Source organism: Dunckerocampus dactyliophorus, chromosome 3, assembly GCF_027744805.1.
Source record: "Dunckerocampus dactyliophorus isolate RoL2022-P2 chromosome 3, RoL_Ddac_1.1, whole genome shotgun sequence".
Lineage (NCBI taxonomy): Eukaryota > Metazoa > Chordata > Actinopteri > Syngnathiformes > Syngnathidae > Dunckerocampus > Dunckerocampus dactyliophorus.
This window is the reverse complement of record NC_072821.1, coordinates 27,282,505-27,354,593: the sequence shown is the minus strand read 5'-3', so window position 1 is coordinate 27,354,593 and position 72,089 is coordinate 27,282,505.

Genomic DNA, 72,089 nt, shown 5'->3' with positions numbered 1-72,089 from the left:
TACTGCCCAACAATGAACCACATATGCACCAAACCACCTAAAAAGTGCTTGAAACACCTGCTGAGGCCAAATGAATTACTTTTTTCATTTTGCCTGTAACTGCCCAACAATACATCTCAGCAGCACCAAACCACATTCTCCATGCAGGGGGTAAGAAACTACACCACATATGTGAGATTTGAGGTTATAGCACCTTCTGTTGGCTTGCAGTGACTAAATCTAACAGTTGTTGCTTAAAAACGCGTTTCAGACCGAATAGAGTGTACCAAACCACCTAAAAAGTGCTTGAAACACCTGCTGAGGCCAAATGAATTACTTTTTTCATTTTGCCTGTAACTGCCCAACAATACATCTTAGCAGCACCAAACCACATTCCCCATGCAGGGGGTAAGAAACTACACCACATATGTGAGATTTGAGGTTATAGCACCTTCTGTTGGCTTGCAGTGACTAAATCTAACAGTTGTTGCTTAAAAACGCGTTTCAGACCGAATAGAGTGCATTTATGAACATAGGCCAATACTGCCCAACAATGAACCACATATGCACCAAACCACCTAAAAAGTGCTTGAAACACCTGCTGAGGCCAAATGAATTACTTTTTTCATTTTGCCTGTAACTGCCCAACAATACATCTCAGCAGTACCAAACCACATTCCCCATGCAGGGGGTAAGAATCTACACCACATATGTGAGATTTGAGGTTATAGCACCTTCTGTTGGCTTGCAGTGACTAAATCTAACAGTTGTTGCTTAAAAACGTGTTTCAGACCGAATAGAGTGCATTTATGAACATAGGCCAATACTGCCCAACAATGAACCACATATGCACCAAACCACCTAAAAAGTGCTTGAAAGACCTGCTGAGGCCAAATGAATTACTTTTTTCATTTTGCCTGTAACTGCCCAACAATACATCTCAGCAGCACCAAACCACATTCCCCATGCAGGGGGTAAGAAACTACACCACATATGTGAGATTTGAGGTTATAGCACCTTCTGTTGGCTTGCAGTGACTAAATCTAACAGTTGTTGCTTAAAAACGTGTTTCAGACCGAATAGAGTGCATTTATGAACATAGGCCAATACTGCCCAACAATGAACCACATATGCACCAAACCACCTAAAAAGTGCTTGAAAGACCTGCTGATGCCAAATGAATTACTTTTTTCATTTTGCCTGTAACTGCCCAACAATACATCTCAGCAGCACCAAACCACATTCCCCATGCAGGGGGTAAGAAACTACACCACATATGTGAGATTTGAGGTTATAGCACCTTCTGTTGGCTTGCAGTGACTAAATCTAACAGTTGTTGCTTAAAAACGCGTTTCAGACCGAATAGAGTGCATTTATGAACATAGGCCAATACTGCCCAACAATGAACCACATATGCACCAAACCACCTAAAAAGTGCTTGAAACACCTGCTGAGGCCAAATGAATTACTTTTTTCATTTTGCCTGTAACTGCCCAACAATACTTCTTAGCAGCACCAAACCGCATTCCCCATGCAGGGGGTAAGAAACTACACCACATATGTGAGATTTGAGGTTATAGCACCTTCTGTTGGCTTGCAGTGACTAAATCTAACAGTTGTTGCTTAAAAACGCGTTTCAGACCGAATAGAGTGCATTTATGAACATAGGCCAATACTGCCCAACAATGAACCACATATGCACCAAACCACCTAAAAAGTGCTTGAAACACCTGCTGAGGCCAAATGAATTACTTTTTTCATTTTGCCTGTAACTGCCCAACAATACATCTCAGCAGCACCAAACCACATTCTCCATGCAGGGGGTAAGAAACTACACCACATATGTGAGATTTGAGGTTATAGCACCTTCTGTTGGCTTGCAGTGACTAAATCTAACAGTTGTTGCTTAAAAACGCGTTTCAGACCGAATAGAGTGTATTTATGAACATAGGCCAATACTGCCCAACAATGAACCACATATGCACCAAACCACCTAAAAAGTGCTTGAAAGACCTGCTGAGGCCAAATGAATTACTTTTTTCATTTTGCCTGTAACTGCCCAACAATACATCTCAGCAGCACCAAACCACATTCTCCATGCAGGGGGTAAGAAACTACACCACATATGTGAGATTTGAGGTTATAGCACCTTCTGTTGGCTTGCAGTGACTAAAGCTAACAGTTGTTGCTTAAAAACGCGTTTCAGACCGAATAGAGTGCATTTATGAACATAGGCCAATACTGCCCAACAATGAACCACATATGCACCAAACCACCTAAAAAGTGCTTGAAACACCTGCTGAGGCCAAATGAATTACTTTTTTCATTTTGCCTGTAACTGCCCAACAATACATCTCAGCAGCACCAAACCACATTCCCCATGCAGGGGGTAAGAAACTACACCACATATGTGAGATTTGAGGTTATAGCACCTTCTGTTGGCTTGCAGTGACTAAATCTAACAGTTGTTGCTTAAAAACGCGTTTCAGACCGAATAGAGTGCATTTATGAACATAGGCCAATACTGCCCAACAATGAACCACATATGCACCAAACCACCTAAAAAGTGCTTGAAACACCTGCTGAGGCCAAATGAATTACTTTTTTCATTTTGCCTGTAACTGCCCAACAATACATCTTAGCAGCACCAAACCGCATTCCCCATGCAGGGGGTAAGAAACTACACCACATATGTGAGATTTGAGGTTATAGCACCTTCTGTTGGCTTGCAGTGACTAAATCTAACAGTTGTTGCTTAAAAACGCGTTTCAGACCGAATAGAGTGCATTTATGAACATAGGCCAATACTGCCCAACAATGAACCACATATGCACCAAACCACCTAAAAAGTGCTTGAAACACCTGCTGAGGCCAAATGAATTACTTTTTTCATTTTGCCTGTAACTGCCCAACAATACATCTCAGCAGCACCAAACCACATTCTCCATGCAGGGGGTAAGAAACTACACCACATATGTGAGATTTGAGGTTATAGCACCTTCTGTTGGCTTGCAGTGACTAAATCTAACAGTTGTTGCTTAAAAACGCGTTTCAGACCGAATAGAGTGTACCAAACCACCTAAAAAGTGCTTGAAACACCTGCTGAGGCCAAATGAATTACTTTTTTCATTTTGCCTGTAACTGCCCAACAATACATCTTAGCAGCACCAAACCACATTCCCCATGCAGGGGGTAAGAAACTACACCACATATGTGAGATTTGAGGTTATAGCACCTTCTGTTGGCTTGCAGTGACTAAATCTAACAGTTGTTGCTTAAAAACGCGTTTCAGACCGAATAGAGTGCATTTATGAACATAGGCCAATACTGCCCAACAATGAACCACATATGCACCAAACCACCTAAAAAGTGCTTGAAACACCTGCTGAGGCCAAATGAATTACTTTTTTCATTTTGCCTGTAACTGCCCAACAATACATCTCAGCAGTACCAAACCACATTCCCCATGCAGGGGGTAAGAATCTACACCACATATGTGAGATTTGAGGTTATAGCACCTTCTGTTGGCTTGCAGTGACTAAATCTAACAGTTGTTGCTTAAAAACGTGTTTCAGACCGAATAGAGTGCATTTATGAACATAGGCCAATACTGCCCAACAATGAACCACATATGCACCAAACCACCTAAAAAGTGCTTGAAAGACCTGCTGAGGCCAAATGAATTACTTTTTTCATTTTGCCTGTAACTGCCCAACAATACATCTCAGCAGCACCAAACCACATTCCCCATGCAGGGGGTAAGAAACTACACAACATATGTGAGATTTGAGGTTATAGCACCTTCTGTTGGCTTGCAGTGACTAAATCTAACAGTTGTTGCTTAAAAACGTGTTTCAGACCGAATAGAGTGCATTTATGAACATAGGCCAATACTGCCCAACAATGAACCACATATGCACCAAACCACCTAAAAAGTGCTTGAAAGACCTGCTGATGCCAAATGAATTACTTTTTTCATTTTGCCTGTAACTGCCCAACAATACATCTCAGCAGCACCAAACCACATTCCCCATGCAGGGGGTAAGAAACTACACCACATATGTGAGATTTGAGGTTATAGCACCTTCTGTTGGCTTGCAGTGACTAAATCTAACAGTTGTTGCTTAAAAACGTGTTTCAGACCGAATAGAGTGCATTTATGAACATAGGCCAATACTGCCCAACAATGAACCACATATGCACCAAACCACCTAAAAAGTGCTTGAAAGACCTGCTGAGGCCAAATGAATTACTTTTTTCATTTTGCCTGTAACTGCCCAACAATACATCTCAGCAGCACCAAACCACATTCTCCATGCAGGGGGTAAGAAACTACACCACATATGTGAGATTTGAGGTTATAGCACCTTCTGTTGGCTTGCAGTGACTAAATCTAACAGTTGTTGCTTAAAAACGCGTTTCAGACCGAATAGAGTGTATTTATGAACATAGGCCAATACTGCCCAACAATGAACCACATATGCACCAAACCACCTAAAAAGTGCTTGAAAGACCTGCTGAGGCCAAATGAATTACTTTTTTCATTTTGCCTATAACTGCCCAACAATACATCTCAGCAGTACCAAACCACATTCCCCATGCAGGGGGTAAGAAACTACACCACATATGTGAGATTTGAGGTTATAGCACCTTCTGTTGGCTTGCAGTGACTAAATCTAACAGTTGTTGCTTAAAAACGTGTTTCAGACCGAATAGAGTGCATTTATGAACATAGGCCAATACTGCCCAACAATGAACCACATATGCACCAAACCACCTAAAAAGTGCTTGAAACACCTGCTGAGGCCAAATGAATTACTTTTTTCATTTTGCCTGTAACTGCCCAACAATACATCTCAGCAGTACCAAACCACATTCCCCATGCAGGGGGTAAGAATCTACACCACATATGTGAGATTTGAGGTTATAGCACCTTCTGTTGGCTTGCAGTGACTAAATCTAACAGTTGTTGCTTAAAAACGTGTTTCAGACCGAATAGAGTGCATTTATGAACATAGGCCAATACTGCCCAACAATGAACCACATATGCACCAAACCACCTAAAAAGTGCTTGAAAGACCTGCTGAGGCCAAATGAATTACTTTTTTCATTTTGCCTGTAACTGCCCAACAATACATCTCAGCAGCACCAAACCACATTCCCCATGCAGGGGGTAAGAAACTACACCACATATGTGAGATTTGAGGTTATAGCACCTTCTGTTGGCTTGCAGTGACTAAATCTAACAGTTGTTGCTTAAAAACGTGTTTCAGACCGAATAGAGTGCATTTATGAACATAGGCCAATACTGCCCAACAATGAACCACATATGCACCAAACCACCTAAAAAGTGCTTGAAAGACCTGCTGATGCCAAATGAATTACTTTTTTCATTTTGCCTGTAACTGCCCAACAATACATCTCAGCAGCACCAAACCACGTTCCCCATGCAGGGGGTAAGAAACTACACCACATATGTGAGATTTGAGGTTATAGCACCTTCTGTTGGCTTGCAGTGACTAAATCTAACAGTTGTTGCTTAAAAACGTGTTTCAGACCGAATAGAGTGCATTTATGAACATAGGCCAATACTGCCCAACAATGAACCACATATGCACCAAACCACCTAAAAAGTGCTTGAAAGACCTGCTGAGGCCAAATGAATTACTTTTTTCATTTTGCCTGTAACTGCCCAACAATACATCTCAGCAGCACCAAACCACATTCTCCATGCAGGGGGTAAGAAACTACACCACATATGTGAGATTTGAGGTTATAGCACCTTCTGTTGGCTTGCAGTGACTAAAGCTAACAGTTGTTGCTTAAAAACGCGTTTCAGACCGAATAGAGTGCATTTATGAACATAGGCCAATACTGCCCAACAATGAACCACATATGCACCAAACCACCTAAAAAGTGCTTGAAACACCTGCTGAGGCCAAATGAATTACTTTTTTCATTTTGCCTGTAACTGCCCAACAATACATCTCAGCAGCACCAAACCACATTCCCCATGCAGGGGGTAAGAAACTACACCACATATGTGAGATTTGAGGTTATAGCACCTTCTGTTGGCTTGCAGTGACTAAATCTAACAGTTGTTGCTTAAAAACGCGTTTCAGACCGAATAGAGTGCATTTATGAACATAGGCCAATACTGCCCAACAATGAACCACATATGCACCAAACCACCTAAAAAGTGCTTGAAACACCTGCTGAGGCCAAATGAATTACTTTTTTCATTTTGCCTGTAACTGCCCAACAATACATCTTAGCAGCACCAAACCGCATTCCCCATGCAGGGGGTAAGAAACTACACCACATATGTGAGATTTGAGGTTATAGCACCTTCTGTTGGCTTGCAGTGACTAAATCTAACAGTTGTTGCTTAAAAACGCTTTTCAGACCGAATAGAGTGCATTTATGAACATAGGCCAATACTGCCCAACAATGAACCACATATGCACCAAACCACCTAAAAAGTGCTTGAAACACCTGCTGAGGCCAAATGAATTACTTTTTTCATTTTGCCTGTAACTGCCCAACAATACATCTCAGCAGCACCAAACCACATTCTCCATGCAGGGGGTAAGAAACTACACCACATATGTGAGATTTGAGGTTATAGCACCTTCTGTTGGCTTGCAGTGACTAAATCTAACAGTTGTTGCTTAAAAACGCGTTTCAGACCGAATAGAGTGTACCAAACCACCTAAAAAGTGCTTGAAACACCTGCTGAGGCCAAATGAATTACTTTTTTCATTTTGCCTGTAACTGCCCAACAATACATCTCAGCAGCACCAAACCACATTCTCCATGCAGGGGGTAAGAAACTACACCACATATGTGAGATTTGAGGTTATAGCACCTTCTGTTGGCTTGCAGTGACTAAAGCTAACAGTTGTTGCTTAAAAACGCGTTTCAGACCGAATAGAGTGCATTTATGAACATAGGCCAATACTGCCCAACAATGAACCACATATGCACCAAACCACCTAAAAAGTGCTTGAAACACCTGCTGAGGCCAAATGAATTACTTTTTTCATTTTGCCTGTAACTGCCCAACAATACATCTCAGCAGCACCAAACCACATTCCCCATGCAGGGGGTAAGAAACTACACCACATATGTGAGATTTGAGGTTATAGCACCTTCTGTTGGCTTGCAGTGACTAAATCTAACAGTTGTTGCTTAAAAACGCGTTTCAGACCGAATAGAGTGCATTTATGAACATAGGCCAATACTGCCCAACAATGAACCACATATGCACCAAACCACCTAAAAAGTGCTTGAAACACCTGCTGAGGCCAAATGAATTACTTTTTTCATTTTGCCTGTAACTGCCCAACAATACATCTTAGCAGCACCAAACCGCATTCCCCATGCAGGGGGTAAGAAACTACACCACATATGTGAGATTTGAGGTTATAGCACCTTCTGTTGGCTTGCAGTGACTAAATCTAACAGTTGTTGCTTAAAAACGCGTTTCAGACCGAATAGAGTGCATTTATGAACATAGGCCAATACTGCCCAACAATGAACCACATATGCACCAAACCACCTAAAAAGTGCTTGAAACACCTGCTGAGGCCAAATGAATTACTTTTTTCATTTTGCCTGTAACTGCCCAACAATACATCTCAGCAGCACCAAACCACATTCTCCATGCAGGGGGTAAGAAACTACACCACATATGTGAGATTTGAGGTTATAGCACCTTCTGTTGGCTTGCAGTGACTAAATCTAACAGTTGTTGCTTAAAAACGCGTTTCAGACCGAATAGAGTGTACCAAACCACCTAAAAAGTGCTTGAAACACCTGCTGAGGCCAAATGAATTACTTTTTTCATTTTGCCTGTAACTGCCCAACAATACATCTTAGCAGCACCAAACCACATTCCCCATGCAGGGGGTAAGAAACTACACCACATATGTGAGATTTGAGGTTATAGCACCTTCTGTTGGCTTGCAGTGACTAAATCTAACAGTTGTTGCTTAAAAACGCGTTTCAGACCGAATAGAGTGCATTTATGAACATAGGCCAATACTGCCCAACAATGAACCACATATGCACCAAACCACCTAAAAAGTGCTTGAAACACCTGCTGAGGCCAAATGAATTACTTTTTTCATTTTGCCTGTAACTGCCCAACAATACATCTCAGCAGTACCAAACCACATTCCCCATGCAGGGGGTAAGAATCTACACCACATATGTGAGATTTGAGGTTATAGCACCTTCTGTTGGCTTGCAGTGACTAAATCTAACAGTTGTTGCTTAAAAACGTGTTTCAGACCGAATAGAGTGCATTTATGAACATAGGCCAATACTGCCCAACAATGAACCACATATGCACCAAACCACCTAAAAAGTGCTTGAAAGACCTGCTGAGGCCAAATGAATTACTTTTTTCATTTTGCCTGTAACTGCCCAACAATACATCTCAGCAGCACCAAACCACATTCCCCATGCAGGGGGTAAGAAACTACACAACATATGTGAGATTTGAGGTTATAGCACCTTCTGTTGGCTTGCAGTGACTAAATCTAACAGTTGTTGCTTAAAAACGTGTTTCAGACCGAATAGAGTGCATTTATGAACATAGGCCAATACTGCCCAACAATGAACCACATATGCACCAAACCACCTAAAAAGTGCTTGAAAGACCTGCTGATGCCAAATGAATTACTTTTTTCATTTTGCCTGTAACTGCCCAACAATACATCTCAGCAGCACCAAACCACATTCCCCATGCAGGGGGTAAGAAACTACACCACATATGTGAGATTTGAGGTTATAGCACCTTCTGTTGGCTTGCAGTGACTAAATCTAACAGTTGTTGCTTAAAAACGTGTTTCAGACCGAATAGAGTGCATTTATGAACATAGGCCAATACTGCCCAACAATGAACCACATATGCACCAAACCACCTAAAAAGTGCTTGAAAGACCTGCTGAGGCCAAATGAATTACTTTTTTCATTTTGCCTGTAACTGCCCAACAATACATCTCAGCAGCACCAAACCACATTCTCCATGCAGGGGGTAAGAAACTACACCACATATGTGAGATTTGAGGTTATAGCACCTTCTGTTGGCTTGCAGTGACTAAATCTAACAGTTGTTGCTTAAAAACGCGTTTCAGACCGAATAGAGTGTATTTATGAACATAGGCCAATACTGCCCAACAATGAACCACATATGCACCAAACCACCTAAAAAGTGCTTGAAAGACCTGCTGAGGCCAAATGAATTACTTTTTTCATTTTGCCTATAACTGCCCAACAATACATCTCAGCAGTACCAAACCACATTCCCCATGCAGGGGGTAAGAAACTACACCACATATGTGAGATTTGAGGTTATAGCACCTTCTGTTGGCTTGCAGTGACTAAATCTAACAGTTGTTGCTTAAAAACGTGTTTCAGACCGAATAGAGTGCATTTATGAACATAGGCCAATACTGCCCAACAATGAACCACATATGCACCAAACCACCTAAAAAGTGCTTGAAACACCTGCTGAGGCCAAATGAATTACTTTTTTCATTTTGCCTGTAACTGCCCAACAATACATCTCAGCAGTACCAAACCACATTCCCCATGCAGGGGGTAAGAATCTACACCACATATGTGAGATTTGAGGTTATAGCACCTTCTGTTGGCTTGCAGTGACTAAATCTAACAGTTGTTGCTTAAAAACGTGTTTCAGACCGAATAGAGTGCATTTATGAACATAGGCCAATACTGCCCAACAATGAACCACATATGCACCAAACCACCTAAAAAGTGCTTGAAAGACCTGCTGAGGCCAAATGAATTACTTTTTTCATTTTGCCTGTAACTGCCCAACAATACATCTCAGCAGCACCAAACCACATTCCCCATGCAGGGGGTAAGAAACTACACCACATATGTGAGATTTGAGGTTATAGCACCTTCTGTTGGCTTGCAGTGACTAAATCTAACAGTTGTTGCTTAAAAACGTGTTTCAGACCGAATAGAGTGCATTTATGAACATAGGCCAATACTGCCCAACAATGAACCACATATGCACCAAACCACCTAAAAAGTGCTTGAAAGACCTGCTGATGCCAAATGAATTACTTTTTTCATTTTGCCTGTAACTGCCCAACAATACATCTCAGCAGCACCAAACCACGTTCCCCATGCAGGGGGTAAGAAACTACACCACATATGTGAGATTTGAGGTTATAGCACCTTCTGTTGGCTTGCAGTGACTAAATCTAACAGTTGTTGCTTAAAAACGTGTTTCAGACCGAATAGAGTGCATTTATGAACATAGGCCAATACTGCCCAACAATGAACCACATATGCACCAAACCACCTAAAAAGTGCTTGAAAGACCTGCTGAGGCCAAATGAATTACTTTTTTCATTTTGCCTGTAACTGCCCAACAATACATCTCAGCAGCACCAAACCACATTCTCCATGCAGGGGGTAAGAAACTACACCACATATGTGAGATTTGAGGTTATAGCACCTTCTGTTGGCTTGCAGTGACTAAAGCTAACAGTTGTTGCTTAAAAACGCGTTTCAGACCGAATAGAGTGCATTTATGAACATAGGCCAATACTGCCCAACAATGAACCACATATGCACCAAACCACCTAAAAAGTGCTTGAAACACCTGCTGAGGCCAAATGAATTACTTTTTTCATTTTGCCTGTAACTGCCCAACAATACATCTCAGCAGCACCAAACCACATTCCCCATGCAGGGGGTAAGAAACTACACCACATATGTGAGATTTGAGGTTATAGCACCTTCTGTTGGCTTGCAGTGACTAAATCTAACAGTTGTTGCTTAAAAACGCGTTTCAGACCGAATAGAGTGCATTTATGAACATAGGCCAATACTGCCCAACAATGAACCACATATGCACCAAACCACCTAAAAAGTGCTTGAAACACCTGCTGAGGCCAAATGAATTACTTTTTTCATTTTGCCTGTAACTGCCCAACAATACATCTTAGCAGCACCAAACCGCATTCCCCATGCAGGGGGTAAGAAACTACACCACATATGTGAGATTTGAGGTTATAGCACCTTCTGTTGGCTTGCAGTGACTAAATCTAACAGTTGTTGCTTAAAAACGCTTTTCAGACCGAATAGAGTGCATTTATGAACATAGGCCAATACTGCCCAACAATGAACCACATATGCACCAAACCACCTAAAAAGTGCTTGAAACACCTGCTGAGGCCAAATGAATTACTTTTTTCATTTTGCCTGTAACTGCCCAACAATACATCTCAGCAGCACCAAACCACATTCTCCATGCAGGGGGTAAGAAACTACACCACATATGTGAGATTTGAGGTTATAGCACCTTCTGTTGGCTTGCAGTGACTAAATCTAACAGTTGTTGCTTAAAAACGCGTTTCAGACCGAATAGAGTGTACCAAACCACCTAAAAAGTGCTTGAAACACCTGCTGAGGCCAAATGAATTACTTTTTTCATTTTGCCTGTAACTGCCCAACAATACATCTTAGCAGCACCAAACCACATTCCCCATGCAGGGGGTAAGAAACTACACCACATATGTGAGATTTGAGGTTATAGCACCTTCTGTTGGCTTGCAGTGACTAAATCTAACAGTTGTTGCTTAAAAACGCGTTTCAGACCGAATAGAGTGCATTTATGAACATAGGCCAATACTGCCCAACAATGAACCACATATGCACCAAACCACCTAAAAAGTGCTTGAAACACCTGCTGAGGCCAAATGAATTACTTTTTTCATTTTGCCTGTAACTGCCCAACAATACATCTTAGCAGCACCAAACCACATTCCCCATGCAGGGGGTAAGAAACTACACCACATATGTGAGATTTGAGGTTATAGCACCTTCTGTTGGCTTGCAGTGACTAAATCTAACAGTTGTTGCTTAAAAACGCGTTTCAGACCGAATAGAGTGCATTTATGAACATAGGCCAATACTGCCCAACAATGAACCACATATGCACCAAACCACCTAAAAAGTGCTTGAAACACCTGCTGAGGCCAAATGAATTACTTTTTTCATTTTGCCTGTAACTGCCCAACAATACATCTCAGCAGTACCAAACCACATTCCCCATGCAGGGGGTAAGAATCTACACCACATATGTGAGATTTGAGGTTATAGCACCTTCTGTTGGCTTGCAGTGACTAAATCTAACAGTTGTTGCTTAAAAACGTGTTTCAGACCGAATAGAGTGCATTTATGAACATAGGCCAATACTGCCCAACAATGAACCACATATGCACCAAACCACCTAAAAAGTGCTTGAAAGACCTGCTGAGGCCAAATGAATTACTTTTTTCATTTTGCCTGTAACTGCCCAACAATACATCTCAGCAGCACCAAACCACATTCCCCATGCAGGGGGTAAGAAACTACACCACATATGTGAGATTTGAGGTTATAGCACCTTCTGTTGGCTTGCAGTGACTAAATCTAACAGTTGTTGCTTAAAAACGTGTTTCAGACCGAATAGAGTGCATTTATGAACATAGGCCAATACTGCCCAACAATGAACCACATATGCACCAAACCACCTAAAAAGTGCTTGAAAGACCTGCTGATGCCAAATGAATTACTTTTTTCATTTTGCCTGTAACTGCCCAACAATACATCTCAGCAGCACCAAACCACATTCCCCATGCAGGGGGTAAGAAACTACACCACATATGTGAGATTTGAGGTTATAGCACCTTCTGTTGGCTTGCAGTGACTAAATCTAACAGTTGTTGCTTAAAAACGTGTTTCAGACCGAATAGAGTGCATTTATGAACATAGGCCAATACTGCCCAACAATGAACCACATATGCACCAAACCACCTAAAAAGTGCTTGAAAGACCTGCTGAGGCCAAATGAATTACTTTTTTCATTTTGCCTGTAACTGCCCAACAATACATCTCAGCAGCACCAAACCACATTCTCCATGCAGGGGGTAAGAAACTACACCACATATGTGAGATTTGAGGTTATAGCACCTTCTGTTGGCTTGCAGTGACTAAAGCTAACAGTTGTTGCTTAAAAACGCGTTTCAGACCGAATAGAGTGCATTTATGAACATAGGCCAATACTGCCCAACAATGAACCACATATGCACCAAACCACCTAAAAAGTGCTTGAAACACCTGCTGAGGCCAAATGAATTACTTTTTTCATTTTGCCTGTAACTGCCCAACAATACATCTCAGCAGCACCAAACCACATTCCCCATGCAGGGGGTAAGAAACTACACCACATATGTGAGATTTGAGGTTATAGCACCTTCTGTTGGCTTGCAGTGACTAAATCTAACAGTTGTTGCTTAAAAACGCGTTTCAGACCGAATAGAGTGCATTTATGAACATAGGCCAATACTGCCCAACAATGAACCACATATGCACCAAACCACCTAAAAAGTGCTTGAAACACCTGCTGAGGCCAAATGAATTACTTTTTTCATTTTGCCTGTAACTGCCCAACAATACATCTTAGCAGCACCAAACCGCATTCCCCATGCAGGGGGTAAGAAACTACACCACATATGTGAGATTTGAGGTTATAGCACCTTCTGTTGGCTTGCAGTGACTAAATCTAACAGTTGTTGCTTAAAAACGCGTTTCAGACCGAATAGAGTGCATTTATGAACATAGGCCAATACTGCCCAACAATGAACCACATATGCACCAAACCACCTAAAAAGTGCTTGAAACACCTGCTGAGGCCAAATGAATTACTTTTTTCATTTTGCCTGTAACTGCCCAACAATACATCTCAGCAGCACCAAACCACATTCTCCATGCAGGGGGTAAGAAACTACACCACATATGTGAGATTTGAGGTTATAGCACCTTCTGTTGGCTTGCAGTGACTAAATCTAACAGTTGTTGCTTAAAAACGCGTTTCAGACCGAATAGAGTGTACCAAACCACCTAAAAAGTGCTTGAAACACCTGCTGAGGCCAAATGAATTACTTTTTTCATTTTGCCTGTAACTGCCCAACAATACATCTTAGCAGCACCAAACCACATTCCCCATGCAGGGGGTAAGAAACTACACCACATATGTGAGATTTGAGGTTATAGCACCTTCTGTTGGCTTGCAGTGACTAAATCTAACAGTTGTTGCTTAAAAACGCGTTTCAGACCGAATAGAGTGCATTTATGAACATAGGCCAATACTGCCCAACAATGAACCACATATGCACCAAACCACCTAAAAAGTGCTTGAAACACCTGCTGAGGCCAAATGAATTACTTTTTTCATTTTGCCTGTAACTGCCCAACAATACATCTCAGCAGTACCAAACCACATTCCCCATGCAGGGGGTAAGAATCTACACCACATATGTGAGATTTGAGGTTATAGCACCTTCTGTTGGCTTGCAGTGACTAAATCTAACAGTTGTTGCTTAAAAACGTGTTTCAGACCGAATAGAGTGCATTTATGAACATAGGCCAATACTGCCCAACAATGAACCACATATGCACCAAACCACCTAAAAAGTGCTTGAAAGACCTGCTGATGCCAAATGAATTACTTTTTTCATTTTGCCTGTAACTGCCCAACAATACATCTCAGCAGCACCAAACCACATTCCCCATGCAGGGGGTAAGAAACTACACCACATATGTGAGATTTGAGGTTATAGCACCTTCTGTTGGCTTGCAGTGACTAAATCTAACAGTTGTTGCTTAAAAACGCGTTTCAGACCGAATAGAGTGTATTTATGAACATAGGCCAATACTGCCCAACAATGAACCACATATGCACCAAACCACCTAAAAAGTGCTTGAAAGACCTGCTGAGGCCAAATGAATTACTTTTTTCATTTTGCCTATAACTGCCCAACAATACATCTCAGCAGTACCAAACCACATTCCCCATGCAGGGGGTAAGAAACTACACCACATATGTGAGATTTGAGGTTATAGCACCTTCTGTTGGCTTGCAGTGACTAAATCTAACAGTTGTTGCTTAAAAACGTGTTTCAGACCGAATAGAGTGCATTTATGAACATAGGCCAATACTGCCCAACAATGAACCACATATGCACCAAACCACCTAAAAAGTGCTTGAAACACCTGCTGAGGCCAAATGAATTACTTTTTTCATTTTGCCTGTAACTGCCCTACAATACATCTCAGCAGTACCAAACCACATTCCCCATGCAGGGGGTAAGAATCTACACCACATATGTGAGATTTGAGGTTATAGCACCTTCTGTTGGCTTGCAGTGACTAAATCTAACAGTTGTTGCTTAAAAACGTGTTTCAGACCGAATAGAGTGCATTTATGAACATAGGCCAATACTGCCCAACAATGAACCACATATGCACCAAACCACCTAAAAAGTGCTTGAAAGACCTGCTGAGGCCAAATGAATTACTTTTTTCATTTTGCCTGTAACTGCCCAACAATACATCTCAGCAGCACCAAACCACATTCCCCATGCAGGGGGTAAGAAACTACACCACATATGTGAGATTTGAGGTTATAGCACCTTCTGTTGGCTTGCAGTGACTAAATCTAACAGTTGTTGCTCAAAAACGTGTTTCAGACCGAATAGAGTGCATTTATGAACATAGGCCAATACTGCCCAACAATGAACCACATATGCACCAAACCACCTAAAAAGTGCTTGAAAGACCTGCTGATGCCAAATGAATTACTTTTTTCATTTTGCCTGTAACTGCCCAACAATACATCTCAGCAGCACCAAACCACGTTCCCCATGCAGGGGGTAAGAAACTACACCACATATGTGAGATTTGAGGTTATAGCACCTTCTGTTGGCTTGCAGTGACTAAATCTAACAGTTGTTGCTTAAAAACGTGTTTCAGACCGAATAGAGTGCATTTATGAACATAGGCCAATACTGCCCAACAATGAACCACATATGCACCAAACCACCTAAAAAGTGCTTGAAAGACCTGCTGAGGCCAAATGAATTACTTTTTTCATTTTGCCTGTAACTGCCCAACAATACATCTCAGCAGCACCAAACCACATTCTCCATGCAGGGGGTAAGAAACTACACCACATATGTGAGATTTGAGGTTATAGCACCTTCTGTTGGCTTGCAGTGACTAAAGCTAACAGTTGTTGCTTAAAAACGCGTTTCAGACCGAATAGAGTGCATTTATGAACATAGGCCAATACTGCCCAACAATGAACCACATATGCACCAAACCACCTAAAAAGTGCTTGAAACACCTGCTGAGGCCAAATGAATTACTTTTTTCATTTTGCCTGTAACTGCCCAACAATACATCTCAGCAGCACCAAACCACATTCCCCATGCAGGGGGTAAGAAACTACACCACATATGTGAGATTTGAGGTTATAGCACCTTCTGTTGGCTTGCAGTGACTAAATCTAACAGTTGTTGCTTAAAAACGCGTTTCAGACCGAATAGAGTGCATTTATGAACATAGGCCAATACTGCCCAACAATGAACCACATATGCACCAAACCACCTAAAAAGTGCTTGAAAGACCTGCTGAGGCCAAATGAATTACTTTTTTCATTTTGCCTGTAACTGCCCAACAATACATCTCAGCAGCACCAAACCACATTCCCCATGCAGGGGGTAAGAAACTACACCACATATGTGAGATTTGAGGTTATAGCACCTTCTGTTGGCTTGCAGTGACTAAATCTAACAGTTGTTGCTTAAAAACGTGTTTCAGACCGAATAGAGTGCATTTATGAACATAGGCCAATACTGCCCAACAATGAACCACATATGCACCAAACCACCTAAAAAGTGCTTGAAAGACCTGCTGAGGCCAAATGAATTACTTTTTTCATTTTGCCTGTAACTGCCCAACAATACATCTCAGCAGCACCAAACCACATTCCCCATGCAGGGGGTAAGAAACTACACCACATATGTGAGATTTGAGGTTATAGCACCTTCTGTTGGCTTGCAGTGACTAAATCTAACAGTTGTTGCTTAAAAACGTGTTTCAGACCGAATAGAGTGCATTTATGAACATAGGCCAATACTGCCCAACAATGAACCACATATGCACCAAACCACCTAAAAAGTGCTTGAAAGACCTGCTGATGCCAAATGAATTACTTTTTTCATTTTGCCTGTAACTGCCCAACAATACATCTCAGCAGCACCAAACCACGTTCCCCATGCAGGGGGTAAGAAACTACACCACATATGTGAGATTTGAGGTTATAGCACCTTCTGTTGGCTTGCAGTGACTAAATCTAACAGTTGTTGCTTAAAAACGTGTTTCAGACCGAATAGAGTGCATTTATGAACATAGGCCAATACTGCCCAACAATGAACCACATATGCACCAAACCACCTAAAAAGTGCTTGAAAGACCTGCTGAGGCCAAATGAATTACTTTTTTCATTTTGCCTGTAACTGCCCAACAATACATCTCAGCAGCACCAAACCACATTCTCCATGCAGGGGGTAAGAAACTACACCACATATGTGAGATTTGAGGTTATAGCACCTTCTGTTGGCTTGCAGTGACTAAAGCTAACAGTTGTTGCTTAAAAACGCGTTTCAGACCGAATAGAGTGCATTTATGAACATAGGCCAATACTGCCCAACAATGAACCACATATGCACCAAACCACCTAAAAAGTGCTTGAAACACCTGCTGAGGCCAAATGAATTACTTTTTTCATTTTGCCTGTAACTGCCCAACAATACATCTCAGCAGCACCAAACCACATTCCCCATGCAGGGGGTAAGAAACTACACCACATATGTGAGATTTGAGGTTATAGCACCTTCTGTTGGCTTGCAGTGACTAAATCTAACAGTTGTTGCTTAAAAACGCGTTTCAGACCGAATAGAGTGTACCAAACCACCTAAAAAGTGCTTGAAACACCTGCTGAGGCCAAATGAATTACTTTTTTCATTTTGCCTGTAACTGCCCAACAATACATCTTAGCAGCACCAAACCACATTCCCCATGCAGGGGGTAAGAAACTACACCACATATGTGAGATTTGAGGTTATAGCACCTTCTGTTGGCTTGCAGTGACTAAATCTAACAGTTGTTGCTTAAAAACGCGTTTCAGACCGAATAGAGTGCATTTATGAACATAGGCCAATACTGCCCAACAATGAACCACATATGCACCAAACCACCTAAAAAGTGCTTGAAAGACCTGCTGAGGCCAAATGAATTACTTTTTTCATTTTGCCTGTAACTGCCCAACAATACATCTCAGCAGCACCAAACCACATTCTCCATGCAGGGGGTAAGAAACTACACCACATATGTGAGATTTGAGGTTATAGCACCTTCTGTTGGCTTGCAGTGACTAAAGCTAACAGTTGTTGCTTAAAAACGCGTTTCAGACCGAATAGAGTGCATTTATGAACATAGGCCAATACTGCCCAACAATGAACCACATATGCACCAAACCACCTAAAAAGTGCTTGAAAGACCTGCTGAGGCCAAATGAATTACTTTTTTCATTTTGCCTGTAACTGCCCAACAATACATCTCAGCAGCACCAAACCACATTCTCCATGCAGGGGGTAAGAAACTACACCACATATGTGAGATTTGAGGTTATAGCACCTTCTGTTGGCTTGCAGTGACTAAATCTAACAGTTGTTGCTTAAAAACGCGTTTCAGACCGAATAGAGTGTACCAAACCACCTAAAAAGTGCTTGAAACACCTGCTGAGGCCAAATGAATTACTTTTTTCATTTTGCCTGTAACTGCCCAACAATACATCTTAGCAGCACCAAACCACATTCCCCATGCAGGGGGTAAGAAACTACACCACATATGTGAGATTTGAGGTTATAGCACCTTCTGTTGGCTTGCAGTGACTAAATCTAACAGTTGTTGCTTAAAAACGCGTTTCAGACCGAATAGAGTGCATTTATGAACATAGGCCAATACTGCCCAACAATGAACCACATATGCACCAAACCACCTAAAAAGTGCTTGAAACACCTGCTGAGGCCAAATGAATTACTTTTTTCATTTTGCCTGTAACTGCCCAACAATACATCTCAGCAGTACCAAACCACATTCCCCATGCAGGGGGTAAGAATCTACACCACATATGTGAGATTTGAGGTTATAGCACCTTCTGTTGGCTTGCAGTGACTAAATCTAACAGTTGTTGCTTAAAAACGTGTTTCAGACCGAATAGAGTGCATTTATGAACATAGGCCAATACTGCCCAACAATGAACCACATATGCACCAAACCACCTAAAAAGTGCTTGAAACACCTGCTGAGGCCAAATGAATTACTTTTTTCATTTTGCCTGTAACTGCCCAACAATACATCTCAGCAGCACCAAACCACATTCCCCATGCAGGGGGTAAGAAACTACACCACATATGTGAGATTTGAGGTTATAGCACCTTCTGTTGGCTTGCAGTGACTAAATCTAACAGTTGTTGCTTAAAAACGCGTTTCAGACCGAATAGAGTGTACCAAACCACCTAAAAAGTGCTTGAAACACCTGCTGAGGCCAAATGAATTACTTTTTTCATTTTGCCTGTAACTGCCCAACAATACATCTTAGCAGCACCAAACCACATTCCCCATGCAGGGGGTAAGAAACTACACCACATATGTGAGATTTGAGGTTATAGCACCTTCTGTTGGCTTGCAGTGACTAAATCTAACAGTTGTTGCTTAAAAACGCGTTTCAGACCGAATAGAGTGCATTTATGAACATAGGCCAATACTGCCCAACAATGAACCACATATGCACCAAACCACCTAAAAAGTGCTTGAAAGACCTGCTGAGGCCAAATGAATTACTTTTTTCATTTTGCCTGTAACTGCCCAACAATACATCTCAGCAGCACCAAACCACATTCTCCATGCAGGGGGTAAGAAACTACACCACATATGTGAGATTTGAGGTTATAGCACCTTCTGTTGGCTTGCAGTGACTAAATCTAACAGTTGTTGCTTAAAAACGCGTTTCAGACCGAATAGAGTGTATTTATGAACATAGGCCAATACTGCCCAACAATGAACCACATATGCACCAAACCACCTAAAAAGTGCTTGAAAGACCTGCTGAGGCCAAATGAATTACTTTTTTCATTTTGCCTATAACTGCCCAACAATACATCTCAGCAGTACCAAACCACATTCCCCATGCAGGGGGTAAGAAACTACACCACATATGTGAGATTTGAGGTTATAGCACCTTCTGTTGGCTTGCAGTGACTAAATCTAACAGTTGTTGCTTAAAAACGTGTTTCAGACCGAATAGAGTGCATTTATGAACATAGGCCAATACTGCCCAACAATGAACCACATATGCACCAAACCACCTAAAAAGTGCTTGAAACACCTGCTGAGGCCAAATGAATTACTTTTTTCATTTTGCCTGTAACTGCCCTACAATACATCTCAGCAGTACCAAACCACATTCCCCATGCAGGGGGTAAGAATCTACACCACATATGTGAGATTTGAGGTTATAGCACCTTCTGTTGGCTTGCAGTGACTAAATCTAACAGTTGTTGCTTAAAAACGTGTTTCAGACCGAATAGAGTGCATTTATGAACATAGGCCAATACTGCCCAACAATGAACCACATATGCACCAAACCACCTAAAAAGTGCTTGAAAGACCTGCTGAGGCCAAATGAATTACTTTTTTCATTTTGCCTGTAACTGCCCAACAATACATCTCAGCAGCACCAAACCACATTCCCCATGCAGGGGGTAAGAAACTACACCACATATGTGAGATTTGAGGTTATAGCACCTTCTGTTGGCTTGCAGTGACTAAATCTAACAGTTGTTGCTCAAAAACGTGTTTCAGACCGAATAGAGTGCATTTATGAACATAGGCCAATACTGCCCAACAATGAACCACATATGCACCAAACCACCTAAAAAGTGCTTGAAAGACCTGCTGATGCCAAATGAATTACTTTTTTCATTTTGCCTGTAACTGCCCAACAATACATCTCAGCAGCACCAAACCACGTTCCCCATGCAGGGGGTAAGAAACTACACCACATATGTGAGATTTGAGGTTATAGCACCTTCTGTTGGCTTGCAGTGACTAAATCTAACAGTTGTTGCTTAAAAACGTGTTTCAGACCGAATAGAGTGCATTTATGAACATAGGCCAATACTGCCCAACAATGAACCACATATGCACCAAACCACCTAAAAAGTGCTTGAAACACCTGCTGAGGCCAAATGAATTACTTTTTTCATTTTGCCTGTAACTGCCCTACAATACATCTCAGCAGTACCAAACCACATTCCCCATGCAGGGGGTAAGAATCTACACCACATATGTGAGATTTGAGGTTATAGCACCTTCTGTTGGCTTGCAGTGACTAAATCTAACAGTTGTTGCTTAAAAACGTGTTTCAGACCGAATAGAGTGCATTTATGAACATAGGCCAATACTGCCCAACAATGAACCACATATGCACCAAACCACCTAAAAAGTGCTTGAAAGACCTGCTGAGGCCAAATGAATTACTTTTTTCATTTTGCCTGTAACTGCCCAACAATACATCTCAGCAGCACCAAACCACATTCCCCATGCAGGGGGTAAGAAACTACACCACATATGTGAGATTTGAGGTTATAGCACCTTCTGTTGGCTTGCAGTGACTAAATCTAACAGTTGTTGCTCAAAAACGTGTTTCAGACCGAATAGAGTGCATTTATGAACATAGGCCAATACTGCCCAACAATGAACCACATATGCACCAAACCACCTAAAAAGTGCTTGAAAGACCTGCTGATGCCAAATGAATTACTTTTTTCATTTTGCCTGTAACTGCCCAACAATACATCTCAGCAGCACCAAACCACGTTCCCCATGCAGGGGGTAAGAAACTACACCACATATGTGAGATTTGAGGTTATAGCACCTTCTGTTGGCTTGCAGTGACTAAATCTAACAGTTGTTGCTTAAAAACGTGTTTCAGACCGAATAGAGTGCATTTATGAACATAGGCCAATACTGCCCAACAATGAACCACATATGCACCAAACCACCTAAAAAGTGCTTGAAAGACCTGCTGAGGCCAAATGAATTACTTTTTTCATTTTGCCTGTAACTGCCCAACAATACATCTCAGCAGCACCAAACCACATTCCCCATGCAGGGGGTAAGAAACTACACCACATATGTGAGATTTGAGGTTATAGCACCTTCTGTTGGCTTGCAGTGACTAAATCTAACAGTTGTTGCTTAAAAACGTGTTTCAGACCGAATAGAGTGCATTTATGAACATAGGCCAATACTGCCCAACAATGAACCACATATGCACCAAACCACCTAAAAAGTGCTTGAAAGACCTGCTGATGCCAAATGAATTACTTTTTTCATTTTGCCTGTAACTGCCCAACAATACATCTCAGCAGCACCAAACCACGTTCCCCATGCAGGGGGTAAGAAACTACACCACATATGTGAGATTTGAGGTTATAGCACCTTCTGTTGGCTTGCAGTGACTAAATCTAACAGTTGTTGCTTAAAAACGTGTTTCAGACCGAATAGAGTGCATTTATGAACATAGGCCAATACTGCCCAACAATGAACCACATATGCACCAAACCACCTAAAAAGTGCTTGAAAGACCTGCTGAGGCCAAATGAATTACTTTTTTCATTTTGCCTGTAACTGCCCAACAATACATCTCAGCAGCACCAAACCACATTCTCCATGCAGGGGGTAAGAAACTACACCACATATGTGAGATTTGAGGTTATAGCACCTTCTGTTGGCTTGCAGTGACTAAAGCTAACAGTTGTTGCTTAAAAACGCGTTTCAGACCGAATAGAGTGCATTTATGAACATAGGCCAATACTGCCCAACAATGAACCACATATGCACCAAACCACCTAAAAAGTGCTTGAAACACCTGCTGAGGCCAAATGAATTACTTTTTTCATTTTGCCTGTAACTGCCCAACAATACATCTCAGCAGCACCAAACCACATTCCCCATGCAGGGGGTAAGAAACTACACCACATATGTGAGATTTGAGGTTATAGCACCTTCTGTTGGCTTGCAGTGACTAAATCTAACAGTTGTTGCTTAAAAACGCGTTTCAGACCGAATAGAGTGTACCAAACCACCTAAAAAGTGCTTGAAACACCTGCTGAGGCCAAATGAATTACTTTTTTCATTTTGCCTGTAACTGCCCAACAATACATCTTAGCAGCACCAAACCACATTCCCCATGCAGGGGGTAAGAAACTACACCACATATGTGAGATTTGAGGTTATAGCACCTTCTGTTGGCTTGCAGTGACTAAATCTAACAGTTGTTGCTTAAAAACGCGTTTCAGACCGAATAGAGTGCATTTATGAACATAGGCCAATACTGCCCAACAATGAACCACATATGCACCAAACCACCTAAAAAGTGCTTGAAAGACCTGCTGAGGCCAAATGAATTACTTTTTTCATTTTGCCTGTAACTGCCCAACAATACATCTCAGCAGCACCAAACCACATTCTCCATGCAGGGGGTAAGAAACTACACCACATATGTGAGATTTGAGGTTATAGCACCTTCTGTTGGCTTGCAGTGACTAAATCTAACAGTTGTTGCTTAAAAACGCGTTTCAGACCGAATAGAGTGTATTTATGAACATAGGCCAATACTGCCCAACAATGAACCACATATGCACCAAACCACCTAAAAAGTGCTTGAAAGACCTGCTGAGGCCAAATGAATTACTTTTTTCATTTTGCCTATAACTGCCCAACAATACATCTCAGCAGTACCAAACCACATTCCCCATGCAGGGGGTAAGAAACTACACCACATATGTGAGATTTGAGGTTATAGCACCTTCTGTTGGCTTGCAGTGACTAAATCTAACAGTTGTTGCTTAAAAACGTGTTTCAGACCGAATAGAGTGCATTTATGAACATAGGCCAATACTGCCCAACAATGAACCACATATGCACCAAACCACCTAAAAAGTGCTTGAAACACCTGCTGAGGCCAAATGAATTACTTTTTTCATTTTGCCTGTAACTGCCCTACAATACATCTCAGCAGTACCAAACCACATTCCCCATGCAGGGGGTAAGAATCTACACCACATATGTGAGATTTGAGGTTATAGCACCTTCTGTTGGCTTGCAGTGACTAAATCTAACAGTTGTTGCTTAAAAACGTGTTTCAGACCGAATAGAGTGCATTTATGAACATAGGCCAATACTGCCCAACAATGAACCACATATGCACCAAACCACCTAAAAAGTGCTTGAAAGACCTGCTGAGGCCAAATGAATTACTTTTTTCATTTTGCCTGTAACTGCCCAACAATACATCTCAGCAGCACCAAACCACATTCCCCATGCAGGGGGTAAGAAACTACACCACATATGTGAGATTTGAGGTTATAGCACCTTCTGTTGGCTTGCAGTGACTAAATCTAACAGTTGTTGCTCAAAAACGTGTTTCAGACCGAATAGAGTGCATTTATGAACATAGGCCAATACTGCCCAACAATGAACCACATATGCACCAAACCACCTAAAAAGTGCTTGAAAGACCTGCTGATGCCAAATGAATTACTTTTTTCATTTTGCCTGTAACTGCCCAACAATACATCTCAGCAGCACCAAACCACGTTCCCCATGCAGGGGGTAAGAAACTACACCACATATGTGAGATTTGAGGTTATAGCACCTTCTGTTGGCTTGCAGTGACTAAATCTAACAGTTGTTGCTTAAAAACGTGTTTCAGACCGAATAGAGTGCATTTATGAACATAGGCCAATACTGCCCAACAATGAACCACATATGCACCAAACCACCTAAAAAGTGCTTGAAACACCTGCTGAGGCCAAATGAATTACTTTTTTCATTTTGCCTGTAACTGCCCTACAATACATCTCAGCAGTACCAAACCACATTCCCCATGCAGGGGGTAAGAATCTACACCACATATGTGAGATTTGAGGTTATAGCACCTTCTGTTGGCTTGCAGTGACTAAATCTAACAGTTGTTGCTTAAAAACGTGTTTCAGACCGAATAGAGTGCATTTATGAACATAGGCCAATACTGCCCAACAATGAACCACATATGCACCAAACCACCTAAAAAGTGCTTGAAAGACCTGCTGAGGCCAAATGAATTACTTTTTTCATTTTGCCTGTAACTGCCCAACAATACATCTCAGCAGCACCAAACCACATTCCCCATGCAGGGGGTAAGAAACTACACCACATATGTGAGATTTGAGGTTATAGCACCTTCTGTTGGCTTGCAGTGACTAAATCTAACAGTTGTTGCTCAAAAACGTGTTTCAGACCGAATAGAGTGCATTTATGAACATAGGCCAATACTGCCCAACAATGAACCACATATGCACCAAACCACCTAAAAAGTGCTTGAAAGACCTGCTGATGCCAAATGAATTACTTTTTTCATTTTGCCTGTAACTGCCCAACAATACATCTCAGCAGCACCAAACCACGTTCCCCATGCAGGGGGTAAGAAACTACACCACATATGTGAGATTTGAGGTTATAGCACCTTCTGTTGGCTTGCAGTGACTAAATCTAACAGTTGTTGCTTAAAAACGTGTTTCAGACCGAATAGAGTGCATTTATGAACATAGGCCAATACTGCCCAACAATGAACCACATATGCACCAAACCACCTAAAAAGTGCTTGAAAGACCTGCTGAGGCCAAATGAATTACTTTTTTCATTTTGCCTGTAACTGCCCAACAATACATCTCAGCAGCACCAAACCACATTCCCCATGCAGGGGGTAAGAAACTACACCACATATGTGAGATTTGAGGTTATAGCACCTTCTGTTGGCTTGCAGTGACTAAATCTAACAGTTGTTGCTTAAAAACGTGTTTCAGACCGAATAGAGTGCATTTATGAACATAGGCCAATACTGCCCAACAATGAACCACATATGCACCAAACCACCTAAAAAGTGCTTGAAAGACCTGCTGATGCCAAATGAATTACTTTTTTCATTTTGCCTGTAACTGCCCAACAATACATCTCAGCAGCACCAAACCACGTTCCCCATGCAGGGGGTAAGAAACTACACCACATATGTGAGATTTGAGGTTATAGCACCTTCTGTTGGCTTGCAGTGACTAAATCTAACAGTTGTTGCTTAAAAACGTGTTTCAGACCGAATAGAGTGCATTTATGAACATAGGCCAATACTGCCCAACAATGAACCACATATGCACCAAACCACCTAAAAAGTGCTTGAAAGACCTGCTGAGGCCAAATGAATTACTTTTTTCATTTTGCCTGTAACTGCCCAACAATACATCTCAGCAGCACCAAACCACATTCTCCATGCAGGGGGTAAGAAACTACACCACATATGTGAGATTTGAGGTTATAGCACCTTCTGTTGGCTTGCAGTGACTAAAGCTAACAGTTGTTGCTTAAAAACGCGTTTCAGACCGAATAGAGTGCATTTATGAACATAGGCCAATACTGCCCAACAATGAACCACATATGCACCAAACCACCTAAAAAGTGCTTGAAACACCTGCTGAGGCCAAATGAATTACTTTTTTCATTTTGCCTGTAACTGCCCAACAATACATCTCAGCAGCACCAAACCACATTCCCCATGCAGGGGGTAAGAAACTACACCACATATGTGAGATTTGAGGTTATAGCACCTTCTGTTGGCTTGCAGTGACTAAATCTAACAGTTGTTGCTTAAAAACGCGTTTCAGACCGAATAGAGTGTACCAAACCACCTAAAAAGTGCTTGAAACACCTGCTGAGGCCAAATGAATTACTTTTTTCATTTTGCCTGTAACTGCCCAACAATACATCTTAGCAGCACCAAACCACATTCCCCATGCAGGGGGTAAGAAACTACACCACATATGTGAGATTTGAGGTTATAGCACCTTCTGTTGGCTTGCAGTGACTAAATCTAACAGTTGTTGCTTAAAAACGCGTTTCAGACCGAATAGAGTGCATTTATGAACATAGGCCAATACTGCCCAACAATGAACCACATATGCACCAAACCACCTAAAAAGTGCTTGAAAGACCTGCTGAGGCCAAATGAATTACTTTTTTCATTTTGCCTGTAACTGCCCAACAATACATCTCAGCAGCACCAAACCACATTCTCCATGCAGGGGGTAAGAAACTACACCACATATGTGAGATTTGAGGTTATAGCACCTTCTGTTGGCTTGCAGTGACTAAAGCTAACAGTTGTTGCTTAAAAACGCGTTTCAGACCGAATAGAGTGCATTTATGAACATAGGCCAATACTGCCCAACAATGAACCACATATGCACCAAACCACCTAAAAAGTGCTTGAAAGACCTGCTGAGGCCAAATGAATTACTTTTTTCATTTTGCCTGTAACTGCCCAACAATACATCTCAGCAGCACCAAACCACATTCTCCATGCAGGGGGTAAGAAACTACACCACATATGTGAGATTTGAGGTTATAGCACCTTCTGTTGGCTTGCAGTGACTAAATCTAACAGTTGTTGCTTAAAAACGCGTTTCAGACCGAATAGAGTGTACCAAACCACCTAAAAAGTGCTTGAAACACCTGCTGAGGCCAAATGAATTACTTTTTTCATTTTGCCTGTAACTGCCCAACAATACATCTTAGCAGCACCAAACCACATTCCCCATGCAGGGGGTAAGAAACTACACCACATATGTGAGATTTGAGGTTATAGCACCTTCTGTTGGCTTGCAGTGACTAAATCTAACAGTTGTTGCTTAAAAACGCGTTTCAGACCGAATAGAGTGCATTTATGAACATAGGCCAATACTGCCCAACAATGAACCACATATGCACCAAACCACCTAAAAAGTGCTTGAAACACCTGCTGAGGCCAAATGAATTACTTTTTTCATTTTGCCTGTAACTGCCCAACAATACATCTCAGCAGTACCAAACCACATTCCCCATGCAGGGGGTAAGAATCTACACCACATATGTGAGATTTGAGGTTATAGCACCTTCTGTTGGCTTGCAGTGACTAAATCTAACAGTTGTTGCTTAAAAACGTGTTTCAGACCGAATAGAGTGCATTTATGAACATAGGCCAATACTGCCCAACAATGAACCACATATGCACCAAACCACCTAAAAAGTGCTTGAAAGACCTGCTGATGCCAAATGAATTACTTTTTTCATTTTGCCTGTAACTGCCCAACAATACATCTCAGCAGCACCAAACCACATTCCCCATGCAGGGGGTAAGAAACTACACCACATATGTGAGATTTGAGGTTATAGCACCTTCTGTTGGCTTGCAGTGACTAAATCTAACAGTTGTTGCTTAAAAACGCGTTTCAGACCGAATAGAGTGTATTTATGAACATAGGCCAATACTGCCCAACAATGAACCACATATGCACCAAACCACCTAAAAAGTGCTTGAAAGACCTGCTGAGGCCAAATGAATTACTTTTTTCATTTTGCCTATAACTGCCCAACAATACATCTCAGCAGTACCAAACCACATTCCCCATGCAGGGGGTAAGAAACTACACCACATATGTGAGATTTGAGGTTATAGCACCTTCTGTTGGCTTGCAGTGACTAAATCTAACAGTTGTTGCTTAAAAACGTGTTTCAGACCGAATAGAGTGCATTTATGAACATAGGCCAATACTGCCCAACAATGAACCACATATGCACCAAACCACCTAAAAAGTGCTTGAAACACCTGCTGAGGCCAAATGAATTACTTTTTTCATTTTGCCTGTAACTGCCCTACAATACATCTCAGCAGTACCAAACCACATTCCCCATGCAGGGGGTAAGAATCTACACCACATATGTGAGATTTGAGGTTATAGCACCTTCTGTTGGCTTGCAGTGACTAAATCTAACAGTTGTTGCTTAAAAACGTGTTTCAGACCGAATAGAGTGCATTTATGAACATAGGCCAATACTGCCCAACAATGAACCACATATGCACCAAACCACCTAAAAAGTGCTTGAAAGACCTGCTGAGGCCAAATGAATTACTTTTTTCATTTTGCCTGTAACTGCCCAACAATACATCTCAGCAGCACCAAACCACATTCCCCATGCAGGGGGTAAGAAACTACACCACATATGTGAGATTTGAGGTTATAGCACCTTCTGTTGGCTTGCAGTGACTAAATCTAACAGTTGTTGCTCAAAAACGTGTTTCAGACCGAATAGAGTGCATTTATGAACATAGGCCAATACTGCCCAACAATGAACCACATATGCACCAAACCACCTAAAAAGTGCTTGAAAGACCTGCTGATGCCAAATGAATTACTTTTTTCATTTTGCCTGTAACTGCCCAACAATACATCTCAGCAGCACCAAACCACGTTCCCCATGCAGGGGGTAAGAAACTACACCACATATGTGAGATTTGAGGTTATAGCACCTTCTGTTGGCTTGCAGTGACTAAATCTAACAGTTGTTGCTTAAAAACGTGTTTCAGACCGAATAGAGTGCATTTATGAACATAGGCCAATACTGCCCAACAATGAACCACATATGCACCAAACCACCTAAAAAGTGCTTGAAAGACCTGCTGAGGCCAAATGAATTACTTTTTTCATTTTGCCTGTAACTGCCCAACAATACATCTCAGCAGCACCAAACCACATTCCCCATGCAGGGGGTAAGAAACTACACCACATATGTGAGATTTGAGGTTATAGCACCTTCTGTTGGCTTGCAGTGACTAAATCTAACAGTTGTTGCTTAAAAACGTGTTTCAGACCGAATAGAGTGCATTTATGAACATAGGCCAATACTGCCCAACAATGAACCACATATGCACCAAACCACCTAAAAAGTGCTTGAAAGACCTGCTGATGCCAAATGAATTACTTTTTTCATTTTGCCTGTAACTGCCCAACAATACATCTCAGCAGCACCAAACCACGTTCCCCATGCAGGGGGTAAGAAACTACACCACATATGTGAGATTTGAGGTTATAGCACCTTCTGTTGGCTTGCAGTGACTAAATCTAACAGTTGTTGCTTAAAAACGTGTTTCAGACCGAATAGAGTGCATTTATGAACATAGGCCAATACTGCCCAACAATGAACCACATATGCACCAAACCACCTAAAAAGTGCTTGAAAGACCTGCTGAGGCCAAATGAATTACTTTTTTCATTTTGCCTGTAACTGCCCAACAATACATCTCAGCAGCACCAAACCACATTCTCCATGCAGGGGGTAAGAAACTACACCACATATGTGAGATTTGAGGTTATAGCACCTTCTGTTGGCTTGCAGTGACTAAAGCTAACAGTTGTTGCTTAAAAACGCGTTTCAGACCGAATAGAGTGCATTTATGAACATAGGCCAATACTGCCCAACAATGAACCACATATGCACCAAACCACCTAAAAAGTGCTTGAAACACCTGCTGAGGCCAAATGAATTACTTTTTTCATTTTGCCTGTAACTGCCCAACAATACATCTCAGCAGCACCAAACCACATTCCCCATGCAGGGGGTAAGAAACTACACCACATATGTGAGATTTGAGGTTATAGCAACTTCTCTTGGCTTGCAGTGACTAAATCTAACAGTTGTTGCTTAAAAACGTGTTTCAGACCGAATAGAGTGCATTTATGAACATAGGCCAATACTGCCCAACAATGAACCACATATGCACCAAACCACCTAAAAAGTGCTTGAAAGACCTGCTGAGGCCAAATGAATTACTTTTTTCATTTTGCCTATAACTGCCCAACAATACATCTCAGCAGTACCAAACCACATTCCCCATGCAGGGGGTAAGAAACTACACCACATATGTGAGATTTGAGGTTATAGCACCTTCTGTTGGCTTGCAGTGACTAAATCTAACAGTTGTTGCTTAAAAACGTGTTTCAGACCGAATAGAGTGCATTTATGAACATAGGCCAATACTGCCCAACAATGAACCACATATGCACCAAACCACCTAAAAAGTGCTTGAAACACCTGCTGAGGCCAAATGAATTACTTTTTTCATTTTGCCTGTAACTGCCCTACAATACATCTCAGCAGTACCAAACCACATTCCCCATGCAGGGGGTAAGAATCTACACCACATATGTGAGATTTGAGGTTATAGCACCTTCTGTTGGCTTGCAGTGACTAAATCTAACAGTTGTTGCTTAAAAACGTGTTTCAGACCGAATAGAGTGCATTTATGAACATAGGCCAATACTGCCCAACAATGAACCACATATGCACCAAACCACCTAAAAAGTGCTTGAAAGACCTGCTGAGGCCAAATGAATTACTTTTTTCATTTTGCCTGTAACTGCCCAACAATACATCTCAGCAGCACCAAACCACATTCCCCATGCAGGGGGTAAGAAACTACACCACATATGTGAGATTTGAGGTTATAGCACCTTCTGTTGGCTTGCAGTGACTAAATCTAACAGTTGTTGCTCAAAAACGTGTTTCAGACCGAATAGAGTGCATTTATGAACATAGGCCAATACTGCCCAACAATGAACCACATATGCACCAAACCACCTAAAAAGTGCTTGAAAGACCTGCTGATGCCAAATGAATTACTTTTTTCATTTTGCCTGTAACTGCCCAACAATACATCTCAGCAGCACCAAACCACGTTCCCCATGCAGGGGGTAAGAAACTACACCACATATGTGAGATTTGAGGTTATAGCACCTTCTGTTGGCTTGCAGTGACTAAATCTAACAGTTGTTGCTTAAAAACGTGTTTCAGACCGAATAGAGTGCATTTATGAACATAGGCCAATACTGCCCAACAATGAACCACATATGCACCAAACCACCTAAAAAGTGCTTGAAAGACCTGCTGAGGCCAAATGAATTACTTTTTTCATTTTGCCTGTAACTGCCCAACAATACATCTCAGCAGCACCAAACCACATTCCCCATGCAGGGGGTAAGAAACTACACCACATATGTGAGATTTGAGGTTATAGCACCTTCTGTTGGCTTGCAGTGACTAAATCTAACAGTTGTTGCTTAAAAACGTGTTTCAGACCGAATAGAGTGCATTTATGAACATAGGCCAATACTGCCCAACAATGAACCACATATGCACCAAACCACCTAAAAAGTGCTTGAAAGACCTGCTGATGCCAAATGAATTACTTTTTTCATTTTGCCTGTAACTGCCCAACAATACATCTCAGCAGCACCAAACCACGTTCCCCATGCAGGGGGTAAGAAACTACACCACATATGTGAGATTTGAGGTTATAGCACCTTCTGTTGGCTTGCAGTGACTAAATCTAACAGTTGTTGCTTAAAAACGTGTTTCAGACCGAATAGAGTGCATTTATGAACATAGGCCAATACTGCCCAACAATGAACCACATATGCACCAAACCACCTAAAAAGTGCTTGAAAGACCTGCTGAGGCCAAATGAATTACTTTTTTCATTTTGCCTGTAACTGCCCAACAATACATCTCAGCAGCACCAAACCACATTCTCCATGCAGGGGGTAAGAAACTACACCACATATGTGAGATTTGAGGTTATAGCACCTTCTGTTGGCTTGCAGTGACTAAAGCTAACAGTTGTTGCTTAAAAACGCGTTTCAGACCGAATAGAGTGCATTTATGAACATAGGCCAATACTGCCCAACAATGAACCACATATGCACCAAACCACCTAAAAAGTGCTTGAAACACCTGCTGAGGCCAAATGAATTACTTTTTTCATTTTGCCTGTAACTGCCCAACAATACATCTCAGCAGCACCAAACCACATTCCCCATGCAGGGGGTAAGAAACTACACCACATATGTGAGATTTGAGGTTATAGCACCTTCTGTTGGCTTGCAGTGACTAAGTCTAACAGTTGTTGCTTAAAAACGCGTTTCAGACCGAATAGAGTGTACCAAACCACCTAAAAAGTGCTTGAAACACCTGCTGAGGCCAAATGAATTACTTTTTTCATTTTGCCTGTAACTGCCCAACAATACATCTTAGCAGCACCAAACCACATTCCCCATGCAGGGGGTAAGAAACTACACCACATATGTGAGATTTGAGGTTATAGCACCTTCTGTTGGCTTGCAGTGACTAAATCTAACAGTTGTTGCTTAAAAACGCGTTTCAGACCGAATAGAGTGCATTTATGAACATAGGCCAATACTGCCCAACAATGAACCACATATGCACCAAACCACCTAAAAAGTGCTTGAAAGACCTGCTGAGGCCAAATGAATTACTTTTTTCATTTTGCCTGTAACTGCCCAACAATACATCTCAGCAGCACCAAACCACATTCTCCATGCAGGGGGTAAGAAACTACACCACATATGTGAGATTTGAGGTTATAGCACCTTCTGTTGGCTTGCAGTGACTAAATCTAACAGTTGTTGCTTAAAAACGCGTTTCAGACCGAATAGAGTGTATTTATGAACATAGGCCAATACTGCCCAACAATGAACCACATATGCACCAAACCACCTAAAAAGTGCTTGAAAGACCTGCTGAGGCCAAATGAATTACTTTTTTCATTTTGCCTATAACTGCCCAACAATACATCTCAGCAGTACCAAACCACATTCCCCATGCAGGGGGTAAGAAACTACACCACATATGTGAGATTTGAGGTTATAGCACCTTCTGTTGGCTTGCAGTGACTAAATCTAACAGTTGTTGCTTAAAAACGTGTTTCAGACCGAATAGAGTGCATTTATGAACATAGGCCAATACTGCCCAACAATGAACCACATATGCACCAAACCACCTAAAAAGTGCTTGAAACACCTGCTGAGGCCAAATGAATTACTTTTTTCATTTTGCCTGTAACTGCCCTACAATACATCTCAGCAGTACCAAACCACATTCCCCATGCAGGGGGTAAGAATCTACACCACATATGTGAGATTTGAGGTTATAGCACCTTCTGTTGGCTTGCAGTGACTAAATCTAACAGTTGTTGCTTAAAAACGTGTTTCAGACCGAATAGAGTGCATTTATGAACATAGGCCAATACTGCCCAACAATGAACCACATATGCACCAAACCACCTAAAAAGTGCTTGAAAGACCTGCTGAGGCCAAATGAATTACTTTTTTCATTTTGCCTGTAACTGCCCAACAATACATCTCAGCAGCACCAAACCACATTCCCCATGCAGGGGGTAAGAAACTACACCACATATGTGAGATTTGAGGTTATAGCACCTTCTGTTGGCTTGCAGTGACTAAATCTAACAGTTGTTGCTTAAAAACGCGTTTCAGACCGAATAGAGTGTATTTATGAACATAGGCCAATACTGCCCAACAATGAACCACATATGCACCAAACCACCTAAAAAGTGCTTGAAAGACCTGCTGAGGCCAAATGAATTACTTTTTTCATTTTGCCTATAACTGCCCAACAATACATCTCAGCAGTACCAAACCACATTCCCCATGCAGGGGGTAAGAAACTACACCACATATGTGAGATTTGAGGTTATAGCACCTTCTGTTGGCTTGCAGTGACTAAATCTAACAGTTGTTGCTTAAAAACGTGTTTCAGACCGAATAGAGTGCATTTATGAACATAGGCCAATACTGCCCAACAATGAACCACATATGCACCAAACCACCTAAAAAGTGCTTGAAACACCTGCTGAGGCCAAATGAATTACTTTTTTCATTTTGCCTGTAACTGCCCTACAATACATCTCAGCAGTACCAAACCACATTCCCCATGCAGGGGGTAAGAATCTACACCACATATGTGAGATTTGAGGTTATAGCACCTTCTGTTGGCTTGCAGTGACTAAATCTAACAGTTGTTGCTTAAAAACGTGTTTCAGACCGAATAGAGTGCATTTATGAACATAGGCCAATACTGCCCAACAATGAACCACATATGCACCAAACCACCTAAAAAGTGCTTGAAAGACCTGCTGAGGCCAAATGAATTACTTTTTTCATTTTGCCTGTAACTGCCCAACAATACATCTCAGCAGCACCAAACCACATTCCCCATGCAGGGGGTAAGAAACTACACCACATATGTGAGATTTGAGGTTATAGCACCTTCTGTTGGCTTGCAGTGACTAAATCTAACAGTTGTTGCTTAAAAACGCGTTTCAGACCGAATAGAGTGTATTTATGAACATAGGCCAATACTGCCCAACAATGAACCACATATGCACCAAACCACCTAAAAAGTGCTTGAAAGACCTGCTGAGGCCAAATGAATTACTTTTTTCATTTTGCCTATAACTGCCCAACAATACATCTCAGCAGTACCAAACCACATTCCCCATGCAGGGGGTAAGAAACTACACCACATATGTGAGATTTGAGGTTATAGCACCTTCTGTTGGCTTGCAGTGACTAAATCTAACAGTTGTTGCTTAAAAACGTGTTTCAGACCGAATAGAGTGCATTTATGAACATAGGCCAATACTGCCCAACAATGAACCACATATGCACCAAACCACCTAAAAAGTGCTTGAAACACCTGCTGAGGCCAAATGAATTACTTTTTTCATTTTGCCTGTAACTGCCCTACAATACATCTCAGCAGTACCAAACCACATTCCCCATGCAGGGGGTAAGAATCTACACCACATATGTGAGATTTGAGGTTATAGCACCTTCTGTTGGCTTGCAGTGACTAAATCTAACAGTTGTTGCTTAAAAACGTGTTTCAGACCGAATAGAGTGCATTTATGAACATAGGCCAATACTGCCCAACAATGAACCACATATGCACCAAACCACCTAAAAAGTGCTTGAAAGACCTGCTGAGGCCAAATGAATTACTTTTTTCATTTTGCCTGTAACTGCCCAACAATACATCTCAGCAGCACCAAACCACATTCCCCATGCAGGGGGTAAGAAACTACACCACATATGTGAGATTTGAGGTTATAGCACCTTCTGTTGGCTTGCAGTGACTAAATCTAACAGTTGTTGCTCAAAAACGTGTTTCAGACCGAATAGAGTGCATTTATGAACATAGGCCAATACTGCCCAACAATGAACCACATATGCACCAAACCACCTAAAAAGTGCTTGAAAGACCTGCTGATGCCAAATGAATTACTTTTTTCATTTTGCCTGTAACTGCCCAACAATACATCTCAGCAGCACCAAACCACGTTCCCCATGCAGGGGGTAAGAAACTACACCACATATGTGAGATTTGAGGTTATAGCACCTTCTGTTGGCTTGCAGTGACTAAATCTAACAGTTGTTGCTTAAAAACGTGTTTCAGACCGAATAGAGTGCATTTATGAACATAGGCCAATACTGCCCAACAATGAACCACATATGCACCAAACCACCTAAAAAGTGCTTGAAAGACCTGCTGAGGCCAAATGAATTACTTTTTTCATTTTGCCTGTAACTGCCCAACAATACATCTCAGCAGCACCAAACCACATTCTCCATGCAGGGGGTAAGAAACTACACCACATATGTGAGATTTGAGGTTATAGCACCTTCTGTTGGCTTGCAGTGACTAAAGCTAACAGTTGTTGCTTAAAAACGCGTTTCAGACCGAATAGAGTGCATTTATGAACATAGGCCAATACTGCCCAACAATGAACCACATATGCACCAAACCACCTAAAAAGTGCTTGAAACACCTGCTGAGGCCAAATGAATTACTTTTTTCATTTTGCCTGTAACTGCCCAACAATACATCTCAGCAGCACCAAACCACATTCCCCATGCAGGGGGTAAGAAACTACACCACATATGTGAGATTTGAGGTTATAGCACCTTCTGTTGGCTTGCAGTGACTAAATCTAACAGTTGTTGCTTAAAAACGCGTTTCAGACCGAATAGAGTGCATTTATGAACATAGGCCAATACTGCCCAACAATGAACCACATATGCACCAAACCACCTAAAAAGTGCTTGAAAGACCTGCTGAGGCCAAATGAATTACTTTTTTCATTTTGCCTGTAACTGCCCAACAATACATCTCAGCAGCACCAAACCACATTCTCCATGCAGGGGGTAAGAAACTACACCACATATGTGAGATTTGAGGTTATAGCACCTTCTGTTGGCTTGCAGTGACTAAAGCTAACAGTTGTTGCTTAAAAACGCGTTTCAGACCGAATAGAGTGCATTTATGAACATAGGCCAATACTGCCCAACAATGAACCACATATGCACCAAACCACCTAAAAAGTGCTTGAAAGACCTGCTGAGGCCAAATGAATTACTTTTTTCATTTTGCCTGTAACTGCCCAACAATACATCTCAGCAGCACCAAACCACATTCTCCATGCAGGGGGTAAGAAACTACACCACATATGTGAGATTTGAGGTTATAGCACCTTCTGTTGGCTTGCAGTGACTAAATCTAACAGTTGTTGCTTAAAAACGCGTTTCAGACCGAATAGAGTGTACCAAACCACCTAAAAAGTGCTTGAAACACCTGCTGAGGCCAAATGAATTACTTTTTTCATTTTGCCTGTAACTGCCCAACAATACATCTTAGCAGCACCAAACCACATTCCCCATGCAGGGGGTAAGAAACTACACCACATATGTGAGATTTGAGGTTATAGCACCTTCTGTTGGCTTGCAGTGACTAAATCTAACAGTTGTTGCTTAAAAACGCGTTTCAGACCGAATAGAGTGCATTTATGAACATAGGCCAATACTGCCCAACAATGAACCACATATGCACCAAACCACCTAAAAAGTGCTTGAAACACCTGCTGAGGCCAAATGAATTACTTTTTTCATTTTGCCTGTAACTGCCCAACAATACATCTCAGCAGTACCAAACCACATTCCCCATGCAGGGGGTAAGAATCTACACCACATATGTGAGATTTGAGGTTATAGCACCTTCTGTTGGCTTGCAGTGACTAAATCTAACAGTTGTTGCTTAAAAACGTGTTTCAGACCGAATAGAGTGCATTTATGAACATAGGCCAATACTGCCCAACAATGAACCACATATGCACCAAACCACCTAAAAAGTGCTTGAAAGACCTGCTGATGCCAAATGAATTACTTTTTTCATTTTGCCTGTAACTGCCCAACAATACATCTCAGCAGCACCAAACCACATTCCCCATGCAGGGGGTAAGAAACTACACCACATATGTGAGATTTGAGGTTATAGCACCTTCTGTTGGCTTGCAGTGACTAAATCTAACAGTTGTTGCTTAAAAACGCGTTTCAGACCGAATAGAGTGTATTTATGAACATAGGCCAATACTGCCCAACAATGAACCACATATGCACCAAACCACCTAAAAAGTGCTTGAAAGACCTGCTGAGGCCAAATGAATTACTTTTTTCATTTTGCCTATAACTGCCCAACAATACATCTCAGCAGTACCAAACCACATTCCCCATGCAGGGGGTAAGAAACTACACCACATATGTGAGATTTGAGGTTATAGCACCTTCTGTTGGCTTGCAGTGACTAAATCTAACAGTTGTTGCTTAAAAACGTGTTTCAGACCGAATAGAGTGCATTTATGAACATAGGCCAATACTGCCCAACAATGAACCACATATGCACCAAACCACCTAAAAAGTGCTTGAAACACCTGCTGAGGCCAAATGAATTACTTTTTTCATTTTGCCTGTAACTGCCCTACAATACATCTCAGCAGTACCAAACCACATTCCCCATGCAGGGGGTAAGAATCTACACCACATATGTGAGATTTGAGGTTATAGCACCTTCTGTTGGCTTGCAGTGACTAAATCTAACAGTTGTTGCTTAAAAACGTGTTTCAGACCGAATAGAGTGCATTTATGAACATAGGCCAATACTGCCCAACAATGAACCACATATGCACCAAACCACCTAAAAAGTGCTTGAAAGACCTGCTGAGGCCAAATGAATTACTTTTTTCATTTTGCCTGTAACTGCCCAACAATACATCTCAGCAGCACCAAACCACATTCCCCATGCAGGGGGTAAGAAACTACACCACATATGTGAGATTTGAGGTTATAGCACCTTCTGTTGGCTTGCAGTGACTAAATCTAACAGTTGTTGCTCAAAAACGTGTTTCAGACCGAATAGAGTGCATTTATGAACATAGGCCAATACTGCCCAACAATGAACCACATATGCACCAAACCACCTAAAAAGTGCTTGAAAGACCTGCTGATGCCAAATGAATTACTTTTTTCATTTTGCCTGTAACTGCCCAACAATACATCTCAGCAGCACCAAACCACGTTCCCCATGCAGGGGGTAAGAAACTACACCACATATGTGAGATTTGAGGTTATAGCACCTTCTGTTGGCTTGCAGTGACTAAATCTAACAGTTGTTGCTTAAAAACGTGTTTCAGACCGAATAGAGTGCATTTATGAACATAGGCCAATACTGCCCAACAATGAACCACATATGCACCAAACCACCTAAAAAGTGCTTGAAAGACCTGCTGAGGCCAAATGAATTACTTTTTTCATTTTGCCTGTAACTGCCCAACAATACATCTCAGCAGCACCAAACCACATTCTCCATGCAGGGGGTAAGAAACTACACCACATATGTGAGATTTGAGGTTATAGCACCTTCTGTTGGCTTGCAGTGACTAAAGCTAACAGTTGTTGCTTAAAAACGCGTTTCAGACCGAATAGAGTGCATTTATGAACATAGGCCAATACTGCCCAACAATGAACCACATATGCACCAAACCACCTAAAAAGTGCTTGAAACACCTGCTGAGGCCAAATGAATTACTTTTTTCATTTTGCCTGTAACTGCCCAACAATACATCTCAGCAGCACCAAACCACATTCCCCATGCAGGGGGTAAGAAACTACACCACATATGTGAGATTTGAGGTTATAGCACCTTCTGTTGGCTTGCAGTGACTAAATCTAACAGTTGTTGCTTAAAAACGCGTTTCAGACCGAATAGAGTGCATTTATGAACATAGGCCAATACTGCCCAACAATGAACCACATATGCACCAAACCACCTAAAAAGTGCTTGAAAGACCTGCTGAGGCCAAATGAATTACTTTTTTCATTTTGCCTGTAACTGCCCAACAATACATCTCAGCAGCACCAAACCACATTCCCCATGCAGGGGGTAAGAAACTACACCACATATGTGAGATTTGAGGTTATAGCACCTTCTGTTGGCTTGCAGTGACTAAATCTAACAGTTGTTGCTTAAAAACGTGTTTCAGACCGAATAGAGTGCATTTATGAACATAGGCCAATACTGCCCAACAATGAACCACATATGCACCAAACCACCTAAAAAGTGCTTGAAAGACCTGCTGAGGCCAAATGAATTACTTTTTTCATTTTGCCTGTAACTGCCCAACAATACATCTCAGCAGCACCAAACCACATTCCCCATGCAGGGGGTAAGAAACTACACCACATATGTGAGATTTGAGGTTATAGCACCTTCTGTTGGCTTGCAGTGACTAAATCTAACAGTTGTTGCTTAAAAACGTGTTTCAGACCGAATAGAGTGCATTTATGAACATAGGCCAATACTGCCCAACAATGAACCACATATGCACCAAACCACCTAAAAAGTGCTTGAAAGACCTGCTGATGCCAAATGAATTACTTTTTTCATTTTGCCTGTAACTGCCCAACAATACATCTCAGCAGCACCAAACCACGTTCCCCATGCAGGGGGTAAGAAACTACACCACATATGTGAGATTTGAGGTTATAGCACCTTCTGTTGGCTTGCAGTGACTAAATCTAACAGTTGTTGCTTAAAAACGTGTTTCAGACCGAATAGAGTGCATTTATGAACATAGGCCAATACTGCCCAACAATGAACCACATATGCACCAAACCACCTAAAAAGTGCTTGAAAGACCTGCTGAGGCCAAATGAATTACTTTTTTCATTTTGCCTGTAACTGCCCAACAATACATCTCAGCAGCACCAAACCACATTCTCCATGCAGGGGGTAAGAAACTACACCACATATGTGAGATTTGAGGTTATAGCACCTTCTGTTGGCTTGCAGTGACTAAAGCTAACAGTTGTTGCTTAAAAACGCGTTTCAGACCGAATAGAGTGCATTTATGAACATAGGCCAATACTGCCCAACAATGAACCACATATGCACCAAACCACCTAAAAAGTGCTTGAAACACCTGCTGAGGCCAAATGAATTACTTTTTTCATTTTGCCTGTAACTGCCCAACAATACATCTCAGCAGCACCAAACCACATTCCCCATGCAGGGGGTAAGAAACTACACCACATATGTGAGATTTGAGGTTATAGCACCTTCTGTTGGCTTGCAGTGACTAAATCTAACAGTTGTTGCTTAAAAACGCGTTTCAGACCGAATAGAGTGTACCAAACCACCTAAAAAGTGCTTGAAACACCTGCTGAGGCCAAATGAATTACTTTTTTCATTTTGCCTGTAACTGCCCAACAATACATCTTAGCAGCACCAAACCACATTCCCCATGCAGGGGGTAAGAAACTACACCACATATGTGAGATTTGAGGTTATAGCACCTTCTGTTGGCTTGCAGTGACTAAATCTAACAGTTGTTGCTTAAAAACGCGTTTCAGACCGAATAGAGTGCATTTATGAACATAGGCCAATACTGCCCAACAATGAACCACATATGCACCAAACCACCTAAAAAGTGCTTGAAACACCTGCTGAGGCCAAATGAATTACTTTTTTCATTTTGCCTGTAACTGCCCAACAATACATCTCAGCAGTACCAAACCACATTCCCCATGCAGGGGGTAAGAATCTACACCACATATGTGAGATTTGAGGTTATAGCACCTTCTGTTGGCTTGCAGTGACTAAATCTAACAGTTGTTGCTTAAAAACGTGTTTCAGACCGAATAGAGTGCATTTATGAACATAGGCCAATACTGCCCAACAATGAACCACATATGCACCAAACCACCTAAAAAGTGCTTGAAAGACCTGCTGATGCCAAATGAATTACTTTTTTCATTTTGCCTGTAACTGCCCAACAATACATCTCAGCAGCACCAAACCACATTCCCCATGCAGGGGGTAAGAAACTACACCACATATGTGAGATTTGAGGTTATAGCACCTTCTGTTGGCTTGCAGTGACTAAATCTAACAGTTGTTGCTTAAAAACGCGTTTCAGACCGAATAGAGTGTATTTATGAACATAGGCCAATACTGCCCAACAATGAACCACATATGCACCAAACCACCTAAAAAGTGCTTGAAAGACCTGCTGAGGCCAAATGAATTACTTTTTTCATTTTGCCTATAACTGCCCAACAATACATCTCAGCAGTACCAAACCACATTCCCCATGCAGGGGGTAAGAAACTACACCACATATGTGAGATTTGAGGTTATAGCACCTTCTGTTGGCTTGCAGTGACTAAATCTAACAGTTGTTGCTTAAAAACGTGTTTCAGACCGAATAGAGTGCATTTATGAACATAGGCCAATACTGCCCAACAATGAACCACATATGCACCAAACCACCTAAAAAGTGCTTGAAACACCTGCTGAGGCCAAATGAATTACTTTTTTCATTTTGCCTGTAACTGCCCTACAATACATCTCAGCAGTACCAAACCACATTCCCCATGCAGGGGGTAAGAATCTACACCACATATGTGAGATTTGAGGTTATAGCACCTTCTGTTGGCTTGCAGTGACTAAATCTAACAGTTGTTGCTTAAAAACGTGTTTCAGACCGAATAGAGTGCATTTATGAACATAGGCCAATACTGCCCAACAATGAACCACATATGCACCAAACCACCTAAAAAGTGCTTGAAAGACCTGCTGAGGCCAAATGAATTACTTTTTTCATTTTGCCTGTAACTGCCCAACAATACATCTCAGCAGCACCAAACCACATTCCCCATGCAGGGGGTAAGAAACTACACCACATATGTGAGATTTGAGGTTATAGCACCTTCTGTTGGCTTGCAGTGACTAAATCTAACAGTTGTTGCTTAAAAACGTGTTTCAGACCGAATAGAGTGCATTTATGAACATAGGCCAATACTGCCCAACAATGAACCACATATGCACCAAACCACCTAAAAAGTGCTTGAAAGACCTGCTGATGCCAAATGAATTACTTTTTTCATTTTGCCTGTAACTGCCCAACAATACATCTCAGCAGCACCAAACCACGTTCCCCATGCAGGGGGTAAGAAACTACACCACATATGTGAGATTTGAGGTTATAGCACCTTCTGTTGGCTTGCAGTGACTAAATCTAACAGTTGTTGCTTAAAAACGTGTTTCAGACCGAATAGAGTGCATTTATGAACATAGGCCAATACTGCCCAACAATGAACCACATATGCACCAAACCACCTAAAAAGTGCTTGAAAGACCTGCTGAGGCCAAATGAATTACTTTTTTCATTTTGCCTGTAACTGCCCAACAATACATCTCAGCAGCACCAAACCACATTCTCCATGCAGGGGGTAAGAAACTACACCACATATGTGAGATTTGAGGTTATAGCACCTTCTGTTGGCTTGCAGTGACTAAAGCTAACAGTTGTTGCTTAAAAACGCGTTTCAGACCGAATAGAGTGCATTTATGAACATAGGCCAATACTGCCCAACAATGAACCACATATGCACCAAACCACCTAAAAAGTGCTTGAAACACCTGCTGAGGCCAAATGAATTACTTTTTTCATTTTGCCTGTAACTGCCCAACAATACATCTCAGCAGCACCAAACCACATTCCCCATGCAGGGGGTAAGAAACTACACCACATATGTGAGATTTGAGGTTATAGCACCTTCTGTTGGCTTGCAGTGACTAAATCTAACAGTTGTTGCTTAAAAACGCGTTTCAGACCGAATAGAGTGCATTTATGAACATAGGCCAATACTGCCCAACAATGAACCACATATGCACCAAACCACCTAAAAAGTGCTTGAAAGACCTGCTGAGGCCAAATGAATTACTTTTTTCATTTTGCCTGTAACTGCCCAACAATACATCTCAGCAGCACCAAACCACATTCCCCATGCAGGGGGTAAGAAACTACACCACATATGTGAGATTTGAGGTTATAGCACCTTCTGTTGGCTTGCAGTGACTAAATCTAACAGTTGTTGCTTAAAAACGTGTTTCAGACCGAATAGAGTGCATTTATGAACATAGGCCAATACTGCCCAACAATGAACCACATATGCACCAAACCACCTAAAAAGTGCTTGAAAGACCTGCTGAGGCCAAATGAATTACTTTTTTCATTTTGCCTGTAACTGCCCAACAATACATCTCAGCAGCACCAAACCACATTCCCCATGCAGGGGGTAAGAAACTACACCACATATGTGAGATTTGAGGTTATAGCACCTTCTGTTGGCTTGCAGTGACTAAATCTAACAGTTGTTGCTTAAAAACGTGTTTCAGACCGAATAGAGTGCATTTATGAACATAGGCCAATACTGCCCAACAATGAACCACATATGCACCAAACCACCTAAAAAGTGCTTGAAAGACCTGCTGATGCCAAATGAATTACTTTTTTCATTTTGCCTGTAACTGCCCAACAATACATCTCAGCAGCACCAAACCACGTTCCCCATGCAGGGGGTAAGAAACTACACCACATATGTGAGATTTGAGGTTATAGCACCTTCTGTTGGCTTGCAGTGACTAAATCTAACAGTTGTTGCTTAAAAACGTGTTTCAGACCGAATAGAGTGCATTTATGAACATAGGCCAATACTGCCCAACAATGAACCACATATGCACCAAACCACCTAAAAAGTGCTTGAAAGACCTGCTGAGGCCAAATGAATTACTTTTTTCATTTTGCCTGTAACTGCCCAACAATACATCTCAGCAGCACCAAACCACATTCTCCATGCAGGGGGTAAGAAACTACACCACATATGTGAGATTTGAGGTTATAGCACCTTCTGTTGGCTTGCAGTGACTAAAGCTAACAGTTGTTGCTTAAAAACGCGTTTCAGACCGAATAGAGTGCATTTATGAACATAGGCCAATACTGCCCAACAATGAACCACATATGCACCAAACCACCTAAAAAGTGCTTGAAACACCTGCTGAGGCCAAATGAATTACTTTTTTCATTTTGCCTGTAACTGCCCAACAATACATCTCAGCAGCACCAAACCACATTCCCCATGCAGGGGGTAAGAAACTACACCACATATGTGAGATTTGAGGTTATAGCACCTTCTGTTGGCTTGCAGTGACTAAATCTAACAGTTGTTGCTTAAAAACGCGTTTCAGACCGAATAGAGTGCATTTATGAACATAGGCCAATACTGCCCAACAATGAACCACATATGCACCAAACCACCTAAAAAGTGCTTGAAACACCTGCTGAGGCCAAATGAATTACTTTTTTCATTTTGCCTGTAACTGCCCAACAATACATCTTAGCAGCACCAAACCGCATTCCCCATGCAGGGGGTAAGAAACTACACCACATATGTGAGATTTGAGGTTATAGCACCTTCTGTTGGCTTGCAGTGACTAAATCTAACAGTTGTTGCTTAAAAACGCGTTTCAGACCGAATAGAGTGCATTTATGAACATAGGCCAATACTGCCCAACAATGAACCACATATGCACCAAACCACCTAAAAAGTGCTTGAAACACCTGCTGAGGCCAAATGAATTACTTTTTTCATTTTGCCTGTAACTGCCCAACAATACATCTCAGCAGCACCAAACCACATTCTCCATGCAGGGGGTAAGAAACTACACCACATATGTGAGATTTGAGGTTATAGCACCTTCTGTTGGCTTGCAGTGACTAAATCTAACAGTTGTTGCTTAAAAACGCGTTTCAGACCGAATAGAGTGTACCAAACCACCTAAAAAGTGCTTGAAACACCTGCTGAGGCCAAATGAATTACTTTTTTCATTTTGCCTGTAACTGCCCAACAATACATCTTAGCAGCACCAAACCACATTCCCCATGCAGGGGGTAAGAAACTACACCACATATGTGAGATTTGAGGTTCTTGCACCTTCTGTTGGCTTGCAGTGACTAAATCTAACAGTTGTTGCTTAAAAACGCGTTTCAGACCGAATAGAGTGCATTTATGAACATAGGCCAATACTGCCCAACAATGAACCACATATGCACCAAACCACCTAAAAAGTGCTTGAAACACCTGCTGAGGCCAAATGAATTACTTTTTTCATTTTGCCTGTAACTGCCCAACAATACATCTTAGCAGCACCAAACCACATTCCCCATGCAGGGGGTAAGAAACTACACCACATATGTGAGATTTGAGGTTATAGCACCTTCTGTTGGCTTGCAGTGACTAAATCTAACAGTTGTTGCTTAAAAACGCGTTTCAGACCGAATAGAGTGCATTTATGAACATAGGCCAATACTGCCCAACAATGAACCACATATGCACCAAACCACCTAAAAAGTGCTTGAAACACCTGCTGAGGCCAAATGAATTACTTTTTTCATTTTGCCTGTAACTGCCCAACAATACATCTCAGCAGTACCAAACCACATTCCCCATGCAGGGGGTAAGAATCTACACCACATATGTGAGATTTGAGGTTATAGCACCTTCTGTTGGCTTGCAGTGACTAAATCTAACAGTTGTTGCTTAAAAACGTGTTTCAGACCGAATAGAGTGCATTTATGAACATAGGCCAATACTGCCCAACAATGAACCACATATGCACCAAACCACCTAAAAAGTGCTTGAAAGACCTGCTGAGGCCAAATGAATTACTTTTTTCATTTTGCCTGTAACTGCCCAACAATACATCTCAGCAGCACCAAACCACATTCCCCATGCAGGGGGTAAGAAACTACACCACATATGTGAGATTTGAGGTTATAGCACCTTCTGTTGGCTTGCAGTGACTAAATCTAACAGTTGTTGCTTAAAAACGTGTTTCAGACCGAATAGAGTGCATTTATGAACATAGGCCAATACTGCCCAACAATGAACCACATATGCACCAAACCACCTAAAAAGTGCTTGAAAGACCTGCTGATGCCAAATGAATTACTTTTTTCATTTTGCCTGTAACTGCCCAACAATACATCTCAGCAGCACCAAACCACATTCCCCATGCAGGGGGTAAGAAACTACACCACATATGTGAGATTTGAGGTTATAGCACCTTCTGTTGGCTTGCAGTGACTAAATCTAACAGTTGTTGCTTAAAAACGTGTTTCAGACCGAATAGAGTGCATTTATGAACATAGGCCAATACTGCCCAACAATGAACCACATATGCACCAAACCACCTAAAAAGTGCTTGAAAGACCTGCTGAGGCCAAATGAATTACTTTTTTCATTTTGCCTGTAACTGCCCAACAATACATCTCAGCAGCACCAAACCACATTCTCCATGCAGGGGGTAAGAAACTACACCACATATGTGAGATTTGAGGTTATAGCACCTTCTGTTGGCTTGCAGTGACTAAAGCTAACAGTTGTTGCTTAAAAACGCGTTTCAGACCGAATAGAGTGCATTTATGAACATAGGCCAATACTGCCCAACAATGAACCACATATGCACCAAACCACCTAAAAAGTGCTTGAAACACCTGCTGAGGCCAAATGAATTACTTTTTTCATTTTGCCTGTAACTGCCCAACAATACATCTCAGCAGCACCAAACCACATTCCCCATGCAGGGGGTAAGAAACTACACCACATATGTGAGATTTGAGGTTATAGCACCTTCTGTTGGCTTGCAGTGACTAAATCTAACAGTTGTTGCTTAAAAACGCGTTTCAGACCGAATAGAGTGCATTTATGAACATAGGCCAATACTGCCCAACAATGAACCACATATGCACCAAACCACCTAAAAAGTGCTTGAAACACCTGCTGAGGCCAAATGAATTACTTTTTTCATTTTGCCTGTAACTGCCCAACAATACATCTTAGCAGCACCAAACCGCATTCCCCATGCAGGGGGTAAGAAACTACACCACATATGTGAGATTTGAGGTTATAGCACCTTCTGTTGGCTTGCAGTGACTAAATCTAACAGTTGTTGCTTAAAAACGCGTTTCAGACCGAATAGAGTGCATTTATGAACATAGGCCAATACTGCCCAACAATGAACCACATATGCACCAAACCACCTAAAAAGTGCTTGAAAGACCTGCTGAGGCCAAATGAATTACTTTTTTCATTTTGCCTGTAACTGCCCAACAATACATCTCAGCAGCACCAAACCACATTCTCCATGCAGGGGGTAAGAAACTACACCACATATGTGAGATTTGAGGTTATAGCACCTTCTGTTGGCTTGCAGTGACTAAATCTAACAGTTGTTGCTTAAAAACGCGTTTCAGACCGAATAGAGTGTATTTATGAACATAGGCCAATACTGCCCAACAATGAACCACATATGCACCAAACCACCTAAAAAGTGCTTGAAAGACCTGCTGAGGCCAAATGAATTACTTTTTTCATTTTGCCTATAACTGCCCAACAATACATCTCAGCAGTACCAAACCACATTCCCCATGCAGGGGGTAAGAAACTACACCACATATGTGAGATTTGAGGTTATAGCACCTTCTGTTGGCTTGCAGTGACTAAAGCTAACAGTTGTTGCTTAAAAACGCGTTTCAGACCGAATAGAGTGCATTTATGAACATAGGCCAATACTGCCCAACAATGAACCACATATGCACCAAACCACCTAAAAAGTGCTTGAAACACCTGCTGAGGCCAAATGAATTACTTTTTTCATTTTGCCTGTAACTGCCCAACAATACATCTCAGCAGCACCAAACCACATTCCCCATGCAGGGGGTAAGAAACTACACCACATATGTGAGATTTGAGGTTATAGCACCTTCTGTTGGCTTGCAGTGACTAAATCTAACAGTTGTTGCTTAAAAACGCGTTTCAGACCGAATAGAGTGCATTTATGAACATAGGCCAATACTGCCCAACAATGAACCACATATGCACCAAACCACCTAAAAAGTGCTTGAAACACCTGCTGAGGCCAAATGAATTACTTTTTTCATTTTGCCTGTAACTGCCCAACAATACATCTTAGCAGCACCAAACCACATTCCCCATGCAGGGGGTAAGAAACTACACCACATATGTGAGATTTGAGGTTATAGCACCTTCTGTTGGCTTGCAGTGACTAAAGCTAACAGTTGTTGCTTAAAAACGCGTTTCAGACCGAATAGAGTGCATTTATGAACATAGGCCAATACTGCCCAACAATGAACCACATATGCACCAAACCACCTAAAAAGTGCTTGAAACACCTGCTGAGGCCAAATGAATTACTTTTTTCATTTTGCCTGTAACTGCCCAACAATACATCTCAGCAGCACCAAACCACATTCCCCATGCAGGGGGTAAGAAACTACACCACATATGTGAGATTTGAGGTTATAGCACCTTCTGTTGGCTTGCAGTGACTAAATCTAACAGTTGTTGCTTAAAAACGCGTTTCAGACCGAATAGAGTGTACCAAACCACCTAAAAAGTGCTTGAAACACCTGCTGAGGCCAAATGAATTACTTTTTTCATTTTGCCTGTAACTGCCCAACAATACATCTTAGCAGCACCAAACCACATTCCCCATGCAGGGGGTAAGAAACTACACCACATATGTGAGATTTGAGGTTATAGCACCTTCTGTTGGCTTGCAGTGACTAAATCTAACAGTTGTTGCTTAAAAACGCGTTTCAGACCGAATAGAGTGCATTTATGAACATAGGCCAATACTGCCCAACAATGAACCACATATGCACCAAACCACCTAAAAAGTGCTTGAAAGACCTGCTGAGGCCAAATGAATTACTTTTTTCATTTTGCCTGTAACTGCCCAACAATACATCTCAGCAGTACCAAACCACATTCTCCATGCAGGGGGTAAGAAACTACACCACATATGTGAGATTTGAGGTTATAGCACCTTCTGTTGGCTTGCAGTGACTAAAGCTAACAGTTGTTGCTTAAAAACGCGTTTCAGACCGAATAGAGTGCATTTATGAACATAGGCCAATACTGCCCAACAATGAACCACATATGCACCAAACCACCTAAAAAGTGCTTGAAACACCTGCTGAGGCCAAATGAATTACTTTTTTCATTTTGCCTGTAACTGCCCAACAATACATCTCAGCAGCACCAAACCACATTCCCCATGCAGGGGGTAAGAAACTACACCACATATGTGAGATTTGAGGTTATAGCACCTTCTGTTGGCTTGCAGTGACTAAATCTAACAGTTGTTGCTTAAAAACGCGTTTCAGACCGAATAGAGTGCATTTATGAACATAGGCCAATACTGCCCAACAATGAACCACATATGCACCAAACCACCTAAAAAGTGCTTGAAAGACCTGCTGAGGCCAAATGAATTACTTTTTTCATTTTGCCTGTAACTGCCCAACAATACATCTCAGCAGCACCAAACCACATTCCCCATGCAGGGGGTAAGAAACTACACCACATATGTGAGATTTGAGGTTATAGCACCTTCTGTTGGCTTGCAGTGACTAAATCTAACAGTTGTTGCTTAAAAACGTGTTTCAGACCGAATAGAGTGCATTTATGAACATAGGCCAATACTGCCCAACAATGAACCACATATGCACCAAACCACCTAAAAAGTGCTTGAAAGACCTGCTGATGCCAAATGAATTACTTTTTTCATTTTGCCTGTAACTGCCCAACAATACATCTCAGCAGCACCAAACCACGTTCCCCATGCAGGGGGTAAGAAACTACACCACATATGTGAGATTTGAGGTTATAGCACCTTCTGTTGGCTTGCAGTGACTAAATCTAACAGTTGTTGCTTAAAAACGTGTTTCAGACCGAATAGAGTGCATTTATGAACATAGGCCAATACTGCCCAACAATGAACCACATATGCACCAAACCACCTAAAAAGTGCTTGAAAGACCTGCTGAGGCCAAATGAATTACTTTTTTCATTTTGCCTGTAACTGCCCAACAATACATCTCAGCAGCACCAAACCACATTCTCCATGCAGGGGGTAAGAAACTACACCACATATGTGAGATTTGAGGTTATAGCACCTTCTGTTGGCTTGCAGTGACTAAAGCTAACAGTTGTTGCTTAAAAACGCGTTTCAGACCGAATAGAGTGCATTTATGAACATAGGCCAATACTGCCCAACAATGAACCACATATGCACCAAACCACCTAAAAAGTGCTTGAAACACCTGCTGAGGCCAAATGAATTACTTTTTTCATTTTGCCTGTAACTGCCCAACAATACATCTCAGCAGCACCAAACCACATTCCCCATGCAGGGGGTAAGAAACTACACCACATATGTGAGATTTGAGGTTATAGCACCTTCTGTTGGCTTGCAGTGACTAAATCTAACAGTTGTTGCTTAAAAACGCGTTTCAGACCGAATAGAGTGCATTTATGAACATAGGCCAATACTGCCCAACAATGAACCACATATGCACCAAACCACCTAAAAAGTGCTTGAAAGACCTGCTGAGGCCAAATGAATTACTTTTTTCATTTTGCCTGTAACTGCCCAACAATACATCTCAGCAGCACCAAACCACATTCCCCATGCAGGGGGTAAGAAACTACACCACATATGTGAGATTTGAGGTTATAGCACCTTCTGTTGGCTTGCAGTGACTAAATCTAACAGTTGTTGCTTAAAAACGTGTTTCAGACCGAATAGAGTGCATTTATGAACATAGGCCAATACTGCCCAACAATGAACCACATATGCACCAAACCACCTAAAAAGTGCTTGAAAGACCTGCTGAGGCCAAATGAATTACTTTTTTCATTTTGCCTGTAACTGCCCAACAATACATCTCAGCAGCACCAAACCACATTCTCCATGCAGGGGGTAAGAAACTACACCACATATGTGAGATTTGAGGTTATAGCACCTTCTGTTGGCTTGCAGTGACTAAAGCTAACAGTTGTTGCTTAAAAACGCGTTTCAGACCGAATAGAGTGCATTTATGAACATAGGCCAATACTGCCCAACAATGAACCACATATGCACCAAACCACCTAAAAAGTGCTTGAAAGACCTGCTGAGGCCAAATGAATTACTTTTTTCATTTTGCCTGTAACTGCCCAACAATACATCTCAGCAGCACCAAACCACATTCTCCATGCAGGGGGTAAGAAACTACACCACATATGTGAGATTTGAGGTTATAGCACCTTCTGTTGGCTTGCAGTGACTAAATCTAACAGTTGTTGCTTAAAAACGCGTTTCAGACCGAATAGAGTGTACCAAACCACCTAAAAAGTGCTTGAAACACCTGCTGAGGCCAAATGAATTACTTTTTTCATTTTGCCTGTAACTGCCCAACAATACATCTTAGCAGCACCAAACCACATTCCCCATGCAGGGGGTAAGAAACTACACCACATATGTGAGATTTGAGGTTATAGCACCTTCTGTTGGCTTGCAGTGACTAAATCTAACAGTTGTTGCTTAAAAACGCGTTTCAGACCGAATAGAGTGCATTTATGAACATAGGCCAATACTGCCCAACAATGAACCACATATGCACCAAACCACCTAAAAAGTGCTTGAAACACCTGCTGAGGCCAAATGAATTACTTTTTTCATTTTGCCTGTAACTGCCCAACAATACATCTCAGCAGTACCAAACCACATTCCCCATGCAGGGGGTAAGAATCTACACCACATATGTGAGATTTGAGGTTATAGCACCTTCTGTTGGCTTGCAGTGACTAAATCTAACAGTTGTTGCTTAAAAACGTGTTTCAGACCGAATAGAGTGCATTTATGAACATAGGCCAATACTGCCCAACAATGAACCACATATGCACCAAACCACCTAAAAAGTGCTTGAAAGACCTGCTGATGCCAAATGAATTACTTTTTTCATTTTGCCTGTAACTGCCCAACAATACATCTCAGCAGCACCAAACCACATTCCCCATGCAGGGGGTAAGAAACTACACCACATATGTGAGATTTGAGGTTATAGCACCTTCTGTTGGCTTGCAGTGACTAAATCTAACAGTTGTTGCTTAAAAACGCGTTTCAGACCGAATAGAGTGTATTTATGAACATAGGCCAATACTGCCCAACAATGAACCACATATGCACCAAACCACCTAAAAAGTGCTTGAAAGACCTGCTGAGGCCAAATGAATTACTTTTTTCATTTTGCCTATAACTGCCCAACAATACATCTCAGCAGTACCAAACCACATTCCCCATGCAGGGGGTAAGAAACTACACCACATATGTGAGATTTGAGGTTATAGCACCTTCTGTTGGCTTGCAGTGACTAAATCTAACAGTTGTTGCTTAAAAACGTGTTTCAGACCGAATAGAGTGCATTTATGAACATAGGCCAATACTGCCCAACAATGAACCACATATGCACCAAACCACCTAAAAAGTGCTTGAAACACCTGCTGAGGCCAAATGAATTACTTTTTTCATTTTGCCTGTAACTGCCCTACAATACATCTCAGCAGTACCAAACCACATTCCCCATGCAGGGGGTAAGAATCTACACCACATATGTGAGATTTGAGGTTATAGCACCTTCTGTTGGCTTGCAGTGACTAAATCTAACAGTTGTTGCTTAAAAACGTGTTTCAGACCGAATAGAGTGCATTTATGAACATAGGCCAATACTGCCCAACAATGAACCACATATGCACCAAACCACCTAAAAAGTGCTTGAAAGACCTGCTGAGGCCAAATGAATTACTTTTTTCATTTTGCCTGTAACTGCCCAACAATACATCTCAGCAGCACCAAACCACATTCCCCATGCAGGGGGTAAGAAACTACACCACATATGTGAGATTTGAGGTTATAGCACCTTCTGTTGGCTTGCAGTGACTAAATCTAACAGTTGTTGCTCAAAAACGTGTTTCAGACCGAATAGAGTGCATTTATGAACATAGGCCAATACTGCCCAACAATGAACCACATATGCACCAAACCACCTAAAAAGTGCTTGAAAGACCTGCTGATGCCAAATGAATTACTTTTTTCATTTTGCCTGTAACTGCCCAACAATACATCTCAGCAGCACCAAACCACGTTCCCCATGCAGGGGGTAAGAAACTACACCACATATGTGAGATTTGAGGTTATAGCACCTTCTGTTGGCTTGCAGTGACTAAATCTAACAGTTGTTGCTTAAAAACGTGTTTCAGACCGAATAGAGTGCATTTATGAACATAGGCCAATACTGCCCAACAATGAACCACATATGCACCAAACCACCTAAAAAGTGCTTGAAAGACCTGCTGAGGCCAAATGAATTACTTTTTTCATTTTGCCTGTAACTGCCCAACAATACATCTCAGCAGCACCAAACCACATTCTCCATGCAGGGGGTAAGAAACTACACCACATATGTGAGATTTGAGGTTATAGCACCTTCTGTTGGCTTGCAGTGACTAAAGCTAACAGTTGTTGCTTAAAAACGCGTTTCAGACCGAATAGAGTGCATTTATGAACATAGGCCAATACTGCCCAACAATGAACCACATATGCACCAAACCACCTAAAAAGTGCTTGAAACACCTGCTGAGGCCAAATGAATTACTTTTTTCATTTTGCCTGTAACTGCCCAACAATACATCTCAGCAGCACCAAACCACATTCCCCATGCAGGGGGTAAGAAACTACACCACATATGTGAGATTTGAGGTTATAGCACCTTCTGTTGGCTTGCAGTGACTAAATCTAACAGTTGTTGCTTAAAAACGCGTTTCAGACCGAATAGAGTGCATTTATGAACATAGGCCAATACTGCCCAACAATGAACCACATATGCACCAAACCACCTAAAAAGTGCTTGAAAGACCTGCTGAGGCCAAATGAATTACTTTTTTCATTTTGCCTGTAACTGCCCAACAATACATCTCAGCAGCACCAAACCACATTCCCCATGCAGGGGGTAAGAAACTACACCACATATGTGAGATTTGAGGTTATAGCACCTTCTGTTGGCTTGCAGTGACTAAATCTAACAGTTGTTGCTTAAAAACGTGTTTCAGACCGAATAGAGTGCATTTATGAACATAGGCCAATACTGCCCAACAATGAACCACATATGCACCAAACCACCTAAAAAGTGCTTGAAAGACCTGCTGAGGCCAAATGAATTACTTTTTTCATTTTGCCTGTAACTGCCCAACAATACATCTCAGCAGCACCAAACCACATTCCCCATGCAGGGGGTAAGAAACTACACCACATATGTGAGATTTGAGGTTATAGCACCTTCTGTTGGCTTGCAGTGACTAAATCTAACAGTTGTTGCTTAAAAACGTGTTTCAGACCGAATAGAGTGCATTTATGAACATAGGCCAATACTGCCCAACAATGAACCACATATGCACCAAACCACCTAAAAAGTGCTTGAAAGACCTGCTGATGCCAAATGAATTACTTTTTTCATTTTGCCTGTAACTGCCCAACAATACATCTCAGCAGCACCAAACCACGTTCCCCATGCAGGGGGTAAGAAACTACACCACATATGTGAGATTTGAGGTTATAGCACCTTCTGTTGGCTTGCAGTGACTAAATCTAACAGTTGTTGCTTAAAAACGTGTTTCAGACCGAATAGAGTGCATTTATGAACATAGGCCAATACTGCCCAACAATGAACCACATATGCACCAAACCACCTAAAAAGTGCTTGAAAGACCTGCTGAGGCCAAATGAATTACTTTTTTCATTTTGCCTGTAACTGCCCAACAATACATCTCAGCAGCACCAAACCACATTCTCCATGCAGGGGGTAAGAAACTACACCACATATGTGAGATTTGAGGTTATAGCACCTTCTGTTGGCTTGCAGTGACTAAAGCTAACAGTTGTTGCTTAAAAACGCGTTTCAGACCGAATAGAGTGCATTTATGAACATAGGCCAATACTGCCCAACAATGAACCACATATGCACCAAACCACCTAAAAAGTGCTTGAAACACCTGCTGAGGCCAAATGAATTACTTTTTTCATTTTGCCTGTAACTGCCCAACAATACATCTCAGCAGCACCAAACCACATTCCCCATGCAGGGGGTAAGAAACTACACCACATATGTGAGATTTGAGGTTATAGCACCTTCTGTTGGCTTGCAGTGACTAAATCTAACAGTTGTTGCTTAAAAACGCGTTTCAGACCGAATAGAGTGTACCAAACCACCTAAAAAGTGCTTGAAACACCTGCTGAGGCCAAATGAATTACTTTTTTCATTTTGCCTGTAACTGCCCAACAATACATCTTAGCAGCACCAAACCACATTCCCCATGCAGGGGGTAAGAAACTACACCACATATGTGAGATTTGAGGTTATAGCACCTTCTGTTGGCTTGCAGTGACTAAATCTAACAGTTGTTGCTTAAAAACGCGTTTCAGACCGAATAGAGTGCATTTATGAACATAGGCCAATACTGCCCAACAATGAACCACATATGCACCAAACCACCTAAAAAGTGCTTGAAACACCTGCTGAGGCCAAATGAATTACTTTTTTCATTTTGCCTGTAACTGCCCAACAATACATCTCAGCAGTACCAAACCACATTCCCCATGCAGGGGGTAAGAATCTACACCACATATGTGAGATTTGAGGTTATAGCACCTTCTGTTGGCTTGCAGTGACTAAATCTAACAGTTGTTGCTTAAAAACGTGTTTCAGACCGAATAGAGTGCATTTATGAACATAGGCCAATACTGCCCAACAATGAACCACATATGCACCAAACCACCTAAAAAGTGCTTGAAAGACCTGCTGATGCCAAATGAATTACTTTTTTCATTTTGCCTGTAACTGCCCAACAATACATCTCAGCAGCACCAAACCACATTCCCCATGCAGGGGGTAAGAAACTACACCACATATGTGAGATTTGAGGTTATAGCACCTTCTGTTGGCTTGCAGTGACTAAATCTAACAGTTGTTGCTTAAAAACGCGTTTCAGACCGAATAGAGTGTATTTATGAACATAGGCCAATACTGCCCAACAATGAACCACATATGCACCAAACCACCTAAAAAGTGCTTGAAAGACCTGCTGAGGCCAAATGAATTACTTTTTTCATTTTGCCTATAACTGCCCAACAATACATCTCAGCAGTACCAAACCACATTCCCCATGCAGGGGGTAAGAAACTACACCACATATGTGAGATTTGAGGTTATAGCACCTTCTGTTGGCTTGCAGTGACTAAATCTAACAGTTGTTGCTTAAAAACGTGTTTCAGACCGAATAGAGTGCATTTATGAACATAGGCCAATACTGCCCAACAATGAACCACATATGCACCAAACCACCTAAAAAGTGCTTGAAACACCTGCTGAGGCCAAATGAATTACTTTTTTCATTTTGCCTGTAACTGCCCTACAATACATCTCAGCAGTACCAAACCACATTCCCCATGCAGGGGGTAAGAATCTACACCACATATGTGAGATTTGAGGTTATAGCACCTTCTGTTGGCTTGCAGTGACTAAATCTAACAGTTGTTGCTTAAAAACGTGTTTCAGACCGAATAGAGTGCATTTATGAACATAGGCCAATACTGCCCAACAATGAACCACATATGCACCAAACCACCTAAAAAGTGCTTGAAAGACCTGCTGAGGCCAAATGAATTACTTTTTTCATTTTGCCTGTAACTGCCCAACAATACATCTCAGCAGCACCAAACCACATTCCCCATGCAGGGGGTAAGAAACTACACCACATATGTGAGATTTGAGGTTATAGCACCTTCTGTTGGCTTGCAGTGACTAAATCTAACAGTTGTTGCTTAAAAACGTGTTTCAGACCGAATAGAGTGCATTTATGAACATAGGCCAATACTGCCCAACAATGAACCACATATGCACCAAACCACCTAAAAAGTGCTTGAAAGACCTGCTGATGCCAAATGAATTACTTTTTTCATTTTGCCTGTAACTGCCCAACAATACATCTCAGCAGCACCAAACCACGTTCCCCATGCAGGGGGTAAGAAACTACACCACATATGTGAGATTTGAGGTTATAGCACCTTCTGTTGGCTTGCAGTGACTAAATCTAACAGTTGTTGCTTAAAAACGTGTTTCAGACCGAATAGAGTGCATTTATGAACATAGGCCAATACTGCCCAACAATGAACCACATATGCACCAAACCACCTAAAAAGTGCTTGAAAGACCTGCTGAGGCCAAATGAATTACTTTTTTCATTTTGCCTGTAACTGCCCAACAATACATCTCAGCAGCACCAAACCACATTCTCCATGCAGGGGGTAAGAAACTACACCACATATGTGAGATTTGAGGTTATAGCACCTTCTGTTGGCTTGCAGTGACTAAAGCTAACAGTTGTTGCTTAAAAACGCGTTTCAGACCGAATAGAGTGCATTTATGAACATAGGCCAATACTGCCCAACAATGAACCACATATGCACCAAACCACCTAAAAAGTGCTTGAAACACCTGCTGAGGCCAAATGAATTACTTTTTTCATTTTGCCTGTAACTGCCCAACAATACATCTCAGCAGCACCAAACCACATTCCCCATGCAGGGGGTAAGAAACTACACCACATATGTGAGATTTGAGGTTATAGCACCTTCTGTTGGCTTGCAGTGACTAAATCTAACAGTTGTTGCTTAAAAACGCGTTTCAGACCGAATAGAGTGCATTTATGAACATAGGCCAATACTGCCCAACAATGAACCACATATGCACCAAACCACCTAAAAAGTGCTTGAAAGACCTGCTGAGGCCAAATGAATTACTTTTTTCATTTTGCCTGTAACTGCCCAACAATACATCTCAGCAGCACCAAACCACATTCCCCATGCAGGGGGTAAGAAACTACACCACATATGTGAGATTTGAGGTTATAGCACCTTCTGTTGGCTTGCAGTGACTAAATCTAACAGTTGTTGCTTAAAAACGTGTTTCAGACCGAATAGAGTGCATTTATGAACATAGGCCAATACTGCCCAACAATGAACCACATATGCACCAAACCACCTAAAAAGTGCTTGAAAGACCTGCTGAGGCCAAATGAATTACTTTTTTCATTTTGCCTGTAACTGCCCAACAATACATCTCAGCAGCACCAAACCACATTCCCCATGCAGGGGGTAAGAAACTACACCACATATGTGAGATTTGAGGTTATAGCACCTTCTGTTGGCTTGCAGTGACTAAATCTAACAGTTGTTGCTTAAAAACGTGTTTCAGACCGAATAGAGTGCATTTATGAACATAGGCCAATACTGCCCAACAATGAACCACATATGCACCAAACCACCTAAAAAGTGCTTGAAAGACCTGCTGATGCCAAATGAATTACTTTTTTCATTTTGCCTGTAACTGCCCAACAATACATCTCAGCAGCACCAAACCACGTTCCCCATGCAGGGGGTAAGAAACTACACCACATATGTGAGATTTGAGGTTATAGCACCTTCTGTTGGCTTGCAGTGACTAAATCTAACAGTTGTTGCTTAAAAACGTGTTTCAGACCGAATAGAGTGCATTTATGAACATAGGCCAATACTGCCCAACAATGAACCACATATGCACCAAACCACCTAAAAAGTGCTTGAAAGACCTGCTGAGGCCAAATGAATTACTTTTTTCATTTTGCCTGTAACTGCCCAACAATACATCTCAGCAGCACCAAACCACATTCTCCATGCAGGGGGTAAGAAACTACACCACATATGTGAGATTTGAGGTTATAGCACCTTCTGTTGGCTTGCAGTGACTAAAGCTAACAGTTGTTGCTTAAAAACGCGTTTCAGACCGAATAGAGTGCATTTATGAACATAGGCCAATACTGCCCAACAATGAACCACATATGCACCAAACCACCTAAAAAGTGCTTGAAACACCTGCTGAGGCCAAATGAATTACTTTTTTCATTTTGCCTGTAACTGCCCAACAATACATCTCAGCAGCACCAAACCACATTCCCCATGCAGGGGGTAAGAAACTACACCACATATGTGAGATTTGAGGTTATAGCACCTTCTGTTGGCTTGCAGTGACTAAATCTAACAGTTGTTGCTTAAAAACGCGTTTCAGACCGAATAGAGTGCATTTATGAACATAGGCCAATACTGCCCAACAATGAACCACATATGCACCAAACCACCTAAAAAGTGCTTGAAACACCTGCTGAGGCCAAATGAATTACTTTTTTCATTTTGCCTGTAACTGCCCAACAATACATCTTAGCAGCACCAAACCGCATTCCCCATGCAGGGGGTAAGAAACTACACCACATATGTGAGATTTGAGGTTATAGCACCTTCTGTTGGCTTGCAGTGACTAAATCTAACAGTTGTTGCTTAAAAACGCGTTTCAGACCGAATAGAGTGCATTTATGAACATAGGCCAATACTGCCCAACAATGAACCACATATGCACCAAACCACCTAAAAAGTGCTTGAAACACCTGCTGAGGCCAAATGAATTACTTTTTTCATTTTGCCTGTAACTGCCCAACAATACATCTCAGCAGCACCAAACCACATTCTCCATGCAGGGGGTAAGAAACTACACCACATATGTGAGATTTGAGGTTATAGCACCTTCTGTTGGCTTGCAGTGACTAAATCTAACAGTTGTTGCTTAAAAACGCGTTTCAGACCGAATAGAGTGTACCAAACCACCTAAAAAGTGCTTGAAACACCTGCTGAGGCCAAATGAATTACTTTTTTCATTTTGCCTGTAACTGCCCAACAATACATCTTAGCAGCACCAAACCACATTCCCCATGCAGGGGGTAAGAAACTACACCACATATGTGAGATTTGAGGTTCTTGCACCTTCTGTTGGCTTGCAGTGACTAAATCTAACAGTTGTTGCTTAAAAACGCGTTTCAGACCGAATAGAGTGCATTTATGAACATAGGCCAATACTGCCCAACAATGAACCACATATGCACCAAACCACCTAAAAAGTGCTTGAAACACCTGCTGAGGCCAAATGAATTACTTTTTTCATTTTGCCTGTAACTGCCCAACAATACATCTTAGCAGCACCAAACCACATTCCCCATGCAGGGGGTAAGAAACTACACCACATATGTGAGATTTGAGGTTATAGCACCTTCTGTTGGCTTGCAGTGACTAAATCTAACAGTTGTTGCTTAAAAACGCGTTTCAGACCGAATAGAGTGCATTTATGAACATAGGCCAATACTGCCCAACAATGAACCACATATGCACCAAACCACCTAAAAAGTGCTTGAAACACCTGCTGAGGCCAAATGAATTACTTTTTTCATTTTGCCTGTAACTGCCCAACAATACATCTCAGCAGTACCAAACCACATTCCCCATGCAGGGGGTAAGAATCTACACCACATATGTGAGATTTGAGGTTATAGCACCTTCTGTTGGCTTGCAGTGACTAAATCTAACAGTTGTTGCTTAAAAACGTGTTTCAGACCGAATAGAGTGCATTTATGAACATAGGCCAATACTGCCCAACAATGAACCACATATGCACCAAACCACCTAAAAAGTGCTTGAAAGACCTGCTGAGGCCAAATGAATTACTTTTTTCATTTTGCCTGTAACTGCCCAACAATACATCTCAGCAGCACCAAACCACATTCCCCATGCAGGGGGTAAGAAACTACACCACATATGTGAGATTTGAGGTTATAGCACCTTCTGTTGGCTTGCAGTGACTAAATCTAACAGTTGTTGCTTAAAAACGTGTTTCAGACCGAATAGAGTGCATTTATGAACATAGGCCAATACTGCCCAACAATGAACCACATATGCACCAAACCACCTAAAAAGTGCTTGAAAGACCTGCTGATGCCAAATGAATTACTTTTTTCATTTTGCCTGTAACTGCCCAACAATACATCTCAGCAGCACCAAACCACATTCCCCATGCAGGGGGTAAGAAACTACACCACATATGTGAGATTTGAGGTTATAGCACCTTCTGTTGGCTTGCAGTGACTAAATCTAACAGTTGTTGCTTAAAAACGTGTTTCAGACCGAATAGAGTGCATTTATGAACATAGGCCAATACTGCCCAACAATGAACCACATATGCACCAAACCACCTAAAAAGTGCTTGAAAGACCTGCTGAGGCCAAATGAATTACTTTTTTCATTTTGCCTGTAACTGCCCAACAATACATCTCAGCAGCACCAAACCACATTCTCCATGCAGGGGGTAAGAAACTACACCACATATGTGAGATTTGAGGTTATAGCACCTTCTGTTGGCTTGCAGTGACTAAAGCTAACAGTTGTTGCTTAAAAACGCGTTTCAGACCGAATAGAGTGCATTTATGAACATAGGCCAATACTGCCCAACAATGAACCACATATGCACCAAACCACCTAAAAAGTGCTTGAAACACCTGCTGAGGCCAAATGAATTACTTTTTTCATTTTGCCTGTAACTGCCCAACAATACATCTCAGCAGCACCAAACCACATTCCCCATGCAGGGGGTAAGAAACTACACCACATATGTGAGATTTGAGGTTATAGCACCTTCTGTTGGCTTGCAGTGACTAAATCTAACAGTTGTTGCTTAAAAACGCGTTTCAGACCGAATAGAGTGCATTTATGAACATAGGCCAATACTGCCCAACAATGAACCACATATGCACCAAACCACCTAAAAAGTGCTTGAAACACCTGCTGAGGCCAAATGAATTACTTTTTTCATTTTGCCTGTAACTGCCCAACAATACATCTTAGCAGCACCAAACCGCATTCCCCATGCAGGGGGTAAGAAACTACACCACATATGTGAGATTTGAGGTTATAGCACCTTCTGTTGGCTTGCAGTGACTAAATCTAACAGTTGTTGCTTAAAAACGCGTTTCAGACCGAATAGAGTGCATTTATGAACATAGGCCAATACTGCCCAACAATGAACCACATATGCACCAAACCACCTAAAAAGTGCTTGAAACACCTGCTGAGGCCAAATGAATTACTTTTTTCATTTTGCCTGTAACTGCCCAACAATACATCTCAGCAGCACCAAACCACATTCTCCATGCAGGGGGTAAGAAACTACACCACATATGTGAGATTTGAGGTTATAGCACCTTCTGTTGGCTTGCAGTGACTAAATCTAACAGTTGTTGCTTAAAAACGCGTTTCAGACCGAATAGAGTGTACCAAACCACCTAAAAAGTGCTTGAAACACCTGCTGAGGCCAAATGAATTACTTTTTTCATTTTGCCTGTAACTGCCCAACAATACATCTTAGCAGCACCAAACCACATTCCCCATGCAGGGGGTAAGAAACTACACCACATATGTGAGATTTGAGGTTATAGCACCTTCTGTTGGCTTGCAGTGACTAAATCTAACAGTTGTTGCTTAAAAACGCGTTTCAGACCGAATAGAGTGCATTTATGAACATAGGCCAATACTGCCCAACAATGAACCACATATGCACCAAACCACCTAAAAAGTGCTTGAAACACCTGCTGAGGCCAAATGAATTACTTTTTTCATTTTGCCTGTAACTGCCCAACAATACATCTCAGCAGTACCAAACCACATTCCCCATGCAGGGGGTAAGAATCTACACCACATATGTGAGATTTGAGGTTATAGCACCTTCTGTTGGCTTGCAGTGACTAAATCTAACAGTTGTTGCTTAAAAACGTGTTTCAGACCGAATAGAGTGCATTTATGAACATAGGCCAATACTGCCCAACAATGAACCACATATGCACCAAACCACCTAAAAAGTGCTTGAAAGACCTGCTGATGCCAAATGAATTACTTTTTTCATTTTGCCTGTAACTGCCCAACAATACATCTCAGCAGCACCAAACCACATTCCCCATGCAGGGGGTAAGAAACTACACCACATATGTGAGATTTGAGGTTATAGCACCTTCTGTTGGCTTGCAGTGACTAAATCTAACAGTTGTTGCTTAAAAACGCGTTTCAGACCGAATAGAGTGTATTTATGAACATAGGCCAATACTGCCCAAAAATGAACCACATATGCACCAAACCACCTAAAAAGTGCTTGAAAGACCTGCTGAGGCCAAATGAATTACTTTTTTCATTTTGCCTATAACTGCCCAACAATACATCTCAGCAGTACCAAACCACATTCCCCATGCAGGGGGTAAGAAACTACACCACATATGTGAGATTTGAGGTTATAGCACCTTCTGTTGGCTTGCAGTGACTAAATCTAACAGTTGTTGCTTAAAAACGTGTTTCAGACCGAATAGAGTGCATTTATGAACATAGGCCAATACTGCCCAACAATGAACCACATATGCACCAAACCACCTAAAAAGTGCTTGAAACACCTGCTGAGGCCAAATGAATTACTTTTTTCATTTTGCCTGTAACTGCCCTACAATACATCTCAGCAGTACCAAACCACATTCCCCATGCAGGGGGTAAGAATCTACACCACATATGTGAGATTTGAGGTTATAGCACCTTCTGTTGGCTTGCAGTGACTAAATCTAACAGTTGTTGCTTAAAAACGTGTTTCAGACCGAATAGAGTGCATTTATGAACATAGGCCAATACTGCCCAACAATGAACCACATATGCACCAAACCACCTAAAAAGTGCTTGAAAGACCTGCTGATGCCAAATGAATTACTTTTTTCATTTTGCCTGTAACTGCCCAACAATACATCTCAGCAGCACCAAACCACGTTCCCCATGCAGGGGGTAAGAAACTACACCACATATGTGAGATTTGAGGTTATAGCACCTTCTGTTGGCTTGCAGTGACTAAATCTAACAGTTGTTGCTTAAAAACGTGTTTCAGACCGAATAGAGTGCATTTATGAACATAGGCCAATACTGCCCAACAATGAACCACATATGCACCAAACCACCTAAAAAGTGCTTGAAAGACCTGCTGAGGCCAAATGAATTACTTTTTTCATTTTGCCTGTAACTGCCCAACAATACATCTCAGCAGCACCAAACCACATTCTCCATGCAGGGGGTAAGAAACTACACCACATATGTGAGATTTGAGGTTATAGCACCTTCTGTTGGCTTGCAGTGACTAAAGCTAACAGTTGTTGCTTAAAAACGCGTTTCAGACCGAATAGAGTGCATTTATAAACATAGGCCAATACTGCCCAACAATGAACCACATATGCACCAAACCACCTAAAAAGTGCTTGAAACACCTGCTGAGGCCAAATGAATTACTTTTTTCATTTTGCCTGTAACTGCCCAACAATACATCTCAGCAGCACCAAACCACATTCCCCATGCAGGGGGTAAGAAACTACACCACATATGTGAGATTTGAGGTTATAGCACCTTCTGTTGGCTTGCAGTGACTAAATCTAACAGTTGTTGCTTAAAAACGCGTTTCAGACCGAATAGAGTGCATTTATGAACATAGGCCAATACTGCCCAACAATGAACCACATATGCACCAAACCACCTAAAAAGTGCTTGAAACACCTGCTGAGGCCAAATGAATTACTTTTTTCATTTTGCCTGTAACTGCCCAACAATACATCTTAGCAGCACCAAACCGCATTCCCCATGCAGGGGGTAAGAAACTACACCACATATGTGAGATTTGAGGTTATAGCACCTTCTGTTGGCTTGCAGTGACTAAATCTAACAGTTGTTGCTTAAAAACGCGTTTCAGACCGAATAGAGTGCATTTATGAACATAGGCCAATACTGCCCAACAATGAACCACATATGCACCAAACCACCTAAAAAGTGCTTGAAAGACCTGCTGAGGCCAAATGAATTACTTTTTTCATTTTGCCTGTAACTGCCCAACAATACATCTCAGCAGCACCAAACCACATTCTCCATGCAGGGGGTAAGAAACTACACCACATATGTGAGATTTGAGGTTATAGCACCTTCTGTTGGCTTGCAGTGACTAAATCTAACAGTTGTTGCTTAAAAACGCGTTTCAGACCGAATAGAGTGCATTTATGAACATAGGCCAATACTGCCCAACAATGAACCACATATGCACCAAACCACCTAAAAAGTGCTTGAAACACCTGCTGAGGCCAAATGAATTACTTTTTTCATTTTGCCTGTAACTGCCCAACAATACATCTTAGCAGCACCAAACCACATTCCCCATGCAGGGGGTAAGAAACTACACCACATATGTGAGATTTGAGGTTATAGCACCTTCTGTTGGCTTGCAGTGACTAAATCTAACAGTTGTTGCTTAAAAACGCGTTTCAGACCGAATAGAGTGCATTTATGAACATAGGCCAATACTGCCCAACAATGAACCACATATGCACCAAACCACCTAAAAAGTGCTTGAAAGACCTGCTGATGCCAAATGAATTACTTTTTTCATTTTGCCTGTAACTGCCCAACAATACATCTCAGCAGCACCAAACCACATTCCCCATGCAGGGGGTAAGAAACTACACCACATATGTGAGATTTGAGGTTATAGCACCTTCTGTTGGCTTGCAGTGACTAAATCTAACAGTTGTTGCTTAAAAACGTGTTTCAGACCGAATAGAGTGCATTTATGAACATAGGCCAATACTGCCCAACAATGAACCACATATGCACCAAACCACCTAAAAAGTGCTTGAAAGACCTGCTGAGGCCAAATGAATTACTTTTTTCATTTTGCCTGTAACTGCCCAACAATACATCTCAGCAGCACCAAACCACATTCTCCATGCAGGGGGTAAGAAACTACACCACATATGTGAGATTTGAGGTTATAGCACCTTCTGTTGGCTTGCAGTGACTAAAGCTAACAGTTGTTGCTTAAAAACGCGTTTCAGACCGAATAGAGTGCATTTATGAACATAGGCCAATACTGCCCAACAATGAACCACATATGCACCAAACCACCTAAAAAGTGCTTGAAACACCTGCTGAGGCCAAATGAATTACTTTTTTCATTTTGCCTGTAACTGCCCAACAATACATCTCAGCAGCACCAAACCACATTCCCCATGCAGGGGGTAAGAAACTACACCACATATGTGAGATTTGAGGTTATAGCACCTTCTGTTGGCTTGCAGTGACTAAATCTAACAGTTGTTGCTTAAAAACGCGTTTCAGACCGAATAGAGTGTATTTATGAACATAGGCCAATACTGCCCAACAATGAACCACATATGCACCAAACCACCTAAAAAGTGCTTGAAAGACCTGCTGATGCCAAATGAATTACTTTTTTCATTTTGCCTGTAACTGCCCAACAATACATCTCAGCAGCACCAAACCACATTCCCCATGCAGGGGGTAAGAAACTACACCACATATGTGAGATTTGAGGTTATAGCACCTTCTGTTGGCTTGCAGTGACTAAATCTAACAGTTGTTGCTTAAAAACGCGTTTCAGACCGAATAGAGTGCATTTATGAACATAGGCCAATACTGCCCAACAATGAACCACATATGCACCAAACCACCTAAAAAGTGCTTGAAACACCTGCTGAGGCCAAATGAATTACTTTTTTCATTTTGCCTGTAACTGCCCAACAATACTTCTTAGCAGCACCAAACCGCATTCCCCATGCAGGGGGTAAGAAACTACACCACATATGTGAGATTTGAGGTTATAGCACCTTCTGTTGGCTTGCAGTGACTAAATCTAACAGTTGTTGCTTAAAAACGCGTTTCAGACCGAATAGAGTGTACCAAACCACCTAAAAAGTGCTTGAAACACCTGCTGAGGCCAAATGAATTACTTTTTTCATTTTGCCTGTAACTGCCCAACAATACATCTTAGCAGCACCAAACCACATTCCCCATGCAGGGGGTAAGAAACTACACCACATATGTGAGATTTGAGGTTATAGCACCTTCTGTTGGCTTGCAGTGACTAAATCTAACAGTTGTTGCTTAAAAACGCGTTTCAGACCGAATAGAGTGCATTTATGAACATAGGCCAATACTGCCCAACAATGAACCACATATGCACCAAACCACCTAAAAAGTGCTTGAAACACCTGCTGAGGCCAAATGAATTACTTTTTTCATTTTGCCTGTAACTGCCCAACAATACATCTCAGCAGCACCAAACCACATTCTCCATGCAGGGGGTAAGAAACTACACCACATATGTGAGATTTGAGGTTATAGCACCTTCTGTTGGCTTGCAGTGACTAAAGCTAACAGTTGTTGCTTAAAAACGCGTTTCAGACCGAATAGAGTGCATTTATGAACATAGGCCAATACTGCCCAACAATGAACCACATATGCACCAAACCACCTAAAAAGTGCTTGAAACACCTGCTGAGGCCAAATGAATTACTTTTTTCATTTTGCCTGTAACTGCCCAACAATACATCTCAGCAGCACCAAACCACATTCCCCATGCAGGGGGTAAGAAACTACACCACATATGTGAGATTTGAGGTTATAGCACCTTCTGTTGGCTTGCAGTGACTAAATCTAACAGTTGTTGCTTAAAAACGCGTTTCAGACCGAATAGAGTGCATTTATGAACATAGGCCAATACTGCCCAACAATGAACCACATATGCACCAAACCACCTAAAAAGTGCTTGAAAGACCTGCTGATGCCAAATGAATTACTTTTTTCATTTTGCCTGTAACTGCCCAACAATACATCTCAGCAGCACCAAACCACATTCCCCATGCAGGGGGTAAGAAACTACACCACATATGTGAGATTTGAGGTTATAGCACCTTCTGTTGGCTTGCAGTGACTAAATCTAACAGTTGTTGCTTAAAAACGTGTTTCAGACCGAATAGAGTGCATTTATGAACATAGGCCAATACTGCCCAACAATGAACCACATATGCACCAAACCACCTAAAAAGTGCTTGAAACACCTGCTGAGGCCAAATGAATTACTTTTTTCATTTTGCCTGTAACTGCCCAACAATACATCTCAGCAGCACCAAACCACATTCTCCATGCAGGGGGTAAGAAACTACACCACATATGTGAGATTTGAGGTTATAGCACCTTCTGTTGGCTTGCAGTGACTAAATCTAACAGTTGTTGCTTAAAAACGCGTTTCAGACCGAATAGAGTGTATTTATGAACATAGGCCAATACTGCCCAACAATGAACCACATATGCACCAAACCACCTAAAAAGTGCTTGAAAGACCTGCTGAGGCCAAATGAATTACTTTTTTCATTTTGCCTGTAACTGCCCAACAATACATCTCAGCAGCACCAAACCACATTCTCCATGCAGGGGGTAAGAAACTACACCACATATGTGAGATTTGAGGTTATAGCACCTTCTGTTGGCTTGCAGTGACTAAATCTAACAGTTGTTGCTTAAAAACGCATTTCAGACCGAATAGAGTGCATTTATGAACATAGGCCAATACTGCCCAACAATGAACCACATATGCACCAAACCACCTAAAAAGTGCTTGAAACACCTGCTGAGGCCAAATGAATTACTTTTTTCATTTTGCCTGTAACTGCCCAACAATACATCTTAGCAGCACCAAACCACATTCCCCATGCAGGGGGTAAGAAACTACACCACATATGTGAGATTTGAGGTTATAGCACCTTCTGTTGGCTTGCAGTGACTAAATCTAACAGTTGTTGCTTAAAAACGCGTTTCAGACCGAATAGAGTGCATTTATGAACATAGGCCAATACTGCCCAACAATGAACCACATATGCACCAAACCACCTAAAAAGTGCTTGAAAGACCTGCTGATGCCAAATGAATTACTTTTTTCATTTTGCCTGTAACTGCCCAACAATACATCTCAGCAGCACCAAACCACATTCCCCATGCAGGGGGTAAGAAACTACACCACATATGTGAGATTTGAGGTTATAGCACCTTCTGTTGGCTTGCAGTGACTAAATCTAACAGTTGTTGCTTAAAAACGTGTTTCAGACCGAATAGAGTGCATTTATGAACATAGGCCAATACTGCCCAACAATGAACCACATATGCACCAAACCACCTAAAAAGTGCTTGAAAGACCTGCTGAGGCCAAATGAATTACTTTTTTCATTTTGCCTGTAACTGCCCAACAATACATCTCAGCAGCACCAAACCACATTCTCCATGCAGGGGGTAAGAAACTACACCACATATGTGAGATTTGAGGTTATAGCACCTTCTGTTGGCTTGCAGTGACTAAAGCTAACAGTTGTTGCTTAAAAACGCGTTTCAGACCGAATAGAGTGCATTTATGAACATAGGCCAATACTGCCCAACAATGAACCACATATGCACCAAACCACCCTAAAAAGTGCTTGAAACACCTGCTGAGGCCAAATGAATTACTTTTTTCATTTTGCCTGTAACTGCCCAACAATACATCTCAGCAGCACCAAACCACATTCCCCATGCAGGGGGTAAGAAACTACACCACATATGTGAGATTTGAGGTTATAGCACCTTCTGTTGGCTTGCAGTGACTAAATCTAACAGTTGTTGCTTAAAAACGCGTTTCAGACCGAATAGAGTGCATTTATGAACATAGGCCAATACTGCCCAACAATGAACCACATATGCACCAAACCACCTAAAAAGTGCTTGAAACACCTGCTGAGGCCAAATGAATTACTTTTTTCATTTTGCCTGTAACTGCCCAACAATACATCTTAGCAGCACCAAACCGCATTCCCCATGCAGGGGGTAAGAAACTACACCACATATGTGAGATTTGAGGTTATAGCACCTTCTGTTGGCTTGCAGTGACTAAATCTAACAGTTGTTGCTTAAAAACGCGTTTCAGACCGAATAGAGTGCATTTATGAACATAGGCCAATACTGCCCAACAATGAACCACATATGCACCAAACCACCTAAAAAGTGCTTGAAACACCTGCTGAGGCCAAATGAATTACTTTTTTCATTTTGCCTGTAACTGCCCAACAATACATCTCAGCAGCACCAAACCACATTCTCCATGCAGGGGGTAAGAAACTACACCACATATGTGAGATTTGAGGTTATAGCACCTTCTGTTGGCTTGCAGTGACTAAATCTAACAGTTGTTGCTTAAAAACGCGTTTCAGACCGAATAGAGTGTACCAAACCACCTAAAAAGTGCTTGAAACACCTGCTGAGGCCAAATGAATTACTTTTTTCATTTTGCCTGTAACTGCCCAACAATACATCTTAGCAGCACCAAACCACATTCCCCATGCAGGGGGTAAGAAACTACACCACATATGTGAGATTTGAGGTTATAGCACCTTCTGTTGGCTTGCAGTGACTAAATCTAACAGTTGTTGCTTAAAAACGCGTTTCAGACCGAATAGAGTGCATTTATGAACATAGGCCAATACTGCCCAACAATGAACCACATATGCACCAAACCACCTAAAAAGTGCTTGAAAGACCTGCTGATGCCAAATGAATTACTTTTTTCATTTTGCCTGTAACTGCCCAACAATACATCTCAGCAGCACCAAACCACATTCCCCATGCAGGGGGTAAGAAACTACACCACATATGTGAGATTTGAGGTTATAGCACCTTCTGTTGGCTTGCAGTGACTAAATCTAACAGTTGTTGCTTAAAAACGTGTTTCAGACCGAATAGAGTGCATTTATGAACATAGGCCAATACTGCCCAACAATGAACCACATATGCACCAAACCACCTAAAAAGTGCTTGAAAGACCTGCTGAGGCCAAATGAATTACTTTTTTCATTTTGCCTGTAACTGCCCAACAATACATCTCAGCAGCACCAAACCACATTCTCCATGCAGGGGGTAAGAAACTACACCACATATGTGAGATTTGAGGTTATAGCACCTTCTGTTGGCTTGCAGTGACTAAAGCTAACAGTTGTTGCTTAAAAACGCGTTTCAGACCGAATAGAGTGCATTTATGAACATAGGCCAATACTGCCCAACAATGAACCACAAATGCACCAAACCACCTAAAAAGTGCTTGAAACACCTGCTGAGGCCAAATGAATTACTTTTTTCATTTTGCCTGTAACTGCCCAACAATACATCTTAGCAGCACCAAACCACATTCCCCATGCAGGGGGTAAGAAACTACACCACATATGTGAGATTTGAGGTTATAGCACCTTCTGTTGGCTTGCAGTGACTAAATCTAACAGTTGTTGCTTAAAAACGCGTTTCAGACCGAATAGAGTGCATTTATGAACATAGGCCAATACTGCCCAACAATGAACCACATATGCACCAAACCACCTAAAAAGTGCTTGAAACACCTGCTGAGGCCAAATGAATTACTTTTTTCATTTTGCCTGTAACTGCCCAACAATACATCTCAGCAGCACCAAACC